The following is a 72,089-nucleotide window of genomic DNA, read 5'->3' as shown; positions in this document are numbered from 1 at the left end:
CAACTTTGAATAATAGATTTCTTAGATCACCACCAGAAAAATGGGACACTATAAATTCTGTGGGTTTTAAGGAGATGAGTTTGACTCAGCTTCATGGTAGGCTCCTCTTTTATGAGAGAGAACTAAAACAGAAAAAGAAGTTGCTGGAGTCAGGAAAGGTGGCTGATGACTACACTTTTGGTAGTACAACACTTTTTTGTCAGGAAGAAACATCTGGTAGCAGTAAAGATCAGAGTTATGATCATTTCATTAACATAACATCTAGTGGAGCATTCAAATCTGATTCTTACTCACCCAACTATGCTTTCACAGCAAATTGGGAAACCCAGATTTCTGACAACTTGCCCTTTGAATAAAATAACCTTCAACATTTTGACCCCACAGATCTGGTAGAGATGGACATTTTACATCAACTTGCCTTGTTGAGTGTGTGAACAAGAAAGTTTTACAAAAGAACTGGTAGGAAGTTTCAAGGGTTGCATAGGAACTTAAAAGTTGGGTTGGATAAGTCAAAGATAAAGTGTTATAAGTGTAATAGGCCTGGTCACTTTGCTAGGGAATGTAGGAGCCAAATCAGTGGTCCTATAGTTACACACCACAGTCAAAGTCCTCAAAACACCCAAAACACCGTTCATTATTCCCAATATACCCATGCACCTCACATGCAAAGCACTGCTCACTTTGCATACCATGTAAACACTGTTCCTGTCCAGTATGTCTAAACCACTATTCCTCAAATTCAATATGTTCAAGCCCTAGCACCTTAGGTCCAAGTGCAACCTGCACCACAAGCTGCACAAACATCTACTCAGGCAGAGGCCAGTCAACAGAGCTCCTTTACACAAGGCTTTGTTGATTGGAGCAGCTTACCTGAGGATTTAACTAATGAAAATTTTGCTCTAGTTGCTAATTCTGACAAGAAACCTGATGATTTTTTATGGCACTAGAATTAATACAAGGACTTGAATATGAGGAAGTGGAGTCCAAATCTGAGTTGGTGAAAGAGAATGCTGAAATAGATGTTACAGAAGAAAATGTTGGTGAACAGCTGTTAGAAGAAAAGGTTGTTGAATAGCTGTTGGAACCTTTGACTGGCCTATGCGATTCTAGTGAATGTGATGGTGAATGTGGCCATGATGGCTACTGCTAAGGTATCACCTGAAGTTCTCAAAGACTTGTGTTCAGATAAATGCATTATTGCTTTTGCTAACATCAAAGAGGTGAATGAAAACCTTAGAAACAAGATCTTAAATGATGAAGTACAATTTGAGAAAACTTTTAAAGATTTAAAATCAAAATAGTTTAAAAAAGAAAATGAAATCAGTAGCCTAAAACATGAATCAAGCATAACCAAAGATTAACTCCAAACAATGGTAGAAAAATACCAGAACTGCAAAAAGGAGCTTGAGTCCACCCAAATCACTTGTGAGAAATGGTTAGTGTGACATTCATGCTCTGTATACCCTGTACGATGTAGAACAATATCAATTATCAATGAGACGATGTGTTTTGGTCTCAATATTTGTGAATTTATGTTTGACAATTTCACATTTTGATTCTAGTTCGATTTCAAGCTTTTAATTGCTTTCTCGAAAGTTATACACAAACTGTTACGTAAACGTAATCAGTTTAACGCGACAAACACTACGGAATAGTGACATAAGCTTAAGATACCTTAAATAACCATTACATAACTTATAAATAAGTTTTGAAGGGTTTGGTGTGTCAAAAACAAGTTTATTCGATCACAGGGACTATTTGCGACAAACTGCAAAAGTCTGCCAATTCGTATATCAACTTACACTCCGGAACAAGATCATACGCTAAACATACCCTAAATATCACATAGCTTAGAAATAAGTGTTGAGGAGTTCGGTATGCGAAAATATGCTTATTTGATCATAGGGACTAAAAGCGTCAAAACTGTGAAAGTATGCAAATTCGTGCATATCTTGCATTCTGACCATATCTAAACATCCAAAAATTTTTATAATCATTAAAATATTGTATTTTAGTGATATGAAAGCAAACGAACCGACAAACACAACTGTACAGCCAAACGAACCGACATCCGTGACATTTTTTAGCATAATTCAAGTTAAATATGCTTTAACTTCATCATGGAGCTTGAAAATGGGCTTGACGGGTGTCAGAACTGCCAAAATGCGACGAAACACACTCAGGGACTAAAACTGTCAAATTTCAAACTTGCTGCCCCTGCAGGTCTCATACGGACCGTATACCTGGACCCCATACGGTCCGTAAATCTTGCCCAGAACCTGGTTTTTGATCAGCCATGATATTTCTTTGTGTGATGACCAAGTATTCGAATTTTGCTAGCATTTTACCATCTTATGACAAGTGTCCAACCTACCCTTGATGTGCGCCACCTCTTGGGACACTTGGCATGATCTTATGCATCTCCAAACACTATAAATAACAAGGCTTTTCAAGCATTTCAACTTGCTCATTTCCATCTTCTTCATCTCTGCTCTATTGAGGCTACCACACTTGGTTGGAGGCTTCAAATTTGAGTTATCTTAGTCATTTTTCCAAGCTTAGGACACTTGTGAGTGTTCTTTCAAGTATTGTTATTTATTTCAAGCAAGAAAGTCAAACAGTGTTTGACTTTCAGCTTTGACCATGATTTGGTCAAAACAAAGTTCGTTTGAACTTTGCAACGTGAGCGTAATCACGATGGTTATAGTCCCTTGCGACTATACCTACTGATTACCACGTTCACTAGTCGAAGTGACAAGTCAAAGTTTCGGTCAAAATGCATGATTATGTGCATTTTGCGATGAAACTATTTTCGGGTATCAAAACACTTTGTTTTGATATCAAAACAGTTTTCCAACTTAGTTAAACATGTCTAACTCGTCACTTTTAGTTTAGTGCTTATTTAGGGTCGTAAGTCAAGCGGTCTCGACAACCGCTTAGACTTTCGAACCCGACCCGTTTGGTCGATCATTAGTGTTGGTGCATGCATCTGTCGACTTAGTCTTGTATCGAGTCTTAGCATTAGATTGTTAGATCAGGGCATGTTATACGAGAAAACAGGAGATTGTATGTATTTTAGGAAATAGTTTCGCTTATATTGACATAGGAAGGTTTCGCTTATCTGTCATTGTATAGTTCCGCTTGGATGTCAGCTAAAGGTTTCGCTTGTATGACATGTACAAACAAGCGAACCTCAACAACTATAAATAGTCCCATAAGCGAAACATTTGTAACAATCTTGAATACTCGTACCGAAGTGCTGCCGGATCGAGATTAGGTTGTAAACTGTCATTATTCAATACAGAAAGGTGTTTAAAGTGATTTGCAAGCTATTTCTATGTTGATTACTTATTTTCCGCACCTGTAGTTGACGAAAACTCCTCTGAACGACTCGTTCGGGTCGAGACACGATCCTACAAGTGTTATCAGAGCTTCAGGAGGAGGAGTTCTGCAGAGAATAGCTGGAATTCGACTCGTTTTCTTACTTCTACACCTTCTTTCTTCAGTTCAGAAAGTTTCACCGGTCAAAACCAGCTCAAAATTTCACGGATTGTGTGTAATAGGATATAGACAAACCCTGGAAAGTTTGGTGTCAAAATTCGCATTAAAAATGGGTCAAAAGAACTTCCGTGTTGGTTCCGCTTATACGGACACCTTATAGTTTCGCTTGAGTGAATGTGTTAGTTCCGCTTATTGTTGCACAAATTCAAAGGTTTCGCTCCAAAGACCAGTTAGTTTCGCTCATAGGCACATAATATCAGGAGTTTCGCTGATTTGACTCAGTAGTTTCGCTTGAAAGGTTCCGCTTCAACTGTCATTCTTGGAGGTTTCGCTCATAAGGTTCCGCTTCAAGGATCAAGTGGTTTCGCTTGGTTGAACTTTAATTAGATCCGCTCAACACTGTTCCGCTCATTTGAACATTAGGTGATTCACTTATTTGAACAACTCTGGTTCGCTTTTCTGTCACATCAGAGATCCGTGTTTGTGAACATTTCAGACAATCCAGTTCGCTTATAAGGGTTGTTGTGAAATTTGATATATTTGAAAATGGACGAGGAATTTTTCAATGCATTCACTACTCCGGTTACACCGATCACTTTTGCACAAAAGACAATGCTTGAGAACGAAACGGGTACAATGCAAAAACCACCCAAACTCATGAACATAGAAGAATTTAAAGGTTGGGAAGGTCGTTTTGAGAATTGGGTACAAGCTAATTACCTAGATGCTTGGGAATGTGTCGAGACAAAATATGTTCGACCGATGAATGACGATGAAGAGCCTGTTCCGATAAAAGATCTAGGTGTTGATGCTAGAAAGAAATACAAATATGAGAAAATGATGTTAAGTCTTCTTCAGCAAGCAGTGAAAAAAGATATTATGGTGCTTTTGCAACACCATGGAACTTCATATTCGATTTGGAAAGCTTTAAGGTCAAAGTTTCGTGGTAGTGAAGAAATGGTCAACAACAAGAAATCGCTTCTAAAGAAAGAGTTTGATCTGTTTCGCGGGTTAAAGAATGAAAGTACAAGAAAGATTATCGAAAGATACTGCAATTTGCTTGCTAACATGAAGAGATTGAGTATTGAGAAAAACAATGCAGAGTTGATCGAAAAACTTGCTGATGCTTTGCCATATGAGACTTGGGGCACATATCTTATGATGCTCAGAAACAAGAAAGGTTTTAGCAATTTGACACTCAGTAAGTTCATTGAAAAGATCGAAGCTCAAGAAATGGAACAACAAAAAATTATTCAAATGAAGGATTTTGATGGTGAACAGGATATCGGATTATACTATAAAACTGGGGTGAATGAGAAATCATCGAATCTATCTCCGAAAGTTGAAACTGCCTACAATGTCAAAAATTCATCTGAAAGCTCATCTAAAGGATCAAGCAGCAAAACAAGTTTTACATCATTTCCATCTTTTGATCCAAACATTTCTGCTACGAAAAATGGGAGAAAACTTCAGTGTAACATTGTTTTAAGTCTTGAAAATGATCAAGATTATTATGAAGAAGTTGCCAAAAGTCAAATGTCTTTATTAGGAATGGTTTTGGAATCTTATACCTATTTTGTTGTAGGTCGTATTGGGAATCCAATGTTAACCAAGGAAGACTACGACCAGATAGATGCTGAAGAGATGGAGCTGATGGATATTAAATGGTGTTTGGCTAGCGTACTAAGGAGAGCTGAGAAATTTAAGCAGATAACGGGGAGAGATGATCTTCGTGATGCCAATGTTTCTACTTTAGGTTTTGATAAATCTAAAGTCACTTGTTTTCGTTGCAGGGAAAAAGGTCACTTCAAGAGGGGGTGCACTAACCGCGAAGCAAGTGGAGCTCAAAATCCTTTCAACAACAATAATGATTATTACAGAAAAGCCATCTACCATCAAGTTGCTCAATCACCATCACAACAACATCAACATCAAGCACAAACTGCACATGGAAGACCCATAATTGAAGATTCAAGATGTGACAACCGGTAATTAACGCCTCTTAATTACGCGATTAACAAACATTTAAGGAGATAATAAGTAGTGTTTAAGGCACGAATTAACTTAATTAGGCTCTTGGAATGCCTCGGAACGCTGATCGGACGTTACAATGCGCGTTTGATGATTTTTGGGAAATCTGCTGAGCTTTAAACGATAACAAACTGAAACCGTACGAAATACTGACAACGCCGACTAATATTAAATTCTTGCAATATATTTTAGATTCGTAATTAAATTTTATATCCGTAGTCAAGACCAGATGAAAAAAAAAACGGATTAAAACGACAACAATGCGATTTTACGCGATTTATACCGCAATTAACGATCAAACGCGACTACCGACACTATTATACGTCTTTCGACTTTAAAACAATAAATTTCCGACAATTTTTAGAAAAACAATTACAGAAACATGTTCGTTTATGCGGACGGGCCACTAAAAACACGGGATTGGGCTTGTGGGCCTTGGGCCCAAGCCCATTAAAACATGAGTAAACCCTAGTATATATAATTGTAGTGTAACCCTACACCTCATTTTGCTCAGCCGTTCGTTGCATTTCCTTCCCAAATCCTCTTTATCCATAAACCCTAATCTAACATACACAAACAAATAGATTAGAACCTCATCCCCTTCACACAACACAGTCGCACCACACCCTGTGCTTCCCCTCTCGTCTCTCACGTCTGGCGCTCCGGCGTCGTGTAACCCGACGGCAAACACCCTTTCTTTCTCGAAATATTGCAACCCTCACACCCCCCTTTTTTTTTGTATGACAGGCCGACCACCGTGATGGTGGCGGCGCACTGCTGTAGCGGCGAAGACAGAGAGACAGAAACGAAGAGAGGGGGGGGGGGAGGATCGACCGACGGTGGCACCACCGGAGCCACAGCAGCGGCGTGGTGGTTACCGCCTGTTTTTCCGGCGACGTGCGACGGTGAGGGCTCCATCAGTCACAATCACACCGGTAACATCCCCAACCCATCCTTTCTTCTCTTTTCTTTAAGATCTGTGAAGATCTATCTTTCTCTGGCATGTTTGGCTCTCGTTTCAGGAGGTAATGGTGGTGGTCGATGGACCGAGCTGACGTCGGACATGGCTGCAACACGAGGGGGGGGTGTTGATGGAAACGGTGGTGTCTGGGTATTGGTGACCGTAATGGTGGTGGTGTTAATTCGAGTCTCGGGTTAGATGCGGGCTCCAGTTCAGATTCATGTTCGAGTTTTTGCGAGTCAAGTCTCGTGGTTCACTTTTAGTTCAAGCGGGTCAGATGGTTCGGTTACGGGTGCGGGTTGGTTTCGGGACATGGTTCGGGGTTTTGTTTGATTTGGTTTTTGGTTCGGCTTGTGCGGTTCACACGGTTCAGCAGGTTCACCTTTCGGGTCAACGACTCGGGTCAACAGGCAGTCAACGGTCAACTGCCGGGTCAACAGAAAGTTAACACGCGACCCGGTAAAGTTTAACGACGCGAAATTAACGTAGATTTTTGACTTTATAATAGTTAAACGCGACCGAGCTCGACCCGTTTCGTTTCGTTTTGGTGTTAGTTTACATTCATTATTACTTGACGAAAATTTATAATTGGATTATATTAGTGAACTGTGGTTGAAAATTGTTGGATTTTGATAAAAATATATCGACACCTACTTGTCGGGATCGTCCAAAAACAAAGGAAACTCTGTCCGATTTTCGTTAAAAACTTGGTTCACGAAGCGTATATTGTTATAAAAACGGCACTTGTTAAAAAATCCAAGCTTTTATTATAACATACTTAACGAAACTCAAGGATTTCTATAAAATAAATATAACTAGTTATATTTATTTCCAACGTTTAGAAACATCGAAACCCGATTATTACTTATACAAAATGAATAGGATTATTTATATTTCAAAACATCGAAAATTCGAGTAATTTCGAATATCTTTACAAAAGAAATATAACGGTTTATATTTATCTTAAACGTCGACTTTAAACTTTCTAAAGAACTAAGTATAATTTTTGTATTTATTTCAAACGTTAGTATTCGGAAATCTTACGAAGCAAATATAGTTATTTATATTACTCTCAATTATTTAGAGACCGAATATTCCTATAAGGCGACTCAAATGTTTGAATTCATTTCAAACATTAAGCTTTCGATATATAGACACATATGTATATATATACATATATATTTATTTCCATCTTTCGAAAACTACAACGGTACATATACGACATTTCAAACTACGTACCATTATCGATTTACGTATTTCTATTCATGACGACTTCGTAAGTGTATTCATATATATATATATATATATATATATATATATATTCTAAATCACTAGGAAGACTAGGTTATTTCCGAGACTTGGCGTAATCCCGATCATAAATGGGGTCACATAACCATAGATCGATTATTCTAAATCAAAATAAGAACACCTTCGTAAAGTCGTTTTATTAACGACTCGGTAGAGCTCGAACGCGTAGTTTAGCTATGTTTATTTAGAAAACTCACAAGTATTCCTTCGTAGGGATGCTATAGATGCACGCTAGCGAGTTCACATTCTTGGAATGACATCACGGAATCACGTTAAGCTAGCTTTGCACAGGAATGTTAAGGTGAGTTCATAACCCCCACTTTTTACTATGTTACATTTTTATAAATGTTTTCGGGGGTGGAAAGACATGCAAGTTTTGCAAAAATAAACAACTTTTCGATGAACGAAAACTCATATTTCTAAACCGTGTTGCGAACGAATTTCAAGGAACTTAAATGGTTTACGAATGATTTCGATCAAACATACCGGTTTTACAAAACACGCGCCTATTTACGAAACGTGCATGATTTTCTAATGGGTACGGGCGACACAGTCGAGGTGATTCGACACAGTCGAGGTGATTCGACACAGTCGAGGGGATTCGACACAGTCGAGGTGATTCGACACAGTCGAGGTGATTCACACAGTCGAGGTGATTCGACACAGTCGAGGTGATTCACACGGTCAAGGTGATTCGACACAATCGAGGTGATTCACACAGTCGAGGTGATTCGACACAGTCGAGGTGATTCGACACTAAAAACCGTCTACACAGGTTGAGTACTTCCTATGTCGTCGCATACGTTAATGTCCTCGCGAAACATTAACGATCAACCTGTTCATAGACGCTTTACATACCCATTTACAACACTAAAACTTTCATATGTTCATAAGATTCATTTGATGGAAACTCAGAAATACATGGATTTATAAACTTTGGTAACGTTTTTCAAATTATGCCTAAGTAAGAGGACGCGCTGATCCTGCTTACAAAGGTTCGTTTGGGCTTGGCCCATTCTCTCTCGTGCAATGCACAAAGACTATTGTGGGCTAGCCTCACAGTTTTTCATATATCATGCCAAGAAAATGATTTTACTATATTTTCTCAACAACTTTAAAACCGGTTATCAAAAAGATTTATTTTAAATCTTTTTCAAAACAAACTATGAACTCGCTCAACTTTATGTTGACTTTTCGCATGTTCTTTCTCAGGTTGCATTATCAAAACTATGGAACGGTTGGAATAGGAGAACCCATGGGAATTCGGGTACCTAGCAGGCGTTTACTGTTTAGAAGTCTTAGCCTTTTGCTTCCGCTGTGCAATGAAGATACCGGTCCAGTCACGCCAGCTCTGATATTTCGGGGTGTGACAGATTGGTATCAGAGCTATAGGTTACAGCGAATTAGGTTTCTGTAGAGATACCTAGGCTCTAACCACACTATACTCTGGGGTCTTAGATTATTAAGACTTAAACGCATACTGAATGCCTAAGACTCGAATATGGGTTCCAACCGTTGCCGAGAACAATGAGTCAACAGTTTTGTTTTTAAACAAACACAAGTGTTGTGTTGATACACGGTTCACGAAACATATTCATACATTAAGCAAGACTTTGAGAGAGTTTTGGATAACATGCATTTAGGACCTTTGTAAAGCTTATTTTGAAACTCATTAAAGGTCCTCACTTAGAAACCGTGACTAACAACTCGAGCAAACGCCATTATATTATGTCGTCTATGCTATTTGACTTACCCGAGCAGGTAACCTATGTGGAACGAAACGCTAGTGCACGATGATACATGAAACTCAAACTATACGTCAACGGATGTCGGAGCACATCACATTCTACGCGGAACGAAACGCTAGTGCGCGAATATACGTGAAACTTAAACTATACGTCAGCGGACGTCGAAGTACATCACACACGACTTTCGAGGCAAGGCCTTGGGGAAGCCACAAATGGTCACGATAACAACGATGCTAATCCCGGCAGCGGGAGAACTACCGACCGCAATACGACACTTTGGCATGTGATCCGGCAAACAACATGAATCTCGCTGAGGTACGTTAAAGCAAGATTTCACAACAGTCGATGCTTAGTCTAATAGGACTCACAGCTATTGACGCTGCAAAAGAAGTCACATGTCTTCGTATCCCCCTATTTCACTTATGGCGGTTACGCTATGTTCGAAATTCTAGGTAAAGTCCTTAAATTTCTTTTATTGAAATTCTGACTTTTGCATATAGTGAGTAGATTTTTGCATTTTCTACTCCCCCTAATGGTCATTGCATCGCAGAGATTTTCTTTCATAATAGCGAATACTAATTTGCTTCATTCTTGACAAAGTCATATGTTACACATGCGTTATTTGTTATGCATGTGGCTTCACTCGAAATTGTTGCCTTATCAACGCTCAATATTGTTTCGCTATGTCGATTATTGCATTGTGATTTGGATGATTTCATTGTTGCAAAGCGTTGACTTCTTGATATCGAGTCAACGAAACTTGTTGAAGCTCCTTTCCTTTTCAAGCTACATACATGGTTTTTCATTGTGGCTATGTCGAAACTTCCTTATTGATACATGAATTTATTGTTGGATTATGTTTCAACCAAGTTCAATTGATTGAACTTGCTCGTAATATATATTTGATTCAAGATTCCATATGATGGATTGAGGCCATCATATTTGAAATAATCCTAACAAGCACTTCATTTGCTTTGAACCATAACATGCTTGTTTGGTCTTCGACTTCATTGAATCGTTTCCTTGATCACGATCACCTTGTGGTGACGTTCTCACAAATTTGAAGCTTGCGCTAATCTCGTTTGCACACATCATGTACGGATTTAATTAATTATTTATTTGTTTATTTATATTAAATCCGTTTTGTTAATTGTCATATTAAATCAGTCTTAATACAATTGTGTGTTAAGACAATGGTACACAAGTTCATGTCATATTTCGGTGTGCCTCTTAACGGTTCTTTCAGCATCGATCAAACATTTTGTGATATTTATTGCTCTTTCATCTTCGCTCGAAAACATTGTTTATTTGTTTCATTATCAATTGAAAATCCTCTGATATTTGTTGGAACGAGCATTCAAAATTAACTTCGTTGAGCCTTCATTTGATTGCAAACGCGATTATACTTGTTCGGTCATCGCTATTATTGAATTATTCCATTCACTACGACACCTTGTGGCGTCGATATAAACTTGTAGCTTGCGCTAATTTTGATAAATCGTTTCCTGCGAAATTACATATGCTTTTCGTTCGACTCACCATTTAAACAGTCTTAATGCAACTATGTATTAAGACGATGATACACCAGGTTCGGTTGTATTTCATTTTGGTGTATCCTTACAACACGTTGATTTTATTCATTTAACGGTTCGATTGTTGACAAATTATTTTTATGATTCTACTTATTTGAGTTTGTTGAATTCGAGTTTCACTTATGCAACAACCAACGCTAGATTCCGTTGGTAGTAAATTCTATCGTTTCAAAAAAATTGACTTGCAGTTAGTGAACATTCATTTGGAATTCCACTGGTTGAATTTCCTCTTTTATTGAACCGAGTAAACCTAGTCACATTGGTGATAGTATCACAACATCTCATTCACTTGACATCGATTTCTAGAACAAAATCAGTTAAATCATTGGGTTCCTATTGATGCAAAATGTTCTTGCAATCACGTAATCTGAACAAGTTTTGGTTCGATTACACGGTCATTCACTTTGGTGTTATTCGGACTTACCTAGGAACGACACAACTCTGAGGAGATAACATAGACTAAATTTCGAGGACGAAATTTCTGCAACAGGGGGAGAATGTGACAACCGGTAATTAACGCCTCTTAATTACGCGATTAACAAACATTTAAGGAGATAATAAGTAGTGTTTAAGGCACGAATTAACTTAATTAGGCTCTTGGAATGCCTCGGAACGCTGATCGGACGTTACAATGCGCGTTTGATGATTTTTGGGAAATCTGCTGAGCTTTAAACGATAACAAACTAAAACCGTACGAAATACTGACAACGCCGACTAATATTAAATTCTTGCAATATATTTTAGATTCGTAATTAAATTTTATATCCGTAGTCAAGACCAGATGAAAAAAAACGGATTAAAACGACAACAATGCGATTTTACGCGATTTATACCGCAATTAACGATCAAACGCGACTACCGACACTATTATACGTCTTTCGACTTTAAAACAATAAATTTCCGACAATTTTTAGAAAAACAATTACAGAAACATGTTCGTTTATGCGGACGGGCCACTAAAAACACGGGATTGGGCTTGTGGGCCTTGGGCCCAAGCCCATTAAAACATGAGTAAACCCTAGTATATATAATTATAGTGTAACCCTACACCTCATTTTGCTCAGCCGTTCGTTGCATTTCCTTCCCAAATCCTCTTTATCCACAAACCCTAATCTAACATACACAAACAAATAGATTAGAACCTCATCCCCTTCACACAACACAGTCGCACCACACCCTGTGCTTCCCCTCTCGTCTCTCACGTCTGGCGCTCCGGCGTCGTGTAACCCGACGGCAAACACCCTTTCTTTCTCGAAATATTGCAACCCTCACACCCCCCTTTTTTTTGTATGACAGGCCGACCACCGTGATGGTGGCGGCGCACTGCTGTAGCGGCGAAGACAGAGAGACAGAAACGAAGAGAGGGGGGGAGGATCGACCGACGGTGGCACCACCGGAGCCACAGCAGCGGCGTGGTGGTTACCGCCTGTTTTTCCGGCGACGTGCGACGGTGAGGGCTCCATCAGTCACAATCACACCGGTAACATCCCCAACCCATCCTTTCTTCTCTTTTCTTTAAGATCTGTGAAGATCTATCTTTCTCTGGCATGTTTGGCTCTCGTTTCAGGAGGTAATGGTGGTGGTCGATGGACCGAGCTGACGTCGGACATGGCTGCAGCACGAGGGGGGGGGGTGTTGATGGAAACGGTGGTGTCTGGGTATTGGTGACCGTAATGGTGGTGGTGTTAATTCGAGTCTCGGGTTAGATGCGGGCTCCAGTTCAGATTCATGTTCGAGTTTTTGCGAGTCAAGTCTCGTGGTTCACTTTTAGTTCAAGCGGGTCAGATGGTTCGGTTACGGGTGCGGGTTGGTTTCGGGACATGGTTCGGGGTTTTGTTTGATTTGGTTTTTGGTTCGGCTTGTGCGGTTCACACGGTTCAGCAGGTTCACCTTTCGGGTCAACGACTCGGGTCAACAGGCAGTCAACGGTCAACTGCCGGGTCAACAGAAAGTTAACACGCGACCCGGTAAAGTTTAACGACGCGAAATTAACGTAGATTTTTGACTTTATAATAGTTAAACGCGACCGAGCTCGACCCGTTTCGTTTCGTTTTGGTGTTAGTTTACATTCATTATTACTTGACGAAAATTTATAATTGGATTATATTAGTGAACTGTGGTTGAAAATTGTTGGATTTTGATAAAAATATATCGACACCTACTTGTCGGGATCGTCCAAAAACAAAGGAAACTCTGTCCGATTTTCGTTAAAAACTTGGTTCACGAAGCGTATATTGTTATAAAAACGGCACTTGTTAAAAAATCCAAGCTTTTATTATAACATACTTAACGAAACTCAAGGATTTCTATAAAATAAATATAACTAGTTATATTTATTTCCAACGTTTAGAAACATCGAAACCCGATTATTACTTATACAAAATGAATAGGATTATTTATATTTCAAAACATCGAAAATTCGAGTAATTTCGAATATCTTTACAAAAGAAATATAACGGTTTATATTTATCTTAAACGTCGACTTTAAACTTTCTAAAGAACTAAGTATAATTTTTGTATTTATTTCAAACGTTAGTATTCGGAAATCTTACGAAGCAAATATAGTTATTTATATTACTCTCAATTATTTAGAGACCGAATATTCCTATAAGGCGACTCAAATGTTTGAATTCATTTCAAACATTAAGCTTTCGATATATAGACACATATGTATATATATACATATATATTTATTTCCATCTTTCGAAAACTACAACGGTACATATACGACATTTCAAACTACGTACCATTATCGATTTACGTATTTCTATTCATGACGACTTCGTAAGTGTATTCATATATATATATATATTCTAAATCACTAGGAAGACTAGGTTATTTCCGAGACTTGGCGTAATCCCGATCATAAATGGGGTCACATAACCATAGATCGATTATTCTAAATCAAAATAAGAACACCTTCGTAAAGTCGTTTTATTAACGACTCGGTAGAGCTCGAACGCGTAGTTTAGCTATGTTTATTTAGAAAACTCACAAGTATTCCTTCGTAGGGATGCTATAGATGCACGCTAGCGAGTTCACATTCTTGGAATGACATCACGGAATCACGTTAAGCTAGCTTTGCACAGGAATGTTAAGGTGAGTTCATAACCCCCACTTTTTACTATGTTACATTTTTATAAATGTTTTCGGGGGTGGAAAGACATGCAAGTTTTGCAAAAATAAACAACTTTTCGATGAACGAAAACTCATATTTCTAAACCGTGTTGCTAACGAATTTCAAGGAACTTAAATGGTTTACGAATGATTTCGATCAAACATACCGGTTTTACAAAACACGCGCCTATTTACGAAACGTGCATGATTTTCTAATGGGTACGGGCGACACAGTCGAGGTGATTCGACACAGTCGAGGTGATTCGACACAGTCGAGGGGATTCGACACAGTCGAGGTGATTCGACACAGTCGAGGTGATTCACACAGTCGAGGTGATTCACACGGTCAAGGTGATTCGACACAATCGAGGTGATTCACACAGTCGAGGTGATTCGACACAGTCGAGGTGATTCGACACTAAAAACCGTCTACACAGGTTGAGTACTTCCTATGTCGCCGCATACGTTAATGTCCTCGCGAAACATTAACGATCAACCTGTTCGTAGACGCTTTACATACCCATTTACAACACTAAAACTTTCATATGTTCATAAGATTCATTTGATGGAAACTCAGAAATACATGGATTTATAAACTTTGGTAACGTTTTTCAAATTATGCCTAAGTAAGAGGACACGCTGATCCTGCTTACAAAGGTTCGTTTGGGCTTGGCCCATTCTCTCTCGTGCAATGCACAAAGACTATTGTGGGCTAGTGTGACAACCCAAACTTTCAAGGTCGGTGTCGTTTAATTTTTGTGATCCTAACTTCTCGTTATTCATCCCTCTTTCTTGTGCGTAACGTTTTGTGTTATTATAAACTTGTTAAGTATAAAACGGATTGGTATTCCACGTGTTGGGCCGCCTACATCACAAGTATGTTTAACGTACACATGTTACGCTAGGGCCGGGTATTATAGTGTACACATGTTTGGGCACACACACTTTATATTGGGCTGTTTATTGTGAGCCCTTGTGCACATACACCCGAAGCCCAACTTGAACGCATATATATACACAGAAATTGTAATTGGGCCAGGTAGAGCCCAAGTGGGGCTTTGTGTTGGGGCCGGCTTTCAAACCTAGCTTATATACACGCATGTAGTCATGTAACGAGATAACATGAGCATATACAAACCCTAAACACCCTCCCTTCCTCGTTCATTGAAGCCGACAGCATCCCTCATCTGTTCGAAGTTGTACTCTCCTTAAATTGGTCCCGTGTCTAGCAACAGTGAGTATTTCGATCTTAATTTTAGTTGATTTGTTATTGTTGGTTTCGGTGGTATTATGCTTGCTAGTATTGTTATGGCATAGGGACTCGTTTACATGTTAACCTGAATTGGATAAACTAATGTGATTAGTGTTTAAGGATTGGATATAGATCGATGATAATGCTAAATTAATAGCCAACGATTCAGACCTGCATGAGGTTAAATAAATGCTGAAAAGTGATGTTGTTCAATTTGTGTTGGATAAAGTTCCTAGGTGATTAGCAGAAGTATAAGATCTCGGTTGGTGTTAATATATTATTTTTGTTGAATATGTTGGTTGCATGTGAGTATGTGAATATAGGTAAATCAATATTTTATATATGATTTCACATGTTGCCTATCGGTCCAATAGTTTTGTAGAGTTATGGCTTGATAAAAGTGGATAAGTGTGAATTTGATAGTGGTGGCCATGTGTATTGTTGAGAATATTAATTGTAGTATTGTCAGACTATAATTAGACTATGGATATCAAATATGGGTAGTGATGTCAAACTATAGTTATGTTTTAGTTGTGAATTACTTATATATGATATAGAAGTTATTATAATCTGGATCAAGTGATATGTTAATGGTAGGTGGATGTGACAGTAGTAGTCTTAATCATATTAATCGGTTATAAGGGTCCAATGGAGTTGAATTATATAGTGGCACAAAACTCAACAACTGAAATAAGAACATGGCGGCAATGAGTAATCAAACCAAATCATGTGAACCATTAGTGGTGTTGTCAGTAGGAAAGCCATGTGCATTGAATGATGAACTACATGATTTACTTGACTATTAGATCACACATTTGAGCCCAGACATGCACTCATCCACACACATTGCACATGAACTAATCATTTTGTGAAAGCATAAAACATGACAATTGGGCCAGTTCGGTTGGGCCTCGGGATCGGCCTGCTACTCGCCTGGAGGTGTGGGCCGAGAGGATTATTAAGGGTGGTTGTGTGCCTTTTGTCGGGGCCGAAACCAAGTGAGCCGTAATTGCATGGATTTGTGAAATAGACCGTCTAGTGTTATTAGTCGGCAATGCGCGTAATACGAAACCACTTGTAATCCGAATGTACATGGTGCATTGTGCGAATTTGTATTGTAAGTATACTATAATCATAGTACTTTTTATGACATGTGTGACGTTATATGTTAGATGTTTGTTGCTTGTGCAATGCGTGTAACTAGATATATGAATGGTGAATTCGCGAAACTGACTATCTGTATTAACCACGATAGGGTTTAATTGATCAACTGTAAACGAGCATTTAGTCTAACCGAGCAAACCAAAGGTGAGTTCATTGCATTTTCTCAAGCATGCGTCCCGGTGGTTTGGGACAACTGGTAAACATTGGACGGGAAACGTTGGGTAAACAATTTAATCGGTTTTGGTCATTGCCTGGAGGGCAATGGGGGTAATTAGACGATAGCGCTATTAGGTACTAATTATCTGGGTTTCACTATGGTTGTTTAGAGGCACACTCCTCGGTTACGTAAGGGCGGTTCCCCTAGGGTAACTAACTGGACAACATAGTGGGTTGCTAAGAGGCACACTCCTCGGTTACGTAAGGGCGTGGTCCCTAGGGTAACTAACTTGAGCAACGTCGTAACGCATCATTGAATCGCATTAACATATAACTGGTAACACAACACGTAAGCAGCACTTTGAACTCACCAGCGTAGTCTGACACACTTGTTTGCATGCTTGTAGGTCATTAACGTTTGGATTATGGACTTGCGATCTGGGAGTGCTGGAGTGGTCATGGATCGAGACTCTTGGATGACTTATAAACGATACATTGATTTTGATTGTTATCATAAAACTATTACCAAACGAATTAATACATGCTTCCGCTACACAACTTTTGAGAGTTGATAACATGTTGACATTTTATATTAGTAGTTAATGTCCTGACTTATTTAAATATCTATCAATGGTTCAATGTGATTGGTGGCTCGAACTCTGATGCGTAACACGCCTCGCGGGGTTTCCGCAGGTGAAATTTTGGGGGTGTTACAGTTGGTATCAGAGCCACTGGTTATAGTGAACTAGGTTTTAAAACGTTTTGTAAAACCAGACTATAACCGAACAACTTCGAAAATCGATCATGACGCTCAGCTCCAGATTGCAAGGTTCGTCTCCCTCTCACTTTATGTATTGCTTGCTTAGTAGTCACACACTCACAGCACACATGAACTGAAACGTTTAACACCATAAGTGACTTGATAGTGTGACACTACTCTTCGACTCATGTAAACTATAGAACTGTGATATCATCTGTTGTGTTGTTTGAACGGGGGAAACTTCGAGCGCAAGCTAAGAGGCACTGAGATAAGCATGCAAATTGCCTTATTATTATGGGTGCACACTTAATAATAACGCGGGGTGCATGCAAGTCCCAGTGAGGCTTATCAAACGTGAGAAGGGTTCTGCCTTACTATGTGTGAACTTGGTAGTACGTAAATATCAGCATGATACTTGACTCCTATCTCGTTTCGATTCCTAAATCAGTTTATTCCCAACTATAGAAACATGAGCGGACGAGGACACGGACGTGGTAACATCACCATGACTCAGGCTGAGTTGACTGACCTAATCAATACCCGCGTGGCTGAGGCCCTAGCAGCCTATCAAGCTGGTACAGAATGTACCAAGTACTTTTACTCTTATACCACGTACACGTCTTTTCGTTCCTATAATGTGTTTCCTCCCGTTATTTAGGTCAACAAGCGCAACCTCAACCTAATCAGCCTGCGTGTACATTCAAAATGTTTATGGACTGCAAGCCACAGACCTTCACCGGGACTGAAGGGGCTGTGGGACTTCTAAGATGGTTCGAGAAAGCAGAGTCTGTGTTCGCTATCTGTAACTGTCCCGCTGGGGACATGGTGAAATATGCTGCGGGTACCTTGGCTGATGGTGCCCTAACGTGGTGGAACGCCCAGGTACAGTTGTTGGGTATCGAGGCAGCGAATGCCACAACTTGGGAAGATTTTAAAGAACTGATCAGGGAGGAGTACTGTCCTCGGGACGAGGTCCAGAAATTGGAAAACGAATACTATAACTTGAAGATGGTTGGATCTGAAGTCGAAGCGTATGTGAAACGATCGTATGAACTGGCCGACATGTGCCCGAACTTGTCTCGGCCTATGCCCCGGAGGATTGAGTTATTTATCAAAGGGTTGCCTCCTCATGTGAAGAGCTTGGTCACTGCAGCCCATCTCAATGACTTGACACAGATCGTTCGTCTGACTCACAAGATTGTGGATCAAGAGGTGGAAAGCGAATCGTTACCTCCGCGTATTTCAGCCGCTACTGCTGCTACACCCACTACCACTGCGTTCACTAATGATAACAAGCGAAAGTGGAGTGATCATGACAAAGCATCTAGTGCTGGCCAGACTCAGAAAAGGCCAGACAACAGAAGCCGCAACATCAGCCAGTCGTCTTCTGTCAATCCAGGCCAGGGAAGCGACCACAGCCAGGGTTCGTATGCAGGGAGGAAGCCACGATGCAACAGGTGTGGCTATCATCATTGGGGGCCGTGTGGTCGGACGTGTAACAAATGTGGTAAGGCCGGCCATGAGGCCAGGGATTGTAGGGCCTCACAACCCAAACACCAGCAGCAACAGAACCAGCAAAACCAAGGACAACAGGGGCAACCACCCCAGCAGAACCAGGGCTTCAGGAAGGGGTGCTATCAGTGTGGTGATGAGGGTCACTTTAAACGGGATTGCCCTCAGTTAAACCAGAACGCCAACAACAACAACCGCCAGAATAACGACAATGTTGGGAACAACAACAATGGTCACTAGGCAAAAGGTCGAGCTTTCGTGTTAGGACAAGGGGACGCGATGAACGATATTTGAACTTATAACTTACTTTGGGTTTTCATTATTATGTTTTCGCTATTTAGACAAAGATTGGTTTGAACGTCAATCGTATTGGGTTTTATGAACTATTTTAACTACTATACTTTATGTTTGATATGATGGATGGTCTGATATTACTGAACGCACCTGCCGTATTTATAGACCTTATGAACAGGGTGTGCAAACCCTAACTAGACAAGTTCTTCATTGTCTTCATCGACGACATTCTGGTCTACTCTAAGAGTCAGGAGGAGCATGAGCAGCATCTACGCCTTATTTTGGAGCTTCTTCGAAAGGAACAGCCGTACGTTAAGTTCTCGAAATGCAACTTCTGGCTTCGTGAAGCCCACTTCTTAGGCCACGTAGTTGAACAAGGATGGGATCCATGCCGATCCATCCAAGGTAGACTCGATTCGGAATTAGCTGCACCACGTACGCCAACGGAGATACGCCAATTCTTGGGTTTGGCAGGTTACTACGGACGGTATATCAAGGATTTCTCGAAGATTGCGCAGCCACTTACACTACTGGCACAGAAGGGTGTCACCTATCGTTGGGGAGAGCCCCGGGAGACTGCTTTTCAGCACCTGAAGGATAGGCCTTGCAGCGCACTTATTCCCTATTTGCCAGAGGGCACAAACGATTTCGTAGTATAATTGTGACACATCCATCCAAGATCTCGGATGTGTATTAATGCGGTGTGACAAGGTCATTGCTTACGCTCCGCGCCAACTTAAAAATCACGAGCGGAACTACACGACACACGATTTAGAGCTGGGGGCCGCAGTTTCGCGCTTAGGATATGGCGACACTACCTGTACGGTACCCAGTGCACGATTTACATCAACCACAGGAGTCTCGAGCGTATTCTCAAGCAGAAGGATTCAAACATGCGTCAACGACGATGGGTTGAACTACTGAACGATTACGAATGCGTTATCAGATACCACCCAGGCAAAGACCAATAATGTGGCTGACGCCCTCAGTCGGAAGGACACTTTACCTCGGCGCGTGCGAGCGCTACAGCTTACGGTTCAGCCTAGCTTTCCAGCACAAATACGAAATGCTCAGGTAGAAACATTGCAACCCGAAAATGTCAAAGCTGAAGCCATACGTGGCTCACGACAGCGATTAGAACAGAAGGCGGACGGCGCTTACTACGTAACTGGACGCATTTGGGTCCCATTCTTTGGCAAGCTTACTCTACGACGCGTGAGGTATTCGGATTACTGGAACAAACGGTGACTTGGCTCACAAACTCAGGCTAATTGATGAAACGGGATAACTATCGTAATGGCATGTATGCCCTAGGTTTAAGGCAGTGGTTGCCCGATGAAACCCTGGTGATACCCCTACCGGAATCTAAGGTCATCGGATCAGTTGAATATATCAGGGAATCTATAGAAAGCATGGTCTAAGAAGTCAAGGTTCGCTAGCATGAGTCATATGACAATCGTGAGGGTTTGTTAAACCTCAATACGTGGACTGAAGTTCACATAGGAGCGGAAGGATATGTTAAAACTTCAATGTTCTCAATTGTTCAAGGGATTGATCCAACTCTTGTTCTCACTGGTGAATTTCGGGACGAAATTCCCATTCAAGTTGGGGATGATGTGACACCCGGGGAAAATGCACAGTCATCCTGGTTAGCATCGCATCATGTTCCGGATAGCTCATCAAATTTCGGGACGAAATTTCTTTCAAGTTGGGGATGATGTGACAACCCAAACTTTCAAGGTCGGTGTCGTTTAATTTTTGTGATCCTAACTTCTCGTTATTCATCCCTCTTTCTTGTGCGTAACGTTTTGTGTTATTATAAACTTGTTAAGTATAAAACGGATTGGTATTCCACGTGTTGGGCCGCCTACATCACAAGTATGTTTAACGTACACATGTTACGCTAGGGCCGGGTATTATAGTGTACACATGTTTGGGCACACACACTTTATATTGGGCTGTTTATTGTGAGCCCTTGTGCACATACACCCGAAGCCCAACTTGAACGCATATATATACACAGAAATTGTAATTGGGCCAGGTAGAGCCCAAGTGGGGCTTTGTGTTGGGGCCGGCTTTCAAACCTAGCTTATATACACGCATGTAGTCATGTAACGAGATAACATGAGCATATACAAACCCTAAACACCCTCCCTTCCTCGTTCATTGAAGCCGACAGCATCCCTCATCTGTTCGAAGTTGTACTCTCCTTAAATTGGTCCCGTGTCTAGCAACAGTGAGTATTTCGATCTTAATTTTAGTTGATTTGTTATTGTTGGTTTCGGTGGTATTATGCTTGCTAGTATTGTTATGGCATAGGGACTCGTTTACATGTTAACCTGAATTGGATAAACTAATGTGATTAGTGTTTAAGGATTGGATATAGATCGATGATAATGCTAAATTAATAGCCAACGATTCAGACCTGCATGAGGTTAAATAAATGCTGAAAAGTGATGTTGTTCAATTTGTGTTGGATAAAGTTCCTAGGTGATTAGCAGAAGTATAAGATCTCGGTTGGTGTTAATATATTATTTTTGTTGAATATGTTGGTTGCATGTGAGTATGTGAATATAGGTAAATCAATATTTTATATATGATTTCACATGTTGCCTATCGGTCCAATAGTTTTGTAGAGTTATGGCTTGATAAAAGTGGATAAGTGTGAATTTGATAGTGGTGGCCATGTGTATTGTTGAGAATATTAATTGTAGTATTGTCAGACTATAATTAGACTATGGATATCAAATATGGGTAGTGATGTCAAACTATAGTTATGTTTTAGTTGTGAATTACTTATATATGATATAGAAGTTATTATAATCTGGATCAAGTGATATGTTAATGGTAGGTGGATGTGACAGTAGTAGTCTTAATCATATTAATCGGTTATAAGGGTCCAATGGAGTTGAATTATATAGTGGCACAAAACTCAACAACTGAAATAAGAACATGGCGGCAATGAGTAATCAAACCAAATCATGTGAACCATTAGTGGTGTTGTCAGTAGGAAAGCCATGTGCATTGAATGATGAACTACATGATTTACTTGACTATTAGATCACACATTTGAGCCCAGACATGCACTCATCCACACACATTGCACATGAACTAATCATTTTGTGAAAGCATAAAACATGACAATTGGGCCAGTTCGGTTGGGCCTCGGGATCGGCCTGCTACTCGCCTGGAGGTGTGGGCCGAGAGGATTATTAAGGGTGGTTGTGTGCCTTTTGTCGGGGCCGAAACCAAGTGAGCCGTAATTGCATGGATTTGTGAAATAGACCGTCTAGTGTTATTAGTCGGCAATGCGCGTAATACGAAACCACTTGTAATCCGAATGTACATGGTGCATTGTGCGAATTTGTATTGTAAGTATACTATAATCATAGTACTTTTTATGACATGTGTGACGTTATATGTTAGATGTTTGTTGCTTGTGCAATGCGTGTAACTAGATATATGAATGGTGAATTCGCGAAACTGACTATCTGTATTAACCACGATAGGGTTTAATTGATCAACTGTAAACGAGCATTTAGTCTAACCGAGCAAACCAAAGGTGAGTTCATTGCATTTTCTCAAGCATGCGTCCCGGTGGTTTGGGACAACTGGTAAACATTGGACGGGAAACGTTGGGTAAACAATTTAATCGGTTTTGGTCATTGCCTGGAGGGCAATGGGGGTAATTAGACGATAGCGCTATTAGGTACTAATTATCTGGGTTTCACTATGGTTGTTTAGAGGCACACTCCTCGGTTACGTAAGGGCGGTTCCCCTAGGGTAACTAACTGGACAACATAGTGGGTTGCTAAGAGGCACACTCCTCGGTTACGTAAGGGCGTGGTCCCTAGGGTAACTAACTTGAGCAACGTCGTAACGCATCATTGAATCGCATTAACATATAACTGGTAACACAACACGTAAGCAGCACTTTGAACTCACCAGCGTAGTCTGACACACTTGTTTGCATGCTTGTAGGTCATTAACGTTTGGATTATGGACTTGCGATCTGGGAGTGCTGGAGTGGTCATGGATCGAGACTCTTGGATGACTTATAAACGATACATTGATTTTGATTGTTATCATAAAACTATTACCAAACGAATTAATACATGCTTCCGCTACACAACTTTTGAGAGTTGATAACATGTTGACATTTTATATTAGTAGTTAATGTCCTGACTTATTTAAATATCTATCAATGGTTCAATGTGATTGGTGGCTCGAACTCTGATGCGTAACACACCTCGCGGGGTTTCCGCAGGTGAAATTTTGGGGGTGTTACAGTTGGTATCAGAGCCACTGGTTATAGTGAACTAGGTTTTAAAACGTTTTGTAAAACCAGACTATAACCGAACAACTTCGAAAATCGATCATGACGCTCAGCTCCAGATTGCAAGGTTCGTCTCCCTCTCACTTTATGTATTGCTTGCTTAGTAGTCACACACTCACAGCACACATGAACTGAAACGTTTAACACCATAAGTGACTTGATAGTGTGACACTACTCTTCGACTCATGTAAACTATAGAACTGTGATATCATCTGTTGTGTTGTTTGAACGGGGGAAACTTCGAGCGCAAGCTAAGAGGCACTGAGATAAGCATGCAAATTGCCTTATTATTATGGGTGCACACTTAATAATAACGCGGGGTGCATGCAAGTCCCAGTGAGGCTTATCAAACGTGAGAAGGGTTCTGCCTTACTATGTGTGAACTTGGTAGTACGTAAATATCAGCATGATACTTGACTCCTATCTCGTTTCGATTCCTAAATCAGTTTATTCCCAACTATAGAAACATGAGCGGACGAGGACACGGACGTGGTAACATCACCATGACTCAGGCTGAGTTGACTGACCTAATCAATACCCGCGTGGCTGAGGCCCTAGCAGCCTATCAAGCTGGTACAGAATGTACCAAGTACTTTTACTCTTATACCACGTACACGTCTTTTCGTTCCTATAATGTGTTTCCTCCCGTTATTTAGGTCAACAAGCGCAACCTCAACCTAATCAGCCTGCGTGTACATTCAAAATGTTTATGGACTGCAAGCCACAGACCTTCACCGGGACTGAAGGGGCTGTGGGACTTCTAAGATGGTTCGAGAAAGCAGAGTCTGTGTTCGCTATCTGTAACTGTCCCGCTGGGGACATGGTGAAATATGCTGCGGGTACCTTGGCTGATGGTGCCCTAACGTGGTGGAACGCCCAGGTACAGTTGTTGGGTATCGAGGCAGCGAATGCCACAACTTGGGAAGATTTTAAAGAACTGATCAGGGAGGAGTACTGTCCTCGGGACGAGGTCCAGAAATTGGAAAACGAATACTATAACTTGAAGATGGTTGGATCTGAAGTCGAAGCGTATGTGAAACGATCGTATGAACTGGCCGACATGTGCCCGAACTTGTCTCGGCCTATGCCCCGGAGGATTGAGTTATTTATCAAAGGGTTGCCTCCTCATGTGAAGAGCTTGGTCACTGCAGCCCATCTCAATGACTTGACACAGATCGTTCGTCTGACTCACAAGATTGTGGATCAAGAGGTGGAAAGCGAATCGTTACCTCCGCGTATTTCAGCCGCTACTGCTGCTACACCCACTACCACTGCGTTCACTAATGATAACAAGCGAAAGTGGAGTGATCATGACAAAGCATCTAGTGCTGGCCAGACTCAGAAAAGGCCAGACAACAGAAGCCGCAACATCAGCCAGTCGTCTTCTGTCAATCCAGGCCAGGGAAGCGACCACAGCCAGGGTTCGTATGCAGGGAGGAAGCCACGATGCAACAGGTGTGGCTATCATCATTGGGGGCCGTGTGGTCGGACGTGTAACAAATGTGGTAAGGCCGGCCATGAGGCCAGGGATTGTAGGGCCTCACAACCCAAACACCAGCAGCAACAGAACCAGCAAAACCAAGGACAACAGGGGCAACCACCCCAGCAGAACCAGGGCTTCAGGAAGGGGTGCTATCAGTGTGGTGATGAGGGTCACTTTAAACGGGATTGCCCTCAGTTAAACCAGAACGCCAACAACAACAACCGCCAGAATAACGACAATGTTGGGAACAACAACAATGGTCACTAGGCAAAAGGTCGAGCTTTCGTGTTAGGACAAGGGGACGCGATGAACGATATTTGAACTTATAACTTACTTTGGGTTTTCATTATTATGTTTTCGCTATTTAGACAAAGATTGGTTTGAACGTCAATCGTATTGGGCAAGAAAATTCAAAGCTGATATGAAGCTGATCGCTGAAAGTGATAGTGATGATGAAAAAGTTAAAAAGAAAAAGAAAAAGGTCAAAACACCGGTGAGCAGTGATGATGAAGATATTTTTGTAAACAGAAGGCAAAAGATGAAAGAGGTTCCAAAGTTTAAAGTTGATTCTGAAGTTAATGCTAAAAAGATTCCTGTGATGTGTGAAAACTGTGAGATTTTGAAGAAGAAAAACAGTGAACTGATTAATAACATAAATCAGTTAAAAGAATCTTATGATGTTCTGAACAAGTCCATAAATCAATACAATCAATCAAGTGAAGAACAAGCAACAACAATGAAGACACTTCAGGGAGCATTCATGATCAAACAGAAAGTTGTGAATAATTACATCGAAAAGTGTGCTGCTTTGGAACAAAAGCTTGAGTTGCAAAGAATTTAAACTGAAAGAGTTAACCGTTTGTTAAAAAGTTACTCATGTACTTCTTATGTCATTGATAGGATTTATCCGACAGTTGAAAGGATGAAGGCATGGGAAGATGAAGAGGTAACTGATGAGAAGGAAGCTGGAAACATTGCTGATGAAAAGACTTCTGAAAAGAAGAAGAATGACACGAAGAAAAAGTCTGACAAGAAAGATTCTGGTAAGAAACAAGGTGTCAGTTATAACAAGTGTCCACCCCCGCTGGAAAATGGATATTTGCCAAGATACCCAAACGATGAAAGAGTCAAAAAGGCAACAAATTTACAGTGGGAGTCGGAGTCGTCAGTCAATCTACCAGATAGTATTGATGTTGTGTTTACATTGTCTGACACTGATCAACAGTCTCAATTGATGAAGAAAGTCGTGGATCATGTGTTAGAAAATGATGAAATAGAGGAGTCAAAGTCGGAGTTCGCGTCAGAGTCAAAGTCTAGGTCAAGCACTCCGTGTCAAACAGAAAAACAGGACAAAATAGTTTATGATAGAAAATTTTTGTTATCAAAATCTAATTTGGATGATGGATTGTTCAAAGTTGCATACACTTTGAATGATTCTGACAAATTATATTCTGATGAGGAACTTCCAATAAGAGGTGTCAAAACTGAATTGATAAACAAGGTTTTCAAACTCACAGAAATTAATATTTCTGAAATAAAAGACTTATGTGTTAATGAAAAACCTAAAATATACACCTCAAGAGTACAACAAAGATTAAACAAGAAAAAGAATTACAGTTCTGGTTCAGGTTTCCAAAAGAAATCAAACCATAACGGTAATTTCAAAAAGAAAGGTCTTGGTTTTATTCCTACAGAAAAACAGAAAAATGAAAAATATGTTCGTGATTATAAATTCAAAATGTCATTTGTTTCAGGAACGTCATCCGAGGAAGAAGAAAAGAAAGATTTCTGGAGACAGTCAAACAATGAATTCCTTGCAAAGAAGCAAGATGAATTGAAGAAGATGGCTGAGGAGAATACAGATATGAGAACCTGTTTCCGATGCAACACTGTTGGACATATTGCCAAAGATTGTTCTAAGGCAATACAATCAAAACAGGGAGTATTTCGTAAACTCAAAGAGAAAGTAGTTGAGTTCAAACCACCAATTGATAGAACAAAATTGTTTAAAGATTCTACATTTGAAATTGGTGAGAGTTCGAACAAGTTTTACAAGAAGAGAGCCAAATTTGACAAACAGAAATGGGTTGTTAAGATGGTTGGTGAAAGCTCTAGCGATGATTCTGATAGGTCAAAATCCGAGGAGCTATCTTCGGGCGATGAAACTGATTCCACAAAGTCAATTGAGCCACAAGTTGTTTCAAAATCTGAAGCTGATGTAAAAGATGAAAAACCAGTTCCGAGTGTGAATGATGAGGATTTTCCATCACTCCGGGCTGAGAATTATAAAAAGAAAATTGGTAAAATTGAAATTTCTAACCAATTTTATAATGATAAACAGGAATTTGATGCTGAGAAGGTCTTTAACCCCAAGGTAAAACATATCTTTGGAAAGATGATTGATCGAAAAGTCAAAGGGGTTAAAGAATTTTATGAGAAGAAAACAAAGAAAGAAAAGGTTGAACCATCCCTGGTTTGTGACTGGGATGGTACATATTATGAACAGTAAGTCTCAGGACTTGCCGGAGCTCCCAGGTTGGTAAGCGTGGAGCATGAATCGACATCTTTCTTAAGTCTTATTCGGTAACGTCAAACATACAAACGGTAAAGAGGTTTGTTTATGTTTGTTGTGCAAGTGGTTAGACAATTTGATTGTGCATTCTTGTATATGGTAAATCAAGGACATTAATTTGTACTTGCATTTTCCTACAAGTGATTGAGAGACAATATGATGAACCACATCCCCGAACATATGTTTGGTATTCCTACAAGTGGTAAAATCAATCAAACTTATTTTCCGGAAAAACCATTTTGATTAAAACAAACTTAAGTGTTTTGAAATCTAAATGGGAAAATAGTTTGTTGATAGGGGGAGTTCTGATTGTTTATGCACTAGTGAATGGCGAATTGATGCAATTCGATGTCGGTTGTTATATTTCTGTATAGTTTGGTTTACTTTCATGTTTCTAGTGGGTCAAGAACTTAGATAGTTTTCAAATTTTCTTTAATGTGTTTGCATTTTAGGGGGAGTAGAAAAATTTTCAGAAAATCCAAAAACATTAAAAATTTGAAAAAGACAAAAACATGATAAACTCAAAAATGAGTTTTTGTTGCATAAAAGAGGAAATGATAGTACATCAGTGGACTATCACAACACGCTAAAGAAATGTAAAGTAAAAATGTGATAAACAATCTTACTGTGGATGTGTCAGTAGATTTTCGTACATTTAGTAAATTGAAACGAGATATAAACCTAAATTCAAACTTGCTTAATTTGTGGGTAACTATTCTTGGATATATGGGTAACCCCCGAAATCTTGTTTGAAAGGTCCCGTATTCTGAGATACTAGGTCTTTATATTCAGTGATATCTGGGGGATTATTCCGGGACTTCTGCTGTATGGAAGTACTGACCTAGTCCCCGAATAATACTTTCTGCAAAAAGATTTGAAATATAAGCTCGCCCTCAGCAAGCTGATGAAACAACAAAATTGATAGTCGCTGCTGTTGTAATCAAAAGATCCTCTAAAGGGGACCCACCTAAAGTCGAAGCCGTCATCTCTCTGTGTATACGGAAGTATCGACCTGAGCTCTCACGGCCCTCGCACATAACCCCTTCATAGATATCATCTGTGGTATACTCACCTATAAGACTGAATATTGGGATCTAGATACAGGAGTATATTCGAGTGGAGTGATACACAATTAAGTTTAAGTTTCTAAAACATTAATATCGTATCTCGAATCGATTGAAATTTGTGTGAAAATTTAAAATGGACCAATATACTGACAATCTAGGTAAATTGTTTAGAATTGAGAATGTTTAAAGCTTAACGGTGTTAGTGATTTGTCTTAAAACTGATATGATCCTCTTGCACAAACTCACAAAAATATTGTCTGTAAATATTTTATTTCTGCATTCTTTTGTTTTTCAAGTAGTGTCAATCATTATTTTTTCAGAAAATCCAAAAAGATTTTAGTGTGTTTTAGCATAAATTTTTAAAAAGACAAAAAGATTTTCGACAACTGATATTGAAAAGCTGATTTTCAAAATTCTAAGTGCTAAACATGATGAACAGATGGTTTGGGAGAGTGTGTTGTTTTGATGAGAAGAATAATACAGTTTCAAGTGGTTCATGAGTATCAAATTGATTGATTTGTTTGTGATAAGTTTCAAATGTTGTCTAAATGTTTAAATGTTTTTCATAAAACTTATGTATGTGGTAGAGTTTTATGCAGGAAAAATCATTATTTGAGGGGGAGTGAATGTTGGAGATGAGAAACTCAAAAGATGTCAACATCAAAGTGAGCAAGTTAGTTGGTGATAAAAGAGAAAGAGATGAAGATAGAGAGAGAGAAGCCTAGAGACTGATCAAGACTGAAGACGTGAAGACACAACATTGTCATGACTCGATGGTCGACTCGTTAACATCTGAGGGAGAGTCTGTTGGTGCATGCATCTGTCGACTTAGTCTTGTATCGAGTCTTAGCATTAGATTGTTAGATTAGGGCACGTTATACGAGAAAACAGGAGATTGTATGTATTTTAGGAAATAGTTTCGCTTATAGTGACATAGGAAGGTTTCGCTTATCTGTCATTGTATAGTTCCGCTTGGATGTCAGCTAAAGGTTTCGCTTGTATGACATGTACAAACAAGCGAACCTCAGCAACTATAAATAGTCCCATAAGCGAAACATTTGTAACAGTCTTGAATACTCGTACCGAAGTGCTGCTGGATTGAGATTAGGTTGTAAACTGTCATTATTCAATACAGAAAGGTGTTTAAAGTGATTTGCAAGCTATTTCTACGTTGATTACTTGTTTTCCACACCTGTAGTTGACGAAAACTCCTCTGAACGACTCGTTCGGGTCGAGACACGATCCTTCAATTAGGATCCAACCAAACATATTTTGTGACCATAGTTGAATAGGGAATAACCTTCCGAGGTTATACCTTATGGTCACTTAGTTTAATTAGTTGTATGATAGGTAGTTTATATGCCTTAGGAAAATGACTATAATGCCCCTTTTTACGCATAATTTGAATTTAAGCATATGTAACTTAAATTTTGACACTTAAACTGATTATGCAACAAATTAAACATGTTAGGGCATATAATACTTGTCATAGGACTAGTTAGACTATCCGAATGCGCTTTTGCGCAAATGACGCGTTAACGTAGCGTACACTACCTTAACGGGTCATAACGGGTCAAAAGCACTTAGGATAGGTTTCAATTCAGAATGTAGGCTTGTTTAAACCGTGTCATATGAGTTCCAACACTCATTTGGTTTACGAGACCTCATTCTACCCGATCATCCAAATTAGGTTCTGATTATTAACGTAGTGATCCGATACTAGGTGCCACTTGATTCCTTGATTGCCCGAGCTTTGTTAGTTCACTTAATCGAAGATACCTTGCAATCTAAAGTGAGTACATGGACCCCCTATTTTACTGCTTTCAATTATTTTGGGTGATTCATATTTGTTAAATGATTTTCGAGTTTTCAAAACAAATACTATGGTTTATATTAAACACAACGATTTCAATAATGTGGACGAACTTGTTGGTGCGTTAATACATAACACGAATGTTATGGTACCATAGGATCTAACAAATCCTGTTATCAGACTATCGCCATATGGTTATGGGGTAATGTGGATAACGATAGAACCTGATGAATTTTAACAAACCCTTTGGTGGTTTGTTAAACGATTAAAGATACCCTTTGGTGGTATAGACGAGTCGCACAAATTTGAATATGTTCAACGAGAACGACCAAAAGCTAGTTTTCACAATTAAAACATGAACGAATTCAACAACTTGAACTATTAGAATGATTTGAATTATTTGAACGATTAGAACGATTTGAATGATTGGTTTTGATAACACGAACGATTAATAACACGAACGATTTGAACGATTTTGGACGAATGATTTCAAATGATGACAAGTAACGATGTTTATTAATGATATAAACCATACAAGTTTTCACACGAGACGATTTACAATTTGATTTACAAAAGCAATGTTTTTAGTCAAAGATTCATGGCAACAAGGTTTTCTTAAACAATTAACCAACTTGTTAGTTGGTTAATCATATTGCAATACCGAACACTTTTCAATACAAGGTTTTCAATTATCGACTCTAGTAGTCGTACGAGGTATTGCAATATGTATACAAGCCATGAATTTGACACACTCACAAAACCTATGTGCTCGCTGGCATTTTTATGCTGACTTTATTTTCACATGTGTTTTAGGTGCTGTTGTTTGATGATGATATTGATGTATGCTCACATAGGAACGAACGAGGCCTTAGTGACTTAATAACAATGAAAGACAATGTGATTTTGTTTTGCTTTTAAATATCAAGACAATGTAACAACTTAATTCAATAAAACGAAATTTCAATCCATGTGTTGTGAAACAATGATTCTGTTACTCCACTCCCCGACGTTTCCACCGCTGTTTTGTTGTTTTAACTCGGTCGGGGTGTGACAGTTAGAATCTTGTAAAGGTTATGAGTTGATGCTTGAGAAGCAGATCAAAAGCAATGTGAATTTGGCATTAGGTTTAGAAAAAATGACCAAGTTTCTGAAAACACTGTTGTAAATGAATCCGACTTAGTTGAAGTAATTCCCACAAATTTGGCTGGTCAAGAAATAAAAGTCACAAATCAAAATGGTAAGAAAATTGTTTTAGAAAAACTAGAGGGATCCTCAACCTTTGAGGAAATTGAAAAATATCAATTTAAACCTACCTGGTCTGATGAGTGTGACATTCCTGAAAATTTAAGCTAATGGACTTCTCAACAATTGAAGTGTTAAAGCACCCAAGGTTTAAATCATTCCCATAAAAGACATCCAAGTTGAGGTTATAACCTCTATTAAAAAGGAGGTTGAAAAAGGGAAGAGGAAAGAACGTCAAAAACTTGTTTTGTGATTTCTGTGAAAAGAAGAATCATGTCACTAAAGATTGTTTTCTTCTAAAAGCATATGACATTAACAAAACCAGTGTGATTATGCCTACACCCCATTGAACAATTTGTGGGAAAAAGAATCATCAAACTCAACAGTGTGTTTATCTCAAAACTTTTGAGGTCGAAAGAAAGGAGTTTACATCTAAAACACTGAAGAGTCCACAAAAATCAACACCCAAAAGTCAACAGACCTTTGTCCTTGTCCAAATATCTGTTACAAAATAGTTGAGTATAACCTCTGCTCCCAGAGAGGTTCAAGTAACAGATGCACCACTTGCAAACCAATTCCCAAGGGGATATGGTCAACCACTATACCAAAAAGTCCCTCATGGTTATGAAGCCTACAAAAGGCCATTTAAACCAAAAATGAATAGACATCCTTATGGTTATCATCATTTGACAGGAAATGGTCCCCAGCAGATGTTACAAAAATCTGCTTAATCCACTTACCATTCTCCTGGACTTGAGGCTGATGTGTCTATGACCCCATCCAAATCCATCTTGGCTTTCGAGACTCACCTAAACTAATTTGTTACTTGATGTGCAGGGAGCCTCTACATGCTTAGATAGTTTATGGTATGTAGATTGTGGAGACTCCAGGCACATGACTAGATGTAGAGCCCTACTCAAAGATTTCAAAAAACATGGAGGGTGATATATCCTTTGGTAATAATTCAAAAGGGAAGGTGTTGGGGTCAGGGACTGTTCAGGCTAGGAAACTCAAGTTTGACAATGTCAGTCTTATTGACAATCTTAAATTTAATCTCCTTAGTGTATCTCAAATGAGTGACAAGGGCTATGGGTCATTCTTCACTAAGAAAACTTGTAAGATTGTGGGGCCAGAAGTGGTTAAAAAGATTGAGGAAATCGTAGCTGGGAGGAAAACACAACTTGTTGCTCACAGGAGTAGCAATGTGTATGTGGTTGATACGTTGAAGGATTATCCAACGACTGATGCATGTCTGTTCTCAGCTGCCTCTACCAAAGAGACAGAACTATGGCACAGGAGACTTGGGCACACAAATCTTAAAACTATCACCACACTCTCAAAACAAGGTCTTGTAAGTAACCTTCCACCAAAACTTTTTTACTTGTGATGAACATTGTGTTTCCTGTTTAAAAGGAAAACAATTGTTGCACATGGACTTGTTTGGCCCTGTAAAAATCATGAGTTTGAAAAAGAAAAGATATTGTATTGTTATTGTTTGTTGGTGCATACGTCTGTCGACTTCGTCTTGTATCGAGTCTTGTGTTAAGTTAGATAAATCAGGGCACGTAGATCGAGAAAACGAGAATTGTATGTTTTAGGTATTTTGCACGAAATGAAGTAGAAGCTGGTCATTTCGTGCGAAATGAGCTGGTCATTTCGTTTGTGGTGTTTCGTACGAAATCACCATTTCATGTGAGTTGGTTTCGTGCGAAATCAATTGCCTATAAATACCTGTCGTGCCAAATCATTTGTAACGATTCTGATTCCGATAGCGAAGCTCTGCCGAAGTGTCTACTGCATTGTAATCGATCCGATATCAATATAAAGACAGTTTAAAGTGATTTCTTGTGCAATTCATCTGAAATAACACTGATACATCTGTTTCCACCTTTTGTATTGGTCGAGATCTCTTCTGAACGACTCGTTTGGGTCTGAAAACGATCCTACAAGTGGTATCAGAGCTCAGGAGGAAGAGTTCTTACCATTTCAGCTGCAATTTCTGATTTCTACACCTTCTTCACAAAATTAAACAAAATTTCACAGTTAAAATGGCTTGATTTTCAAACATATTGTGCGAAACTGTGTTTTAACAAACCCTGGAAAGTATCAAATCTTAATTCGAAGTAAAACTTGGTCAATTTGTTCAAAAACTGTCCGAAAGTTTCATTTCGCACGAAACAAGATATCACTTCGTTTGAGCATTTCTTTATTTCGCACGAAATCAGAGCTTTATTTCGCACGAAAACAGGTTTTCATTTCGTACGAAATCAATTTTCATTTCGTAAGAAATCACTTTTTGTTCCATACGGAATCAAGTTTTCATTTCGTACGAAAGTCTATTCCGTTTGAAAGTTCATATCATTTGAACTTCATTTCGTGTGAAAGTGTATTTCGTTTGAAGAAGGTCATTCCGCGTGAAAGTTCATTTCGTTTGAAAGATCAAGTTAGTGAAATTTTGAATACCGAAACATGGAAGAGGAATTTTACAACGCATTTGCTACTGCCCCGAGTACACCTGCTGCCATAACTCAAAATATGAATATGGAAAATAAAACGGGGATAACACAAAAACCACCTAAGCTGATGAGTATCGAGGAGTACAGTGTATGGGCCCAACGTTTTGAGAACTGGATTCAAGCATATCACTTAGATTCATGGGAACATACTGAATTTCAATATAGTAGACCAGTCAAGGACAATGGAGAAAAAATTGAAATTAGGAGTTTGAGTGTTGAAGAGAAAAAGAAATATAAAGATGAAAAATGATGGTTAGTCTTTTGCATCAAGCTATTAAAGAAGACATATTAATTTTACTTCAACACAATGGAAGTGCACATTCGATATGGAAAGAATGAGAATCGAAGTTTCTTGGAAGTGATGAGATGATAAAAAACAAAAAATCACTTTTGAAAAAAGAAATTGATCTATTCCGTGGATTGAGAACTGAAAACACAAAACAGATTATTGAAAGATATTGTAATTTGGTGAAGAATATGAACAGATTGAGCATCAATAAAGACAAAGATGAATTGGTTGATAAGTTGGTTGATGCGTTGCCACATGATGTTTGGGGCACGTATCTTATGATGTTGAAAAATAAACCGGGTTATGACAAGATAACGTTGAGTGAGTTTATTAAACAACTTGAAGCACAAGAGATGGAACAACGAAAGATAGCAAGAATGAAGAACTATGATGGAGAACAAGACATTGGTTTGGATTACAAAGGTGGTGTTATTGATAAAACCAACATGTCACCAAAGATTGAAACTGCTTTCAATGCAAAAAGTTCTTCTGAAAGTTCATCTCAAGGATCAAGTAGCAAAATGGGATTTTCTTCATATCCATCATTTGATCCACATTTTTGTGCAACAAAGAATGGAAAAGTTCTTCAATGTAACATTGCATTAAATCTTGAAAATGATCAAAACTACTCGGAAGAAGTTGCAAAAAGTCATATGTCTCAGTTGGCGACTGTGCTAGAGTCGTATGGAAGCTTGGTTGTAGGAAGGATCGGAAATCCAATGTTGACAAAAGAGGATTACGATCAGGTTGATGCTGAGGAAACGGAGTTGATGGATATAAAGTGGTGTTTGGCGAGTGTGTTGAGAAGAGATGAAAAGTTTAAACAAATTACGGGAAGAGACGATTTCCGTGATGCAAATGTTTCTACTTTATGATTTGATATATCTAAAGTTACTTGTTTTCGTTACAGGGAAAAAGGGCACTTCAAGAGAGAATGCACCAATTGTGAAGCAAGTGGAGCTAAAAATCCCTTTGGAAACAATGACTACTCTCGTAAGGCAATTTATCATCAAGTTGCTCAACAGTCATATCAACAACAACAGCCACAAACTGCTCATGCTAGAAAGGAGCTTGAAGATTCAAAGAAAGCTTGTCTTGTTAATCAAGATGATGGAAGTTCATCAACATGATTCAATTGGGATAAATATATTTCAGCTAATAGTAAAGCGTGCCTGATAGATCAAAATGATGAGAAATTACCAGAAGGTTTTAGCTGGGAAAATTTTAGCTGGGATAAGTATTGTCCGGATAAAGAGATCTTAAAGGCTAAAGCTTTTGTTACTCAAGTTAAAGAGAATGGTGAAAAATATACTACTGATGATTACTGGGCAGAAAAAATAAGAAAGCGTTTAGAAAAGAAAGATGAGAAAGTTGTACAAGAAGTTTGTGTGATAAAGAAGCAGGAAAAAGAAATTCCAGTGTTTGAGGTTAAAAAGGAAGCTGTTGCAGAAAAAGTGTCTGAAAATTGTGAAAATTGTCAGACTATGAAGAAGAAAAATAGTGAATTGATTCACAACATGAACATGCTGAAAGAATCGTATGATGTTTTAAACAAAGCAATGAATCAATATAACGAGTCAAGTAGTGAACAAGCGACAGCCATGAAGACACTTAAAGGAGCATATATGAGACAACTAGATAGTGTCAACTATTACACGGAGATGTGTGCTCAACTAGAACAGAAGTTGGAAACTCAGAGAATAGAAACCGAGAGAGTAAATAGGTTATTAAAAAGTTACTCATGTTCTTCTTTTGTGGTTGACAGGATTTACCCTATAGTGGAAGACATGAAGACATTTAAAGAAGAAAAGTCTAAAGAGAAGAATTCTGAAACAAAAGAAGATATAGAAGAGAAGATTTTTGGTAAGAAACCAAGTGTTGGTTATAACAAGTGTCCACCCCCGCTTGAAAATGGATATTCTCCACGAAATCCAAATTCGGAAAGAGTCAAAAAGGCAACCAATTTACAATGGGAGTCTGAGTCTTCAGATAACTTGCCAGAAAACATTGATGTCACTTTCACATCGTCTGACACTGATCATGAGTCCGAGTTAATAAAGAAAGTGGTCGATCAGATGTTGGATAAAGATGAAACCGAGGAGTCAAAGTCAGAGTCAAAATCAGAGTCAAAGTCTGAGTCCGATACGTCAAGTCAAAAAGTCAAACAGGGCAAAAGGGTTTAAAATAAAAAATTTCTGTTATCAAAATCTAATTTGAATGACGAATTAATCAAAGTGGCATATACTTTGAATGATTCAGACAAATTATATTTTCATGAAGATTTTCCAATAAGAGGTTAAAACTGAAATGATCAAAAAGGTTTTCAAACTAACTGAAATTAATGTTTCTGAAATAATAGATTTAAATTTTATGGAAAAACCTAAACAATACACCTCAAGAATTAAACAAAGGATAAACAAGAAAATGGGTTACAGTTAAGGTTCGATTTTCGAAAGAAACCAAACCATAATGGTAATTTCAAAAAGAAAGGATTGGGTTTTATTCCACCGAAAAATTATAAAAATGAGAAAACTTATAAACCAAAAACTGTTTTTGTTTCAGGAACTTCATCTGAAGAAGAAAAAGAGCAAGTGTTTAGAAAGTAGACAAACAAAGAATTCCTTGCAAAGAAGCAAGAGGAAATGAAGAAAGGCATTGCTCAGAAGAAGAAGGAGACAAGAACCTGTTTTCAATGCAAAACAGTTGGTCACATTGCCAGGAATTGTCCAATGGCAAACAAATCAAAACAGGAAGTCTCTGAAAAACTTAAAAAGAAAGTTGTTGAGAAAAATGAACTACCAACCAACAGATTTAAAATTTTTGAAAATTCAATTTATGAGGTTGGTGAATGCTCGAAAAGTGTTTACAAAAGAAAGGAAAAACTTAATAACCAAAAATGGGTTGTTAAGGAATCATGTTATAGTTCTGGCGATGAATCTGATTCCACAAAATCAGAAGAGCCACAAGTTGTTATGAAAGAAGAGAAATCAGTTCCTCCTTTGGATGATGCAAATTTTCCACCATTGCGGGCTGAGAATTTAAAATCAAAAGTTAGCAAAGTTGAAATTTCAAATGAATTCTTTTCCAAAAAGAAAGAATTTGATGTTGAAAAAGCTTTTAACCCACTGTTCAAAACATTTTTGGAAAAATGATTGATGGGAAAGTAAAGGGGGTTAAAGAATTTTATAAGAACAAATTAAAGAAACCAGATGGAGATGGTTCAACCCGGGTTAGTATTTGGGATAGAACCTATCACGACTAAACTCTGGACTTGCCGGAGCTCCCAAGTTGGTAATCGTGGAGCAGGAATCGACATCATTCTTGAATATGTTTTTTTGAGTGTACCTACAAGTGGTAGAAAAGTGGGTTGTCACTTACTAGTGGTTAATCAAGGTCATTAAGTTGAACTTGATTTAACTTTCATATTAACGTTTGAAAAACAAAGTGATGAGTGTCACACCCCCAAAATCCCACACGCGGAGTACCACCGCTTGGAGGCGTGACTGACCAGGATCAAACCATCAATTATATCAAACATAGCATTTAATAATAATCATAAGTATAATTGATGTTCAAAACCAAACGTTATATATGTAGCGGAAGCATTAAATGTAAAACCCAAATCATAAGTATCAATGTATGAATGTAAAAGTGTTTAATATGCATTCACATGTCCTTGTCCACAACGACCCGCTTCTCCTCTGGTGCAAGCTCCAAATATACCTAAGGTCCTGCAAAGCATGCAGCAAATAATCAACAAACTAGTTGAGCGAGTTCACAGAAAGTAAGGTTCTAACATGCATAAGTATAGCTAGTGGGGGCTTCCCATGTTCATCCTGGTTAATGAGGGCTTCTCATTAACGGTACTTACTAGACTAACTTCCGACCATGTGTTCTTCTTTACCGAGAACAGGAAAACGTACTGGGTCACGTAGGCTTTACGTGACGTGCCCTTCCCCGAGGACAGTGGTACGCGTGGGGCTACGTAGGCTTTACGCAGCGTGGCCTTCCGAACTGGAAGCCAGTGAATGGTATTGGGTTACGTAGGCTTTACGTAACGTGTCCTCCCGACCCGGGAGACATATGGTAAATAATCTGGGTTGCGTAGGCTTTACGCAACGTGTCCTGACTAACCTGAGGACGATGGTCTATAGTCTGGTATATGCGTAAGTACAAGTAACACCTTTTCCAATAACATATCCAACCCAATTCCCAACCCGGGAATCCCATGCCTTGGCTGTTGTGAACTCACCTTGGTTTGCTCGGCAGATACACAAGTGAACAGGTAGCAAGTAATGGTCAATCACGTCCTATCATGCATTTATTCAAGTCAGGTTCGATTCACGTATAGCACGTAGGGTTACACAGAGGTAACAAGTTGCAAGCATAAGTCATGGCCCAAACAAAACAAATCAAATCGTGCGAGTGGTAACTAATCCGTCCAGATGGGCCTTCCGTGCGGGTGGCATTTCGTGCGGATGGCCACTGGTCCATCCGGATGGAAATCCGTGCGAGTGGTAGTTCATGCGATTTAGCAGTCCGTCCGGATGGTCAATCCGTGCGGGTGACCATCCGTCCGATCCATTTGGTTTGTCAACCCGTGCGGACAGTCAGTTCGTGCGGTTGAACAGTTCAGCTCGTGCGGACCGTTGATTCGTCCGGATTGGCAGTTCGTACGATTGCCAATCCGTCCGGTTTAGCAGCTCCTGCTCGTGCGGTCCAGCTAGCTTGTGCTATCAGACTAGTGTGTGCGAAATAGTTAACATATCTGGATCATATGCCCATCGGTTACAACTAATTAATGGTTTCCATACTTATCGTTTTATCGATTAACAAAATTCCAACCATTTAGCTAACACCAACAAGATCAAACCAGCAAGATTCACATGTTTATCAAGAACCCTAATTGAGCATATCCGAATTATCAAACATGTCCGGCCGATCATCAAGCATGTCCGGCCGGTTAACATTCAAATCAAAACATAACAAAGCCGATCCTATTAACCGATTTCATGCAATAGCCGACTAACAATTTTCATCAACACAAACCCGATTATATAACCTGTCCGACCGATTAACAAGCATATCCGGCCGATCCACAAACATGTTCGACCGGTTATCTCACGAATTTATTAACCTATTACCATGTCCGATTCACAACAACATCATCATACAACAATTCCTAACATATAACATGTTCGATTAATAACATGATGGCCGATTCATTACACATATAAATCATTCAATTAGCTAAACAATTAAACACTAACCGATTAAGAAAAGATGATTCGATCAAGGATGATGTCCGATCGGGAGTGTGCTTGTCGTCTTGGGTTCGCGAACGAGAGGGAGAGAGAGAGTTTAGCTAGGGTTTTGTGTGTGTGGAATGTTTTGGTAACCAATGAGAATAAGCAAGTCCCTAATGTGTTTAATTGGTGCGCATAAGGGAGTGGGCCGGCCCATCCGCTTGGGCTGCCCTTGGGCCGAGTGTGTTGTGCGATCCGATTTAATAATAACAAACACATTAAATACGTAATACACGTAGCACATAATAACATATCATTTATTTAAATCAAAGCTCGTAATCATAACACGTTCACCTACGTTACACAAAGTAGGTCTAAAGTCCGAGTTGTCACATTATCCCCAACTAATTGGAAATTTCGTCCCGAAATTTGGTATGCACTCACTGAGGAAGCTAGGTAAGTTATAGCGTTCACTGGTTTTCCTGGGGTGTCACATCCTTCCCCCGTTGATCTGGAATTTCGTCCCGAAATTCCGAAGTAGTAGCTTCAGCCTCAGTAGTGGTTGCCTTGTTCCCGAATAACTGGGGGTACTTTTCTGTCATCCTGTCTTCGCGTTCCCAGGTGTACTCTGGACCACGTTTGGAGTTCCAACGAACTCGTACAAGAGGGATTCTCTTGTGTTTGAGGACCTTCACATCCCGGTCCGTGATTTCAACTGGTTCCTCGACGAACTGTAACCGCTCGTCGATAGTGAGTTCCTTGTAAGGAATGATGAGGTTTTCATCTGATAGGCACTTCTTTAGGTTCGATACGTGAAAGACATTGTGAACTGCCCCGAGTTCAGCTGGTAGTTTCAACTTGTAGGCTACCTTGCCAATCTTTTCTACGATTTCGAATGGTCCGACGTACCGCGGATTCAATTTACCCCGTTTGCCAAAACGAACCACACCCTTCCAGGGTGAGACTTTCAATAAAACCCGGTCCCCGACCTCAAATTCCAATGGCTTTCTACGCTTGTCCGCGTAGGCTTTCTGACGGTCGCGTGCTGCCGCCATGCGTTGTCGTATCTGTGCTATCTTTTCTGTGGCGTCCACAACAATCTCTGGACCCGTGATCTGACTATCTCCCACCTCTGCCCAGCAGAGTGGTGACCGACATTTACGCCCGTACAATGCCTCGAATGGAGCGGCTTGAATGCTGGTGTGATAACTGTTATTATACGAGAACTCCACCAAAGGGAGATGCTTTTCCCAGCCGTTGCCGAAATCGATAACGCATGCTCTTAGCATGTCTTCAAGCGTTTGGATCGTTCGCTCAGACTGCCCATCCGTCTGAGGGTGGTATGCTGTGCTCATGTCTAATCGTGAGCCAAAGGATTTATGCATTGCTTGCCAAAGTTCTGACGTGAATCGTGCATCGCGATCCGAAATGATAGATGTGGGCACCCCGTGCCTCGAGACAACTTCTTTGAGGTATACGTCTGCGAGTGTGGAAAACTTATCCGTTTCCTTTATAGGTAGGAAGTGTGCAGACTTGGTGAGTCGATCAACTATTACCCATATCGTATCGTTCCCACGCTGGGATCTAGGTAAGCTTGTGACAAAATCCATGGAAATTTCTTCCCATTTCCATTGCGGTATCTTAGGCTGCTGAAGTAGACCAGCTGGTTTCTGATATTCGACCTTGACTCTCGCACAGGTCAAGCATTTTCCAACATACGTAGCAATGTGGGCCTTCATACTAGGCCACCAATAGGTAGTGCTGATGTCGTGGTACATTTTATCCGACCCTGGATGTACCGAATAGCGAGACTTGTGAGCCTCATCCATCACAAGTTCGCGTAGACCGCCATAAAGAGGGACCCAAATCCGGCCCGTTACATAGTAGGCGCCGTCTGCCTTCTGTTCCATCTGCTGTCGGGAGCCGCGTAAGGCTTCAGCCTTGACATTTTCGGGCCTCAATGCTTCTACCTGAGCATTTCGTATTTGCGTAGGAAGGCTAGACTGAATTGTAAGCTGTAGCGCTCGCACGCGCCGTGGTAATGTGTCTTTCCGACTGAGGGCGTCAGCCACAACATTGGCTTTGCCTGGATGGTACTTGATAGCGCATTCGTAGTCGTTCAGTAACTCGACCCATCGTCGTTGACGCATATTCAAATCCTTTTGCTTAAGGATATGCTCGAGACTCCTGTGATCGGTGTAAATCGTGCACCTGGTACCGTACAGGTAGTGTCGCCATATCTTAAGCGCGAAAACTACAGCTCCCAGCTCTAGATCGTGCGTCGTGTAGTTCCGTTCATGAACCTTTAGCTGACGAGAGGCGTAGGCAATAACTTTATCTCTCTGCATCAATACGCAACCCAGACCCTGTATGGATGCGTCACAATATACTACGAAGTCATCTGTGCCCTCTGGCAATGAAAGAATAGGTGCGCTGCAAAGCCTATCCTTCAGATACTGAAAAGCAGTCTCCTGGGGCTCTCCCCAGCGATAGGTAACACCCTTCTGTGTCAGTAACGTGAGCGGCTGAGCAATCTTCGAAAAGTCTCTAATAAACCGTCTGTAATAACCTGCCAGACCCAAGAATTGACGTATCTCTGTTGGCGTACGCGGTGCAGGCCAGTTCCTGATCGAATCTACCTTGGATGGATCGACATGGATCCCATCCCTGTTCACCACATGGCCTAAGAAGTGGACTTCACGAAGCCAGAAGTCGCATTTAGAAAGCTTGGCGTACAGCTGTTCCTTCCGAAGGAGTTCCAAAATAAGACGAAGATGCTGCTCGTGTTCCTCCTGACTCTTGGAGTAAATCAGGATGTCGTCGATGAATACTATGACGAACTTGTCAAGATAGGGTTTGCACACCCTGTTCATAAGATCCATAAATACAGCAGGCGCGTTCGTTAACCCGAACGGCATGACGAGAAACTCGTAGTGACCATAACGAGTTCTGAAGGCTGTCTTGGAGACGTCCTCATCCCGGACTCTCAGCTGATGGTACCCTGACCTCAAATCTATCTTCGAATAGTAGCACGACCCTTGCAACTGGTCGAATAAGTCGTCTATGCGCGGAAGAGGATAACGGTTCTTCACCGTCACCTTGTTGAGTTCACGGTAGTCGATGCACATCCTGAACGTACCGTCCTTCTTCTTCACGAAAAGTACTGGAGCTCCCCAAGGCGAAGAGCTTGGTCGTATGAAACCCTTTTCCAAGAGTTCTTGCAGTTGCTTTGACAATTCCTCCAATTCTGATGGAGCTAAACGATATGGTGCGCGAGCTATGGGTGCTGCTCCTGGAGCGAGCTCGATTTGAAATTCGACCTGACGGTGAGGCGGTAATCCAGGTAAGTCTTCAGGGAACACCTGAGGGTAATCACGTACAACTGGAATGTCTTCCAACTTCTTTTCCTTTGCTGCTGCGTCTGTAACAAGAGCCAAAATGGCTGTGTGACCTTTACGTAAGCACTTCTGAGCTTTCAAGAAAGAGATGATGCCAACCACTGCACCACTCTTGTCGCCTTGAACTTCTAGAGGTTCCTGACCAGAACGAGGAATGCGAATAACCTTCTCGCTGCATAAAATTTCTGCCTGGTGTTGAGATAACCAATCCATCCCAATCACGACGTCGAAGCTACCCAAAACTATGGGAATGAGATCAACAGAGAAGGCTTGACCAGCTAAGATAAGAGTACAACCCTGAACTACGTGCGTGGCTTCTAGACTTTTACCGTTAGCTAACTCGACTACATGTTTGGTGGGTAAAAGTGTTGGTGCACGTTTTAGTAGTTGACACATTTTCACAGACATATAGCTTGTATCCGCACCCGAATCAAATAAAACAGTAACGTAAATATTGTCGAGGAGAAACTTACCCATAACAACGTTGGGATCGTTCACTGCGTCTCCTCTTCCCAAAACGAAAGCTCGACCTCTTGCCTCGTTGCCATTATTGTTGTTGTTCCCGCCGTTGTTGTTGCCGTTGCCCTGGTTGTTATTGTTGTTGCGGTTCTGGTTTAACTGAGGGCAATCGCGTTTGAAGTGACCTTCAGCCCCACACTGGAAACATCCCCGGTTTCCACGCTGTGGCTGCTGCTGCTGCTGCTGGTTCTGTGGAGCTGGTTGCTGAGGCTGCTGATTCTGATTCGCAGGACGAGGGCTCCTACAATCCTTAGCCTCGTGCCCCATCTTGAGACACCTTTGACAACGACCCTTGTTGCATGGGCCATTGTGATGTCTGTGGCAATTGTAACACTTAGGCTGACTTCCCTGATATCTCTTCTGCCTGTGACCACCAGAGGATTGCTGACTGGGACTCTGATAGTGGTCAATCTTCTGCTGCTGAGCTTGTGGCTGAACGGTCGCTGAACCCCTGCTAGAATCTCCATCCCATTTCCTTTTACTGTCACCAGATGTAGCAGGAGTAACTGAGGTGGTGACATTAGCAGTAGCATTAACACGCTTGGGCAGTCTATTCTGATCCACTGCCTGATCAGTGATGCGATGAGCGAGGCGCTGGATTTCCTGGATGTTTTCGAGGTTAGCCGACGTCACGTGGCTCTGAATCTCTGGCGCCAATCCCTTGAGATACAACTCAATGCGCTTGTATGGAGGATCCACCATAGTAGGACACAGAACGGCCAGCTCATTGGACCGTTTGGTATACGCTTCGATTTCCGATCCAACCATTTTCAAGTTATAAAGCTCGTCTTCCAGCTTGTGTATGTCTTCCCGCGTGCAATACTCACGCTTGATGAGTTCCTTAAAGTCGTTCCATGGGGTGGCGTTAGCAGCTGCCAACCCTAAGATTTGGACTTGGGCGTTCCACCAAGTCAGTGCTATTCCCTCCAGAGTGCCGGTGGCAAACTTGACCTTGCGAGCCTCAGGGCACTCGCACATTTCAAAGACTGATTCTAGCTTCTCGAACCAGTGGAGTAGTCCCACTGCTCCTTCCGTGCCGCTGAAGGTGTTTGGACGACAGTCCATGAAATTCTTGAAGGTACACACAGGTTGTTGCTGAGCGGGTTGACCTGCTTGAGCGGCTGCAACTGCCGTAGCAATGAGAGCCTCTAGCTGGGCTTGTGTCATGTTAACTCGTCCAGACATGATCTTCATTGTAAAAAGGTAGCGTAGGTAAGAATGGTTCGCGAATAGGGCGATGACAGAAAAGCATAGGCATATAGGTGTTCTCATGAATTCAAAGCATGTGTATCTAAGCGTAATGCGAGCAAAGTTCTAAACAGTTCTAGCAAACAGGCAATAACATGAACCTTATTACCTAGGATGTCGAGTCTTGCACGTGGAGCGAAGCGTCGTTGTGGATCATCGAGAGCACTGTACTGGTTATAGTCCGGTTTTAATAAAACGTTTTCCCATATTAAAACCAAGTTCTCTATAACCAATGGCTCTGATACCAATCTGTCACACCCCCAAAATCCCACACGCGGAGTACCACCGCTTGGAGGCGTGACTGACCAGGATCAAACCATCAATTATATCAAACATAGCATTTAATAATAATCATAAGTATAATTGATGTTCAAAACCAAACGTTATATATGTAGCGGAAGCATTAAATGTAAAACCCAAATCATAAGTATCAATGTATGAATGTAAAAGTGTTTAATATGCATTCACATGTCCTTGTCCACAACGACCCGCTTCTCCTCTGGTGCAAGCTCCAAATATACCTAAGGTCCTGCAAAGCATGCAGCAAATAATCAACAAACTAGTTGAGCGAGTTCACAGAAAGTAAGGTTCTAACATGCATAAGTATAGCTAGTGGGGGCTTCCCATGTTCATCCTGGTTAATGAGGGCTTCTCATTAACGGTACTTACTAGACTAACTTCCGACCATGTGTTCTTCTTTACCGAGAACAGGAAAACGTACTGGGTCACGTAGGCTTTACGTGACGTGCCCTTCCCCGAGGACAGTGGTACGCGTGGGGCTACGTAGGCTTTACGCAGCGTGGCCTTCCGAACTGGAAGCCAGTGAATGGTATTGGGTTACGTAGGCTTTACGTAACGTGTCCTCCCGACCCGGGAGACATATGGTAAATAATCTGGGTTGCGTAGGCTTTACGCAACGTGTCCTGACTAACCTGAGGACGATGGTCTATAGTCTGGTATATGCGTAAGTACAAGTAACACCTTTTCCAATAACATATCCAACCCAATTCCCAACCCGGGAATCCCATGCCTTGGCTGTTGTGAACTCACCTTGGTTTGCTCGGCAGATACTGTCACACCCCCAAAATCCCACCTGCGGAGTACTACCGCATGGAGGCGTGACTGACCAGGATCCAGCCACCAATCATACTGAACAAGCATATAAGTAGTTATAAAAGTTTAACCATTCACGATTGGTGTTCCAAAACAAATAAGTTTAAGTTGCAAGCGGAAGCATAAGTTTAAAGTTATAACATAAGTTCCAAAAGTTTCAAGTTTAACATAGTCTTGTAGCAATCCCTGTCCCACAACGATCCTCCTCCATGCAAGCTCCAGCTGAGTACCTATGGTCCTGCAAAGCATGTAGTAACGAGTCAACAACTAGTTGAGTGAGTTCACGGGTGGGCGTTCGTTTTAGTTGTTTCGAAAACAGTTTACATTATCTGGCATCCTGCCGTGGGGGTTACCCCATAGTTTAAAAACGTGACATGTTCGTTCCCAGTTACTCCGGCACTCCGGCCGTGGGGGCTACCCCATGTAGTTATCAGGCATTTCGGCCGTGGGGGCTACCCCATGTACATCATCTGGCTCTCCAGCCGTGGGGGCTACCCCATGTGTATACTAGACTCGTTACCGTATCGATTGCTGACTGTAGTCATGTTTATGTGCCCTGAAAACATCAATGTCTATCATCATTGACGTGCCCCAGATCCATTAGTTCACGCCCGTCCTCTGCGGCACGGTGTGAGGCTTGTCAGACCTAAATAGCGCTATCTAACTAATGACCCGCTCGCCATTGGCCCGGCGATTAGTCGATACAAAAAGGAGGGACTTCGTGATAGAGTTTTAGTCTAGTACGTTTATCCGTCCATCCGGACGAGGAATCACATTCCTGAACCACTGACGTCCTACCCAAGGTAGACGAGGAACCACGTTCCTTAACCCCGTTCCCAACCCAGGGAATCCCATGCTTTGTAGAGGGTGTGAACTCACCTTGGTTTGCTCGGCAGTTAATCACAGAAAGTCAATCAAGTCGCAAGTAGTCAATTACGTCCTAACACGGTTATCACGTATAATCAGATTCGAACCAAGTAGTGCACAAATGTTTAACACGTTTGGCAAGCACGTTTAACAGTACACAGTATCAACAGTAGCACATAAGGTTCACAAGTTCAGCCCAACTACTTAGGCCCAAACACGTAAAAGCAGTTAACACAGAAGCCCATCAGTCTGGCCCATTAACTAAGGCCCAAAAGTGTGGTTTCGAGTCGCAACCGGACTCGCAAGCATGGTCTCGAGTCATGCTGTGTGTTGATCATGGATGGTTGCGAGTCGCAACCGGTGTCGCAACCGTAGTCTCGGTTCATCATGCTAAGGTCTCGAGTCGCAACCGGACTCGTAACCTGTGGTTTCGGCTTGTCCTGTTATGGTTGCGAGTCGCAACCGCGTGGTCTCGAGTCATCACGTTGTGGTTGCGAGTCGCAACGGGTGATTGCGAGTCGGTAAGCTGTCATTTTCACGTTCACGTGTTGATGCAGGTGTAATCAGCCAAATAGTACAATATAATCAGGCCCAAATCCGGAAATGACCAATAGAATTCCACTAACAGTTTTCCTAATCAGGTTACTAGTCAAATGTGGATCAAAATCACAAGGGTTTTCATATTCTTAACTATCATTCAAAGTGTTCTTCATACATTCAAGCATATTCATCACATATTCAACCTTATTCTAACACATTTTGCACCAATCATAAGCATAATCATGGTTAACAATCTCATTTATCTAACATAACACCATAGGCTCGGCTCTATACTAGGCCGATTATATGACATATGTAACTTGGTTTCATGTTCATCAACATAAATGGTTCAACTTCATTCAAACACAAGACACCAAAAATCCATCATGCTATATATATATCCGAAATCAAGATCCTTTAGCCGATTATCCTCATTATGCACATTAGAACATCATCAAGAATTATCATGTAAATCCTAACACTAAACATCATCTTATGCAAACATCCATTCAAGCACAAACACAACAAATATAAATCAAAACATCATGGATACTAACCGGTTGGTGAGGTGTGTGTGAAACTTCTAGCCGATTCGAGTGTGAGCCGATCCAAACTTCAAAGGTCCGAAAATGATGAAGTGTTTGTGTTCTAGAGTTTAGGTGAGAGAGAAGTAGGAGAGTGTGTGTGTTGTAATGTTCAACAAAGTGGTAACAAATGACTAAGGTGGTGTATTTATAGTCAAGTTCCAAATGGTGCACCCTTAGTGGGTTTCGAGTGGGTGTTTTCGGCCCAAAGGCCCAACCGGCCAAAGGCCCAAACCGGCCTAATGGTTACGGTTCACTCGAGACCACATGGTCTCGAGTCGGGTCCTTGTTGTTTCGTGTCGGGTTCTCGGTTCACATATAACACGTACACACATATATATATATACAATACACGCGTAACAAAGCACTTATCACATAAAAAGATTCACGTTATCATTTTAACTAGTCACATAACGTACAATCAAGTTACAACGAAAGGTTCTAGGTTTCGGGTTGTCACATCATCCCCAAGTTGAAAGAAATTTCGTCCCGAAATTTGACGGCACTCACTGAGGAAGCTAGTCAAGTTGTAAGGTTTTCCCGGTTTTCCTGGGGTGTCACATCCACCCCCCGTTGATCTGGAATTTCGTCCCGAAATTCCGTAGCTTCAGCCTCAGTAGCGTTTGTACTGTTCTCAAACAGTTGGGGATACTTTTGTTTCATCCGATCCTCGCGCTCCCAGGTAAACTCTGGGCCGCGACGTGAGTTCCAACGAACTCGAACAAGAGGTATTCTAGTGCTCTTGAGGACCTTAACATCCCGGTCCGTGATCTCGACAGGTTCTTCGACGAATTTCAACTGTTCGTCGATCGTGAGTTCCTTCAGAGGAACTACGTGCGTCTCATCCGACAGACACTTCTTCAGATTTGACACATGGAAAACGTTGTGAACTGCACCGAGTTCTGTTGGTAATTTCAGTCTGTAGGCCACCTTGCCTATTTTCTCAAGAATTTCGAAAGGTCCAACGTATCGTGGGTTGAGTTTGCCTCGTTTACCAAAACGAACCACACCCTTCCAGGGTGAAACTTTGAGTAAAACCCGCTCCCCAACCTGGAGCTCAAGTGGTTTCCTGCCCTTATCGGCGTAAGCCTTCTGACGGTCACGAGCGGCCGCCATGCGTTGTCGTATTTGAGCAATCCGCTCAGTAGTGTCTACCACATGTTCTGGACCAGTGATCTGACTATCCCCCACCTCTGCCCAACAGAGGGGTGACCGGCATTTACGTCCGTACAATGCCTCAAACGGAGCAGCTTTAATGCTGGTGTGGTAGCTGTTATTATACGAAAATTCCACGAGTGGCAGATGCCTTTCCCAGCTGTTGCCAAAGTCGATTACACAAGCGCGAAGCATGTCTTCTAGTGTTTGGATAGTACGCTCGGACTGCCCGTCCGTCTGTGGGTGATATGCTGTGCTCATATCTAAACGTGAGCCAAAAGACTTGTGCATTGCCTGCCACAGTTCCGAAGTAAAACGTGCATCTCGATCAGAGATAATAGAAGTGGGCACCCCGTGCCTCGAAACAACTTCCTTGAGGTATATCTCCGCCAGAGTGGAGAACTTATCCGTTTCCTTGATTGCCAAAAAGTGTGCGGATTTTGTGAGTCGATCCACGATCACCCAGATAGTATCGTTTCCGCGCTGTGATCTAGGTAAGCCAGTAACGAAATCCATGGAAATTTGCTCCCATTTCCATTGTGGTATCTCTGGTTGCTGAAGTAGGCCTGAAGGTTTCTGATATTCCGTCTTGACTCGCGCACAAGTCAAACACTTGCTGACATAAGTTGCTATGTGGGCCTTCATGCTAGGCCACCAATACGTGGTTTTAATATCGTGGTACATCTTGTCCGAACCAGGGTGTACCGAGTAGCGAGATTTGTGCGCTTCATCCATCACAAGTTCTCGTAAATCGCCATAGAGTGGGACCCAAATGCGTCCTGTTACATAATAAGCACCGTCTTCCTTCTGTTCTAAGCGTTGCCTTGACCCGCGTAGGGCTTCGGCTCTAATGTTTTCTGGTTTCAGTGCTTCTATCTGAGCAGCTCGTATTTGCGAAGGTAGACTAGAATGTATCGTGAGTTGTAAAGCTCTTACACGCTTAGGCGTAGTGTCCTTTCGACTGAGGGCGTCTGCCACAACATTGGCCTTGCCCGGGTGATACCTGATAGAGCACTCGTAATCATTCAGCAGTTCGACCCATCGTCGTTGCCGCATATTCAGTTCCTTCTGCTTGAATATGTGTTCTAAACTTCTGTGGTCGGTGTAGATGGCGCACTTGGTTCCGTACAGGTAATGCCGCCATAGTTTAAGTGCGAAAACAACAGCTCCCAGCTCTAAATCATGCGTCGTGTAGTTCTTCTCGTGAACTTTAAGTTGTCGTGAGGCGTAAGCTATGACTTTATCTCGTTGCATCAATACACAACCAAGACCTTGAATTGATGCATCACAGTAAACCACAAAATCGTCTGTGCCCTCTGGCAGTGAAAGAATAGGTGCACTGCAAAGTCTATCCTTTAGATGCTGAAAAGCTAACTCTTGTGCATTTCCCCAATGATAAACAACGCCTTTCTGCGTTAGTAAGGTGAGAGGCTGCGCGATCTTAGAAAAATCCTTAATGAATCTCCTGTAGTAACCTGCCAATCCCAAAAATTGGCGAATTTCCTTTGGTGTGCGAGGCGCAGGCCAGTTCTTAATAGATTCCACTTTGGATGGATCAACGTGAATCCCATCCTTGTTCACCACATGCCCTAGGAAATGGACTTCACGAAGCCAGAAGTCGCATTTCGAGAATTTTGCGTAAAGCTGTTCCTTCCGAAGGAGTTCCAAAATAAGTCGTAGATGTTGTTCGTGCTCTTCCTTGCTCTTAGAATAGATCAGGATGTCGTCGATAAAGACTATAACAAACTTATCCAGGTACGGCTTGCACACTCGATTCATCAAATCCATAAAAACTGCCGGTGCGTTCGTCAGCCCAAACGGCATGACCAAAAACTCATAGTGCCCATATCGAGTCCTAAAGGCCGTCTTAGAGACATCCTCTTCCCGAACTCTCAGCTGGTGATATCCCGATCTCAGATCGATCTTTGAATAGTAGCTCGACCCCTGCAACTGGTCGAACAAGTCGTCAATACGCGGTAGAGGATAACGATTCTTCACAGTCACCTCGTTGAGTTCGCGATAGTCGATACACATTCTGAAGGTACCATCCTTCTTCTTCACAAATAGTACTGGAGCTCCCCAAGGCGACGAGCTAGGACGAATAAAACCCTTATCCAAGAGTTCTTGTAGTTGCGTGGAGAGTTCTTCCAACTCTGATGGCGCTAAACGATAAGGTGCACGGGCTACAGGCGCGGCTCCAGGAGCTAAATCAATCTGAAACTCGACTTGGCGATGGGGCGGAAGACCAGGTAATTCCTCAGGGAATACCTCAGGATAGTCGCGTACAACGGGAAAATCTTCTAACTTCTTCTCCTTCTCTGTGGTATCAGTAACTAAAGCCAAAATCGCAGTGTGGCCCTTTCGTAAGCATTTCTGAGCCTTAAGAAGAGAGATAATGTTCTCAACAGCACTTCTCTTGTCGCCACGAATCATGAGAGGTTCACCACCTAAACCAGGAATACGAACGATCTTCTCGTTGCAAAGAATCTCTGCTCGGTGTTGGGATAACCAATCCATCCCAATGACAACGTCGAAACTACCCAAGACAATAGGAATAAGATCGATAGAGAAAGTCTGGTTAGCGAGAATAAGCTGGCAACCCTTGACTACGTGTGAGGCTTCCAAACTCTTACCATTAGCTAGCTCGACAGTGTGCTTGTCGCTCAGGGGTGTAGGAATACGCTTAAGCATCTTACTAACCTCTAGTGACACATAGCTAGTATCGGCACCCGAATCAAATAAGACTGTAACATAAAAGTCGTCGAGAAGGAACTTACCCGTCACCACGTTGGGATCATTCCTTGCTTCACCTTGACCAATCACGAACACTCGTCCCCTAGCACCATTGTTGTTGTTGTTGTTCCCATTGTTACCATTCCCCTGATTGTTGTTGTTGTTGTTCAGTTGGGGACAATCTTTCTTGAAATGACCTTCAGCTCCACACTGAAAGCACCCTTTGTTGTTACCCTGCTGCTGTCGCTGATTCTGCTGAGGTTGCTGACGATTCTGGTTGACGGGGTATGCGCTCCTGCAATCCTTTGCAACATGGCCAGGCTTGTTGCATCGATGACAGTTGCCCCTGGTGCATGGCCCACTGTGGTGTAGGCTACAACGATTGCACTTGGGGTGATTCCCCTTGTATCCACCATGACTTTGACCACCAGACGACTGCTGACTGGGGCTCTTGTGATCGTCCGTCTTTCTCTGCTGAGACTGAGTTTGCACTGAAGTTGAACCCCTGCTTGAAGTTCCATCCCATTTTCGTTTATCCCCACTAGAAGCACCAGAAGTAGTTGCAGCACCTATACGCTTCGGTAACTTGTTCTGCTCCACCGCTTGGTCAGTGAGACGGTGAGCCAACTGTACAACCTGCTGGATAGTAGTCAACCTCGCTGAAGTCACATGACTTTGGATCTCTGGCACCAAGCCCTTGAGATAGAGTTCAATTCGCTTGTAGGGAGGATCCACCATGGTAGGACACAACAAAGCAAGCTCATGCGATCTCTTAGTGTATGCCTCAATTTCTGACCCCGACATCTTAAGATTGTAGAACTCATCTTCCAGTTTGTGAATGTCGTCACGACTGCAGTATTCCTCCCTGATCATTTCCTTGAAAGTTTCCCATGGGGTGGCGTTGGCAGCAACCAACCCTAACATCTGTACTTGAGCTTTCCACCACGTGAGAGCCAAACCCTCGAGAGTACCAGTAGCATACTTCACCCTGCGCGCTTCAGGGCATTCACACATTTCGAACACAGACTCCAGTTTCTCAAACCAGTGTAGGAGACCTACTGCTCCTTCAGTGCCGCTAAAAGTTGTGGGTCGACAGTCCATAAAGGTCTTAAAAGTGCACACCGGTGCCTGACCTAAGGTAGGTGAAAGAAAAGACAGAGTTTAACACAAAGGTTGGTTCACGAGAGTAGGATCCAAACGATCCTAGAACAATTTCGGACTGCAGGATATACCTCCTGCGCGTGCAGCTGCGAGCGCTGCGTCAATTCGCTCGTTGATCAAAGCCGTCAACTGGGCTTGTGTCATGTTAACGCGTCCAGACATGGTTCTTCATAATAAAAGCAATACGTGTGAGAGAGGTTCGCGAAAGCACGATAGTAGGACAGAGTAAGTACACACGCGTTCAAACAACAGTAGCTATACTAATCAAGCATGCCATGAGCAATGTACTACGTAACTAACAAGTAGGCAATATACATACATCATATTACCTAGAACGTCGAGCCTTGCATGAGGAGCGAAGTGTCGTTGTGGACCGTTGAGCACTAAACCGGTTATAGTCTGGTTTTAACAAAATCGTTTCTCCTTTATTAAAACCAAGTTCACTATAACCAATGGCTCTGATACCAATCTGTCACACCCCCAAAATCCCACCTGCGGAGTACTACCGCATGGAGGCGTGACTGACCAGGATCCAGCCACCAATCATACTGAACAAGCATATAAGTAGTTATAAAAGTTTAACCATTCACGATTGGTGTTCCAAAACAAATAAGTTTAAGTTGCAAGCGGAAGCATAAGTTTAAAGTTATAACATAAGTTCCAAAAGTTTCAAGTTTAACATAGTCTTGTAGCAATCCCTGTCCCACAACGATCCTCCTCCATGCAAGCTCCAGCTGAGTACCTATGGTCCTGCAAAGCATGTAGTAACGAGTCAACAACTAGTTGAGTGAGTTCACGGGTGGGCGTTCGTTTTAGTTGTTTCGAAAACAGTTTACATTATCTGGCATCCTGCCGTGGGGGTTACCCCATAGTTTAAAAACGTGACATGTTCGTTCCCAGTTACTCCGGCACTCCGGCCGTGGGGGCTACCCCATGTAGTTATCAGGCATTTCGGCCGTGGGGGCTACCCCATGTACATCATCTGGCTCTCCAGCCGTGGGGGCTACCCCATGTGTATACTAGACTCGTTACCGTATCGATTGCTGACTGTAGTCATGTTTATGTGCCCTGAAAACATCAATGTCTATCATCATTGACGTGCCCCAGATCCATTAGTTCACGCCCGTCCTCTGCGGCACGGTGTGAGGCTTGTCAGACCTAAATAGCGCTATCTAACTAATGACCCGCTCGCCATTGGCCCGGCGATTAGTCGATACAAAAAGGAGGGACTTCGTGATAGAGTTTTAGTCTAGTACGTTTATCCGTCCATCCGGACGAGGAATCACATTCCTGAACCACTGACGTCCTACCCAAGGTAGACGAGGAACCACGTTCCTTAACCCCGTTCCCAACCCAGGGAATCCCATGCTTTGTAGAGGGTGTGAACTCACCTTGGTTTGCTCGGCAGTTAATCACAGAAAGTCAATCAAGTCGCAAGTAGTCAATTACGTCCTAACACGGTTATCACGTATAATCAGATTCGAACCAAGTAGTGCACAAATGTTTAACACGTTTGGCAAGCACGTTTAACAGTACACAGTATCAACAGTAGCACATAAGGTTCACAAGTTCAGCCCAACTACTTAGGCCCAAACACGTAAAAGCAGTTAACACAGAAGCCCATCAGTCTGGCCCATTAACTAAGGCCCAAAAGTGTGGTTTCGAGTCGCAACCGGACTCGCAAGCATGGTCTCGAGTCATGCTGTGTGTTGATCATGGATGGTTGCGAGTCGCAACCGGTGTCGCAACCGTAGTCTCGGTTCATCATGCTAAGGTCTCGAGTCGCAACCGGACTCGTAACCTGTGGTTTCGGCTTGTCCTGTTATGGTTGCGAGTCGCAACCGCGTGGTCTCGAGTCATCACGTTGTGGTTGCGAGTCGCAACGGGTGATTGCGAGTCGGTAAGCTGTCATTTTCACGTTCACGTGTTGATGCAGGTGTAATCAGCCAAATAGTACAATATAATCAGGCCCAAATCCGGAAATGACCAATAGAATTCCACTAACAGTTTTCCTAATCAGGTTACTAGTCAAATGTGGATCAAAATCACAAGGGTTTTCATATTCTTAACTATCATTCAAAGTGTTCTTCATACATTCAAGCATATTCATCACATATTCAACCTTATTCTAACACATTTTGCACCAATCATAAGCATAATCATGGTTAACAATCTCATTTATCTAACATAACACCATAGGCTCGGCTCTATACTAGGCCGATTATATGACATATGTAACTTGGTTTCATGTTCATCAACATAAATGGTTCAACTTCATTCAAACACAAGACACCAAAAATCCATCATGCTATATATATATCCGAAATCAAGATCCTTTAGCCGATTATCCTCATTATGCACATTAGAACATCATCAAGAATTATCATGTAAATCCTAACACTAAACATCATCTTATGCAAACATCCATTCAAGCACAAACACAACAAATATAAATCAAAACATCATGGATACTAACCGGTTGGTGAGGTGTGTGTGAAACTTCTAGCCGATTCGAGTGTGAGCCGATCCAAACTTCAAAGGTCCGAAAATGATGAAGTGTTTGTGTTCTAGAGTTTAGGTGAGAGAGAAGTAGGAGAGTGTGTGTGTTGTAATGTTCAACAAAGTGGTAACAAATGACTAAGGTGGTGTATTTATAGTCAAGTTCCAAATGGTGCACCCTTAGTGGGTTTCGAGTGGGTGTTTTCGGCCCAAAGGCCCAACCGGCCAAAGGCCCAAACCGGCCTAATGGTTACGGTTCACTCGAGACCACATGGTCTCGAGTCGGGTCCTTGTTGTTTCGTGTCGGGTTCTCGGTTCACATATAACACGTACACACATATATATATATACAATACACGCGTAACAAAGCACTTATCACATAAAAAGATTCACGTTATCATTTTAACTAGTCACATAACGTACAATCAAGTTACAACGAAAGGTTCTAGGTTTCGGGTTGTCACAGATACACAAGTGAACAGGTAGCAAGTAATGGTCAATCACGTCCTATCATGCATTTATTCAAGTCAGGTTCGATTCACGTATAGCACGTAGGGTTACACAGAGGTAACAAGTTGCAAGCATAAGTCATGGCCCAAACAAAACAAATCAAATCGTGCGAGTGGTAACTAATCCGTCCGGATGGGCCTTCCGTGCGGGTGGCATTTCGTGCGGATGGCCACTGGTCCATCCGGATGGAAATCCGTGCGAGTGGTAGTTCATGCGATTTAGCAGTCCGTCCGGATGGTCAATCCGTGCGGGTGACCATCCGTCCGATCCATTTGGTTTGTCAACCCGTGCGGACAGTCAGTTCGTGCGGTTGAACAGTTCAGCTCGTGCGGACCGTTGATTCGTCCGGATTGGCAGTTCGTACGATTGCCAATCCGTCCGGTTTAGCAGCTCCTGCTCGTGCGGTCCAGCTAGCTTGTGCTATCAGACTAGTGTGTGCGAAATAGTTAACATATCTGGATCATATGCCCATCGGTTACAACTAATTAATGGTTTCCATACTTATCGTTTTATCGATTAACAAAATTCCAACCATTTAGCTAACACCAACAAGATCAAACCAGCAAGATTCACATGTTTATCAAGAACCCTAATTGAGCATATCCGAATTATCAAACATGTCCGGCCGATCATCAAGCATGTCCGGCCGGTTAACATTCAAATCAAAACATAACAAAGCCGATCCTATTAACCGATTTCATGCAATAGCCGACTAACAATTTTCATCAACACAAACCCGATTATATAACCTGTCCGACCGATTAACAAGCATATCCGGCCGATCCACAAACATGTTCGACCGGTTATCTCACGAATTTATTAACCTATTACCATGTCCGATTCACAACAACATCATCATACAACAATTCCTAACATATAACATGTTCGATTAATAACATGATGGCCGATTCATTACACATATAAATCATTCAATTAGCTAAACAATTAAACACTAACCGATTAAGAAAAGATGATTCGATCAAGGATGATGTCCGATCGGGAGTGTGCTTGTCGTCTTGGGTTCGCGAACGAGAGGGAGAGAGAGAGTTTAGCTAGGGTTTTGTGTGTGTGGAATGTTTTGGTAACCAATGAGAATAAGCAAGTCCCTAATGTGTTTAATTGGTGCGCATAAGGGAGTGGGCCGGCCCATCCGCTTGAGCTGCCCTTGGGCCGAGTGTGTTGTGCGATCCGATTTAATAATAACAAACACATTAAATACGTAATACACGTAGCACATAATAACATATCATTTATTTAAATCAAAGCTCGTAATCATAACACGTTCACCTACGTTACACAAAGTAGGTCTAAAGTCCGAGTTGTCACAATGAGTTTATCCCCTAACATACAAATGGTTTGAGAAAATCAACAAAACTTATTTTCCGGAAAAACCATTTTGATTAAAACAAACTTAAGGGTTTTTGAAATCATAATGGGAAAATAGTTTGTTGTAAGGGGGAGTTCTGATTGTTTATGCCAAAAGAATTGTTGTGGATTGCTTGAAACGACAGTTGTCACTTTATTTGTACAGTTTGTTTACAAATTTTCCCAGAAAATCAACATTGAAACATATTTTGATTTTAGGGGGAGTAAAAATTTAGAAAATTTCGAAAATTTGAAAAATTCAAAAACATGATAAAATCCAAAAAGTCAAAAATATCGAAAAATTCAAAAATTGAGTTTTGTTGTGAAAAAGAGGAAATGATAGTACATCAGTGGACTATCACAACATGCTAAAGAATTGTAAAGTAAAAAATGTGATAAACGATCTCACTACGGATGTGTCAGTAGGTTTTTACACAATCAGTAGATTGTTTTCGAGATATAAACCTAAATATGAATAACTTACTTATCTCGTGGGGAACATCTCTCGGATGTATGGGTAACCCCCGAAATCTTGATTGAGAGACTTTCTATTTCTGACATACTAGGTCTTTGTGCGTGGTGATATCTGCGGTATTATACCAGGACTTCTGATTTTGCGGGAGCAATAGCCTAGTCCTCGTATAATACTTTGCAAAAGCTTTAATCTTAAAGCCAACCCTCAGTACAAAAAATGGTGAAACATTGCAAAATGCTAATCATGTGCTGTTGAAGAAAAGATCCCCAAACAGGACACACCTAAAGTCGAGCCATCATCTCTTTGTACGAACGGAAGTTCTAACCTGAGCTCTCATGGTCTCCAATTACCCGTTTACAGATATCATTAGTGTACATTCACCTGTAAGACTAAATATAGAAGTCTGGATACAGGAGTATATTCAAGAGGTGGGACACGCGAATAAGTTTAAGTGCATTAAAATACTAAATCGTATCTCGAAACAGTTGAACTTTGTGTGAAAATTTAAGTGGACCAGTATACTGACAATCTAAGTGAATCGTTTAGAACTTAAAATGTTTAAAGCTTAACGGTGTTGGTCATTTGTCTCAAAAACTGATATGATCCTCTTACACAAACTCACAAAAATAGTGTCTGTAAATATTTCATTACTGCATTTCTTTAAATTCAAAAATTCAAAAGATTTTAGTGTGTTTTAGCATAAATTTTGAAAAATACAAAAAGATTTTTGACAAATGATGTTGTAGAACTGATTTTCAAAATTCCAAGTGCTAAACGTGATGAACAGGTTTGGGAAAGTGTGTTTAGAAAGATGAGATGTTATTCTTACAAGTGGTCGTTAAATAATAAAACTACCTCACAGTAAGAGTGATATTGTTGAATGAAACCTGCAAGTCGTTTTTTTTAATTTGCAAAATTTTAAATTTGTGAAACTTATGTTTGTTGTAGAGATTGTGTAGGAATGAAGCTTGGAAAGAGCTAGAGTCTGATTCCTGAGAAAGCCTGAGCAGAATGTGAGCCAGGTCATGATCCAAGAACGTGAATTCAAGACTGCGATCCCAGCTTATTGAAAGGGGGAGTCTGAAGACAGTCAAGAAGGAAGCCAGATTAACATTCAAGGGAAGATAAGAAGGAAATAAAAGAAAGAGATTGATTGAGGATGCTTACAATGGAGAATCTTTGGAGAGAACATGAAGACTGATAAAGGCTGAAGGTTTAACAACCGAAGACTCGACATCGAAGACTTCGTCAACATCCGAGGGGGAGTCTGTTGGTGCATACGTCTGTCGACCTCGTCTTGTATCGAGTCTTGTGTTAAGTGTAACACCTCGAAAATTTATGTCCAATAATGTATTGACACGTGTCATAAGCTTTGAACTTGGGAAAGAAATACTTTAGTGGGACTAAAGTTGACAAACAGAGAAAGTATGTGAATATAAGGGTTCAAAGTGTCAACAATGGATAAATATATCATACAATAGCCCTACACGATGTTTATACCCTTAAACGAATAAATCATGGATCATACGAAGCTAAATATGAAAGAAAGCGAGGGATTACAAACTACAGGGGTTAAATGTGTCAATATGTTTAAAGTATACCTCTGAGTGACCTTTTAGCAAACCCGAAGCTTTGTAACGGTAAAATATGCTCACTAGAATGTGTGATAAAAATTTCATAAAGTTTCGTTATCGTGTGAGAAAGTTATGATGAAATTTGTATGCAAGGGGTTAAAAGCGTCAACGTTAAATTCTAGGGCCTTACGGGTGACCCCAAAGTTAAATAAGGACTTAGCAAAGTTTGTATAAGTCTTAAGGTCCTTAAAAACCAAGTTAGAGGGCTGAAAACGCAAAATTGGGGCTTAAAACCACGTTATAAAGGACCAGGGGCCAAATTGTAATTAAGTAAAACTTGTTTGGCTGGTTATGGGAGGCCAGGCGGCCCGCGTAAGAAACCCTTAAGGGTTTACGCGGCCCGCGAGAGCAGCACAGCGACAAAAAACCTGCAGATGCCAGTTGCAGGTCTGTTAACCGACTTAAGGGTTGTAAATTGATACCAGGGGCTGTACAAATGGATTTTCATGCACTAGGGACAGTTGTAATGATCAGGAATCGTTCATAGGCTTGCATGGCATCATCTAAATCAATTAAATTTGCTATATAAGAAGAGCAATGTTGCAACATTGAGCTCATTCATTTGCAACATTCACAACTTCACTTCTGGAGCTCTGTGGTCATCAAGCAAGCTTCCTAGTGATCTCTAGTCGTAATTAGGACTCTTGTAAGTATCCTTAACCCTTCCTAATTCAGTTTAGCTTAGTTAATTAGCTAAAAGTCAAACCGTCATAATTAAGTTTTGACTTCGAGATTACTCATAAGTTATTCAGTCAAATCTCGAATTAAAAATGCCTATGAGTGGGTAATTATGTGGGTAATAAACCCTTAAAAGGGTACTCTCTGATTCCCACTCTAACTATGTCAATTGTCGGGTCAAAGTTAACTTTAAAAAGTCAACAGAAAGCTTATTTTCAAATTAATGCATAATTAACAATGTAGAAGCCATACAACCTGTTTTACATTAAAATAACTTGGTAATTAATGTAAGAACATGTCTAAACATGTTCACCCCGGCAATTTTCATTTTAGGCTCGGTTCGGAACCGAAAATCGCATAGTTTGACTTCTGCTTTGACTTTCAGTTCTGGCCCGTTCTAGCATAGTTTAGATGTGCCTTAGAGCTCATTTAGGACTAGGTTTCATGTTAGTATAACCCTCTGAGATTATACAACTTGATTCACTAGTTATCCGATTCGCATGCATGTTTCCGTTAAATGCTTATATGTTGACCATTATGCCCAAATGACCTTAAAATATGATTTTTGAAAATGTAAAAGAGTAGACACCTTAGTTACTGATTTATAAGCTTGCACCTAAAATTTGACATCAGTTTGAGGTCTAGATTAAGAGTTATGCTCATTAGCATAATTAGAAAGCTTTTTAGTAATTTAATGACATAATTAGCATATAGCATATCTAAACCCAAATTTTGATATCAAACTTTTTACCTACTGATATAAAATAATATTTGGGGATTTTTGGAGATTTTTATTTATTTTTAGGCTGAGCATAACTTAGAGTTCTAAGCTTATTTCGGTTATTACCGGTTTTGCCCTTTCGGGCTATAAAATGAGTTTTACAAATCCTTGTGATACCAAACCTTTTTCTACTGATCAAATATGATAAGTAAATTATTTTGAGCCTTCTGGAATTATAAAAATATTAGCTTTCTATACAAAACCCGAAAATGGCTCCAAATCGCCTTTTTAAGCATTTTTAACGCATAATATGTATCAAAACTAGTTTATATATATAAGGGTTGATGCCTACTGATATTTTCAGTAAAAATTCATATTATAACAGTAAGCAAAAGTTTTAAACTCAGATTTCCAGTTTTGACCTTTTAGGCTTATGTGAAATTACCAAAATGCCCCAGCGGTGCATAGTATGGTTAAAATTAATAAATTTCACATATATATGATACCCTAATGTTATGACTTATCAAATTAAGTATATTTACTGATTAAATCAGACCTGTAACTCACATTGCTAATTAAACTCTTTTATAACCTTTTGAATGACCAAAATGCCCTTTCGGGACATAGTTTGAGTTTAAAATCATTTTGGGCATAATAGAAGATATCTTACTGATGTCACAACATATTTAAGGCATATTAACTTAGGAAACTTGTATATGATTCATATGGTTACTCGTTACGCACTTTTGGCGTTCGGATCGGCTTATGTAACTAGTTTACATATATTAGCCGAAGCTGGTCAAACCATATCATTTTTTGTCTCAAAATCCAGAATGTGTTTAAGTTACCCATATTAAACAAGCATGCAATCTTGTCGGGTCAAAACCACATTCTAAACCGGTCTTCGCCTTCCATGCGATTGAACCATATTCTTTCTTTAAAACTAACCAGTCTAAGCTTAGGCTAAATTAAAGACCCGTTAGGATTCTAATAGGTTATTATAAACCTTCGTTCCAGAATAGGAGACCCAGTAAAAGCTATTTGCACTTGCTTATTGTGACTATACTTGCTCAGGTAAATACTTTTAACTTATTTTCCCTAATACGGGCTTGGGGTATGGTATATATAAAATACCGCTTGGTCGGGCATTTGACCTTAATTCATTAGTGATTAAGTATTATCAAGATGACCCGTTTAAAAATTTGGTTTTGTTTGTTTAACGCCTTTGGGAGTTTAATGACCATGTCCCGGATATCCTTGGCATCATTCATAGAATGGCCACGACCTTAGCACACGGGTGTAGGCATATACCCGTCAGTGCATTTATAATTATTAAGGTATAACCGCCAGTTACAAGAATAACACGGTGGGACTATATCATGTGGTGTGTCTATTAATCTTTAACCCGGCACGAACCGGGCAACTGAACGCATAACAAAATGTAATTCTTTTACAAGTTTATATTCAAATAATTATCCCAAGTTATAAAAATCTTTTTGTGCCACGTGCATTCAAATCAATTTAAACCTGTTCAAAATGAGTCAGTTAAATTGTATTAACAGTGCAAACTGACGTATTTTCCCAAAAAGGTTAAGTGCAGGTACTACTAGTAATAGGCTGGCCTCTCCTTAGCATCAATAAGAGTCTCGCAAGCTTGGATGCATTAAGTCTGTTGAACAAGTTTCCTCTTTATTTTGATCCGCCTGGGGATCTGTTTCAACTACTTTGTGATACTTAAATATTACAATTTTATTTGGTTGAAATAAATCTATCTTTTGCTTCCGCTGTGCATCTAAATTTGTGTTGTTTGACCATGATGATATCAACTACGTCACGATACTCCCCACCGGGCCCACCGGTAATACGTGGAAATATCGGGGTGTGACATTAAGTTAGATAAATCAAGGCACGTAGATCGAGAAAACGAGAACTGTATGTTTTAGGTATTTCGCATGAAATGAAGTAGAAGCCATTTCGCACGAAATGACTTGGTCATTTCATACGAAATGAGCTAGTGATTTCGTTTGTGTTGTTTCGTACGAAATCACCATTTCGTGTGAGTTGGTTTCGTGCGAAATCAATTTCCTATAAATACCTGTCGTGCCAAATCATTTGTAATGATTCTGATTCCGGTAGCGAAGCTCTGCCGAAGTGTCTAATGCATTGCAATAACACAGATACATCTGTTTCCGCCTTTTATGTTGGTCGAGATCTCTTCTAAACGACTCGTTTGGGTCTGAAAACGATCCTACATTGTTGATGATTTTTCAAGGTTTACATGTACTTACCTTTTACACTCCAAAGCTGAGACTGTAGGTATTTTGCAGGACTTTGTGAAACAAGTTGAAAAGCGTTTTGATGTGCCAGTAAGAATCTTTAGGAGTGACAATGGAACAGAGTTTAGAAACAAGGAGTTGGATGAGTTTTGTATATCAAAAGGGATTGTAAGGCAGTACAAAATCCCATGAACACCAAAACAAAATGGGGTGGTTGAATGGAAAAAAAGAACTTTGATAGAAGATGCTAGAACAATGCTTGCAGATTCAGGTTTACCCTTAACCTTTTGGGTAGAGGCTGTAAACACTACTTGCTATGTGCAGAATAGAGTTTTAATCAACCTGATGTGCACAAAATGCAACATATAAATTACATCAATTGTGGCATAAAACTAACCCTTTTTTAGTACTAATGTTGGAAAAAGTGTGTTTTTGTCTTCCTTTTGTATTTTCAGGATTAAATGAGCTCAAATGAACAAAAGAAGCAAAAAAGGCAGCTAAATCTAACATAAATACAAGAAAAGGAACAAACATGGCATGCCCGACCTCCCCGACAGCATCTTCCCAAGCAAAACAAGAGAACAGAAGGCTGAACACGCCCCGTGCTCAATGAGCACGGGGGCGTGCCCAAGTGTCAGCATAAAAGACAAAGTTGTAGAAGCTTCTATCGCCCACCACGGGGTCGTGCTCAGCGGACACGGGGCCGTGGTCAACTCTAAGATTCGCAGAATCTAGGGAAATCTTGATAGTACAAATACGCTTCTGCACACGGGGTCGTGCTCAGCGGACACGGGGGCGTGGTCAACTAATGCAAACAAACTGCAATTAATGAAGAAAATGAAGGAGGATGGACACGGGGCCGTGCTCGAGCATCTGTTCAGCCTATAAATAGGAGTGCTTGGATCACTTTCAACTCATCCCTTGGCACACCACTTCTCTCACACTTCACCCACCACCCACCACCCACCACCATCACAACACCATCATCCACCACCATCATCCATTGTCCATCATAGAGTGTGTGAGTCGTCTTGCGATCCAAGATTGATCATAAGAGTTCTTGACAATCAAAGGCCATGTTTGCCTAAGTCTCTTACATCACTTGGTGAAGACAAGTGTTTAGTGTAATACTTTTTATTTTAATCTATTTTCACTTTTTATTTGGTTATGTATTAATGACTTTAATAACTAGTTTCTTATGTTGAAGGTGATTCTTCCTTATCGTTTGTCTGTGGTGTCTTGGCATTATTTTATTGTCTATATAAAATAAAAGATTTTCACCATTCATATCTCCACGGTCTATATGGAGATATGTTGGCTACCTGGTCGGGGGTTAAGGGAACGGTTTGGTAAGAGTCTTGCCATTCTTCAGTGTATAGATCCTGCAAAGGACCTGGGTCCAATTTAGTAGGACCTCCTTCAATACCCACTAGTATTGGATGGCGGGGGTCCAAACTCTTTGATCCCCTCATAACTAAGCTACTATTAAAATTTTAACCCGGCTACTTAGGACTGTATCCCTGCTGACTCAGACTACTTAGCCGAGGGTAACGTCACCTTCAAAAGAGGGGCCTACCACATTACGCATTAATAACTTAATTAATTATCTTTCAATAATCCGATCATTTAGGATTGTATCCTTGCTGACTCAAACTACTGGGTTGAGGGTAACGTCACCTTCAAAAGAGGGGCCTACTACAATAACTAAGATAATCTCTTGAAAAGTGCACAAGTGCGGAAATAATCAAAGGTTACACTACACATGAGTCGGATCCAAGTGATTCATCTTGTCTATCTGTTTTTACTTTTAATTTATTTTTTAGCATTTTAGTTAGTTTTATTTTTCTAGTTTAAAAACCTTTTTCTAACCTTTGATTTGATTAGACGTTGAGGATAAACCGGTACTAAAAGCTCTTGTGTCGTTGGACGACCTCGGTATCTTACCAACTGTATACTACATCCACGATGGGTGCACTTGCCCATATGTGTGTTTAGTGTTAGTAAATATCGTGTTTTATAAATTTAAAACTTGACTAAAAAGTGTAACAAGGCTTAAAATATATATAAAAACCTATAACACACGACACGCATCAAGTTTTTGGCGCCGTTGCCGGGGACACAAGGATTTTAAGAAAGTTAGGAATCAACGGCCTAATTGTTTTTTCTAATTTTTCTGTTTTTTTTAGGATTTTCTTAATTTTTCAGTTTCTGCAGAGCTCAGCACGGACCGTGCCTGGTCGGACACGGGTCGTGCCCAACGTTGTTACTGGCAGTTTTTATTTTCCGAGTTACAGAGAGTTGAGCACAGGGTCGTGTCGGTGCAACATGGGGCCGTGTTGAACTCCCCGGTAACAGGGATTCGGAAAACAATCACTGTATCTTTGACCACGGGCCGTGTTCATCTGAGCACAGGGCCGTGGTGAAGCTTCTGACCAACATTCTACTTTGTTTTTATTATAGGACTTGGAACTCAGGCGCCACCTTTGCATTTTCCACGTAGTGTATGAGCTCCAGTTCCAGTAGAGACATAAAAGAACCCCTAGATGAACCCGAACGCTTTCTACGAAAGAGACTCAAAGCAAAAAACCAAGAGAAAGTTTTAGGGGACCCACTTCCAATGGCGGACCAACGTACCCTCATAGATTACCTACGACCCACCGTAGGTAATCTCCGCGCCGCTATCAATGCACCGAATGCCGAAGCCAACAACTTCGAACTTCGGCCACATTTGATACAAATGCTTCAAAACTCCGCAACCTTCCATGGGTTTGCGGACGAGGATCCTCATCTACATATTACTAATTTCTTAGAAATATGTGATACCTTCCGGATCAGTGGAGCATCAAAGACGCCATCCGCTTTCGAATGTTTCCATTTTCACTAAAAGACCGAGCTAAGGCTTGGCTTAATGCCCTCCCAGTTGGCTCGGTAAACACCTGGGATGAACTAGCCCTAAAGTTTCTGTATAAGTATTTCCCTCCTGCTAAAATGGCTAAATTAATGACTGAAATTAATACATATTCACAAGAGGATGGGGAATCCTTATATGAAACTTGGGAAAGGTTGAAGGAGATACTAAGAAAGTGTCCTCATCACGGTCTTGCGGTGTGGCAACAAGTATCCACTTTCTACAATGGGTTGTTGCCACACACAAGACAAACACATGACTCTAGCTCTGGGGGACTCTTAGGTAATCGTCGCCCGAATGAAATATATAATCAAATTGAGGAAATTGCTCAAACTAATTTTCAGTGGCACATGTCACACCCCCAAAATCCCACCTGCGGAGTACTACCGCATGGAGGCGTGACTGACCAGGATCCAGCCACCAATCATACTGAACAAGCATATAAGTAGTTATAAAAGTTTAACCATCACGATTGGTGTTCCAAAACAAATAAGTTTAAGTTGCAAGCGGAAGCATAAGTTTAAAGTTATAACATAAGTTCCCAAAAGTCTCAAGTTTGACATAGTCTTGTAGCAATCCCTGTCCCACAACGATCCTCCTCCATGCAAGCTCCCACTGAGTACCTATGGTCCTGCAAAGCATGTAGTAACGAGTCAACAACTAGTTGAGTGAGTTCACGGGTGGGCGTTCGTTTTAGTTGTTTCGAAAACAGTTTACTTTATCTGGCATCCTGCCGTGGGGGTTACCCCATAGTTTTAAAAACGTGACCAGTTCGTTCCCAGTTACTCCGGCACTCCGGCCGTGGGGGCTACCCCATGTAGTTATCAGGCATTTCGGCCGTGGGGGCTACCCCATGTACATCATCTGGCTCTCCAGCCGTGGGGGCTACCCCATGTGTATACTAGACTCGTTACCGTATCGATTGCTGACTGTAGTCATGTTTATGTGCCCTGAAAACATCAATGTCTATCATCATTGACGTGCCCCAGATCCATTAGTTCACGCCCGTCCTCTGCGGCACGGTGTGAGGCTTGTCAGACCTAAATAGCGCTATCTAACTAATGACCCGCTCGCCATTGGCCCGGCGATTAGTCGATACAAAAAGGAGGGACTTCGTGATAGAGTTTTAGTCTAGTACGTTTATCCGTCCATCCGGACGAGGAATCACATTCCTGAACCACTGACGTCCTACCCAATGGTAGACGAGGAACCCATGTTCCTGAATCCCATTCCCAACCCAGGGAATCCCATGCTTTGTAAAGGGTGTGAACTCACCTCGGTTTGCTCGGCAGTTAATCACAGAAAGTCAATCAAGTCGCAAGTAGTCAATAACGTCCTATCACGGTTATCACGTATAATCAGATTCGAACCAAGTAGTGCACAAATGTTCAACACGTATGGCAGACACGTTTAATCAGTAGCAGTTCATAGGTAACAGTTAATCACATGTTCAAAGTCCAAACAGTTGGGCTCGTGATAACAGGCCCAAATAACTCATCAACAGTAGCACAGAAGTTCATAAGTCCGGCCCACTAACTAAGGCCCAAAGTGTGGTCTCGAGTCGCAACCGGACTCGCAAGCATGGTCTCGAGTCATGCTGTGTGTTGATCATGGATGGTTGCGAGTCGCAACCGGTGTCGCAACCGTAGTCTCGGTTCATCATGCTAAGGTCTCGAGTCGCAACCGGACTCGTAACCTGTGGTTTCGGCTTGTCCTGATATGGTTGCGAGTCGCAACCGCGTGGTCTCGAGTCATCACGCTGTGGTTGCGAGTCGCAACTGGGTGATTGCGAGTCGGTAAGCTGTCATTTTCATGTTCACGTGTTGATGCAGATGTAGTCAGCCAAATTGTACAATATAATCAGGCCCTAAATCAGGAAATAACCAATAGAAATCCACTAACATTTTTCCTAATCAGGCCATTAGTCAAAGATGGATCAAAATCACAAGGGTTTTCAATCTTCAACTATCATTCAAAGTGTTCTTCATATGTTCAAACATATTCATCACATATTCAATCCTTTGTTCAAGCAAACTTATGAACCAAAATGAAACATACTTTAACATACTCATCAAAACATCTCAAAAATCATATCTACACCTATCCGATTAGCATGATACAATACATAAACAAACCGGTTTTTCATAATCATCAATAATCAAGGGTTTTGTGTATTGTTCATAAGATATCATGAGTTCTTTTAGCAACACATTCAACATTAAGGCTTTTTAACACACATAAACATCATCAAACATATCTTACACTAGTTGAATCATATTACCCATATTATCATGTAATCTCTAACCATAAACATCATCTCATTCATGCATCACAAAACACAACCAAAAATCAACCATAAACATAACAAGTACTAACCGGTTGGTGATGTGTGTGTGTGTGTCGATCCAAAGTCCAAATCCGAGAGTTCTTGTGCCAACCGAGTGGATCCGAGAGTCTTGGAGGTGTGTTTGTGTTCTTAAGGCTTAGAGAGAGGAGTAGGAGAGTGTGTGTGTGAAATGTTCAACAAATGGCAAAAACTAACTAAGGGTAGTTTATATAGGCTAGTTCAAGTTCCAAATGGTGCACCCTTATGGGTTTCGAGTGGGGGTTTACGGCCCAAAGGCCCAACCGGCCACAAGGTTCTCGGCCCAAAGGCCTATTCGGTCACTATTCACTCGAGACCTCTTGGTCTCGAGTCGGGTCCGTTGTTTCGTGTCGGGTTCTCGGTTCACATAAAACACGTACACATATATATACAAAAGCACTCACAACAAAGCACTTATCACATAAAAGGGTTCACGTTATCATTTTAACTAGTCACATAACGTACAAGCAAGTTACAACGAAAGGTTCTAGGTTTCGGGTTGTCACATCATCCCCAAGTTGAAAGAAATTTCGTCCCGAAATTTGACGGCACTCACTGAGGAAGCTAGTCAAGTTGTAAGGTTTTCCCGGTTTTCCTGGGGTGTCACATCCACCCCCCGTTGATCTGGAATTTCGTCCCGAAATTCCGTAGCTTCAGCCTCAGTAGCGTTAGTACTGTTCTCAAACAGTTGGGGATACTTTTGTTTCATCCGATCTTCGCGCTCCCAGGTAAACTCTGGGCCGCGACGTGAGTTCCAACGAACTCGAACAAGAGGTATTCTAGTGCTCTTGAGGACCTTAACATCCCGGTCCGTGATCTCGACAGGTTCTTCGACGAATTTCAACTGTTCGTCGATCGTGAGTTCCTTCAGAGGAACTACGTGCGTCTCATCTGACAGACACTTCTTCAGATTTGACACATGGAAAACGTTGTGAACTGCACCGAGTTCTGTTGGTAATTTCAGTCTGTAGGCCACCTTGCCTATTTTCTCAAGAATTTCGAAAGGTCCAACGTATCGTGGGTTAAGTTTGCCTCGTTTACCAAAACGAACCACACCCTTCCAGGGTGAAACTTTGAGTAATACCCGCTCCCCAACCTGGAGCTCAAGTGGTTTCCTGCCCTTATCGGCGTAAGCCTTCTGACGGTCACGAGCGGCCGCCATGCGTTGTCGTATTTGAGCAATCCGCTCAGTAGTGTCTACCACATGTTCTGGACCAGTGATTTGACTATCCCCCACCTCTGCCCAACAGAGGGGTGACCGGCATTTACGTCCGTACAATGCCTCAAACGGAGCAGCTTTAATGCTGGTGTGGTAGCTGTTATTATACGAAAATTCCACGAGTGGCAGATGCCTTTCCCAGCTGTTGCCAAAGTCGATTACACAAGCGCGAAGCATGTCTTCTAAGGTCTGAATAGTACGTTCGGACTGCCCGTCCGTCTGTGGGTGATATGCTGTGCTCATATCTAAACGTGAGCCAAAAGACTTGTGCATTGCCTGCCACAGTTCCGAAGTAAAACGTGCATCTCGATCAGAGATAATAGAGGTGGGCACCCCGTGCCTCGAAACAACTTCCTTGAGGTATATTTCCGCCAGAGTGGAGAACTTATCCGTCTCCTTGATTGCCAAAAAGTGTGCGGATTTTGTGAGTCGATCCACGATCACCCAGATAGTATCGTTCCCGCGCTGTGATCTAGGTAAGCCAGTAACGAAATCCATGGAAATTTGCTCCCATTTCCATTGTGGTATCTCTGGTTGCTGAAGTAGGCCTGAAGGTTTCTGATATTCTGTCTTGACTCGCGCACAAGTCAAACACTTGCTGACGTAGGTTGCTATGTGGGCCTTCATGCTAGGCCACCAATACGTAGTTTTAATATCGTGGTACATCTTGTCCGAACCAGGGTGTACCGAGTAGCGAGATTTGTGCGCTTCATCCATCACAAGTTCTCGTAAGTCGCCATAGAGTGGGACCCAAATGCGTCCTGTTACATAATAAGCACCGTCTTCCTTCTGTTCTAAGCGTTGCCTTGACCCGCGTAGAGCTTCTGCTCTAACGTTTTCTGGTTTCAGTGCTTCTATCTGAGCAGCTCGTATTTGCGAAGGTAGACTAGAATGGATCGTGAGTTGTAAAGCTCTTACACGCTTAGGCGTAGTGTCCTTTCGACTGAGGGCGTCCGCCACTACGTTGGCCTTGCCCGGGTGATACCTGATAGAGCACTCGTAGTCATTCAGCAGCTCGACCCATCGTCGCTGCCGCATATTCAGTTCCTTCTGCTTGAATATGTGTTCTAAACTTCTGTGGTCGGTGTAGATGGCGCACTTGGTTCCGTACAGGTAATGCCGCCATAGTTTAAGTGCAAAAACAACAGCTCCCAGCTCTAAATCATGTGTCGTGTAGTTCTTCTCGTGAACTTTAAGTTGTCGTGAGGCGTAAGCTATGACTTTATCTCGTTGCATCAATACACAACCAAGACCTTGAATTGATGCATCACAGTAAACCACAAAATCATCTGTGCCCTCTGGCAATGAAAGGATAGGTGCACTACAAAGTCTATCCTTTAGATGCTGAAAAGCTAACTCTTGTGCATCTCCCCAACGATAAACAACGCCTTTCTGCGTTAGCAAGGTCAGGGGCTGCGCGATCTTAGAAAAATCCTTAATGAATCTCCGGTAGTAACCTGCCAATCCCAAAAATTGGCGAATTTCCTTTGGTGTACGAGGCGCAGGCCAGTTCTTAATAGATTCCACTTTGGATGGATCAACGTGAATCCCATCCTTGTTCACCACATGCCCTAGGAAATGGACTTCACGAAGCCAGAAGTCGCATTTCGAGAATTTTGCGTAAAGCTGTTCCTTCCGAAGGAGTTCCAAAATAAGTCGTAGATGTTGCTCGTGCTCTTCTTTGCTCTTCGAATAGATCAGGATGTCGTCGATGAAGACTATAACAAACTTGTCCAGATACGGTTTGCACACTCGATTCATCAAATCCATAAAAACTGCCGGTGCGTTCGTCAGCCCAAACGGCATGACCAAAAACTCATAGTGCCCATATCGAGTCCTAAAGGCCGTCTTAGAGACATCCTCTTCCCGAACTCTCAGCTGGTGATATCCCGATCTCAGATCGATCTTTGAATAGTAGCTCGACCCCTGCAACTGGTCGAACAAGTCGTCAATACGCGGTAGAGGATAACGATTCTTCACAGTCACCTTGTTGAGTTCGCGATAGTCGATACACATTCTGAAGGTACCATCCTTCTTCTTCACAAATAGTACTGGAGCTCCCCAAGGCGATGAGCTAGGACGAATAAAACCCTTATCCAAGAGTTCTTGTAGCTGCGTGGAGAGTTCTTCCAACTCTGATGGCGCTAAACGATAAGGTGCA

At 41.2% G+C, this 72,089-nt stretch overlaps 1 long non-coding RNA gene and 1 other non-coding gene across 4 annotated transcripts; one reads left to right on the top strand and one right to left on the bottom strand.

The window, feature by feature from the left end:
• The first annotated feature begins 12,196 nt into the window (after nt 1-12,196).
• Nucleotides 12,197-30,006, top strand: LOC110897563. 3 transcript variants are annotated; one of them, XR_004876821.1, is made up of 3 exons: nt 12,197-13,108; nt 14,164-14,240; nt 29,442-30,006. It is a non-coding gene; the product is annotated as an uncharacterized LOC110897563 (long non-coding RNA). The 3 variants fall into 3 exon arrangements; XR_004876820.1 differs by having other exon boundaries at nt 14,153-14,240; nt 29,454-30,006; XR_004876819.1 differs by having other exon boundaries at nt 14,153-14,240.
• Nucleotides 30,007-66,430: 36,424 nt separating this feature from the next.
• LOC118485996 lies at nt 66,431-66,537 on the bottom strand. The gene has a single exon (XR_004877853.1). It is a non-coding gene; the product is annotated as a small nucleolar RNA R71 (small nucleolar RNA).
• Between the last annotated feature and the right edge of the window lie 5,552 nt (nt 66,538-72,089).

The sequence above is a fragment of the Helianthus annuus genome, chromosome 13 (assembly GCF_002127325.2).
Source record: "Helianthus annuus cultivar XRQ/B chromosome 13, HanXRQr2.0-SUNRISE, whole genome shotgun sequence".
NCBI lineage: Eukaryota > Viridiplantae > Streptophyta > Magnoliopsida > Asterales > Asteraceae > Helianthus > Helianthus annuus.
This window is presented reverse-complemented; position numbering and strand designations above follow the sequence as displayed.